Source organism: Schistocerca cancellata, chromosome 2, assembly GCF_023864275.1.
Source record: "Schistocerca cancellata isolate TAMUIC-IGC-003103 chromosome 2, iqSchCanc2.1, whole genome shotgun sequence".
Lineage (NCBI taxonomy): Eukaryota > Metazoa > Arthropoda > Insecta > Orthoptera > Acrididae > Schistocerca > Schistocerca cancellata.
Genome location: NC_064627.1, coordinates 569,168,660 through 569,240,748, shown reverse-complemented (window position 1 = coordinate 569,240,748; position 72,089 = coordinate 569,168,660). Strand labels below are relative to the sequence as shown.

Here is a 72,089-nt window from a genome sequence, read left to right as displayed (position 1 = left end):
TTCACGGAAGTGAAGTAGCGCTGCTGATTGTGACTCTGTTGTTAGGGACTCACGTGTCAACGATGATATCTCCCGTGCTGAAGCTAGCATTGCATATTCCTGTGGTGCCAGATGGCGTCCTACTTCAAAAGAGACTGGCGTGTTTTGGTCACAATCCAGCTTTTTGTCACATAGAATTTTGTAATGTGGACAACCACAGCCGTTGAACTTCATTATGAATGGAAGTAAAATGAAGCGCAAGTCAACTGTAACTGGTGGTTTCTTTATTGTCACAATCTATTGCTAATGCAACGCTGTTGTAATTCACCTGATTATGATGTTTTAACATATCAAAACCGGTTGTGACAATAAAGAAATCACCAATTATATAACTGTCTTGCTGTTCATTTAATTCCATTCATTACCAGCTTGTTGTGGTTGATACACCGAAGTTGCTTTGCTAGTGACGTCTGCGTCTTCCAAGAGATTGTCCCCTGAAGAGTCAGGGCACAAGCAACTTGTTGACCATGTCTGTAATGCGGGTAATAGGGAGCGCAGGCGAAGGCTTTGGATACTGCACTTTCCCATGAGCTGTAGGAATGCAATTCACAAGTGCAAATCCATCTGAAACGTTGAAACTAACAACTGGGGAGGCTGACCCGTAACAGATAAATGGACACTTTTATAATTAGGAGTAGTTGCGTCAAAGAGCTCTGCGGCTGGCATCGTGCACAGTCCAGTGACATCTCGGAAGGCAGGTGAAGTAAGGGAACCACTTGAACAGACTCTTATCTTTCTGCCAGAGGAAAAGAAAGCCAAGCTATTTACCTTTGTTTTATGTGCTTTTTCGCCGCCAGGTGTGAGTGCACTGCGTCCAGATGGCGCCTAGCCCTGGTGGAATGAGGAAGTCTTCAACGACGTGCATGACATGAGCTTATCAGGCGCTCTTAAAAATACTGTTGAGAGTGGGACGTTTGGAGCTGTCTTTCTGAAATTTGACTGCGGGAAGTTTGTTCATTGGTGGGCTAAAAAGGAGAATCAGTGATGTAGGTTCGTGGTCCAGAATGTTCTCAGAACAACGTAGGCGGAAAACCGGCTGACTAGAGAATGCTTTTCACACGGTTCTTTGATGGGAGAATAACAGAAACTTAATAATTACACCATTGTCCACTGTTGTACGGTGCTTTTCATCGTCGAATGACTCTTTTGGTGTGGCCTCTGGCCTGAGCAGAGACAGCAGACGCAGCTTTCAGTCTACCTCTTTCTCAGGCTTAGAGCAATACAGACTCTTTGTTTTCTGACTACAAGCAGTAAACTTCGATTCCAAAATTAGAGAAGACCTTTTGTCCTGGATGTGCGGAAGGACGCAATGCAGAGCAAGCAGAACTCCAACATTGAGAGGCATTGCCTGATGATTCCCACTAACAGCTGTTGAACTAAAACGTGATGACCTTGGTCACCGCGAGACTTACAAGGGAAATTCCCCATTGCACCTTCCTCAGATTTGGTGGTAAGAGGACCCAGTGGACAGCCTGTCAAAAACTGAACACAGATCAAGCATGAAAACATGAAGAAAGTGTACTGAACTGCGAAAATAAAGAAAAATAGGAACAGTGGACGGCCCAAGGACGTGAGCTGAAATATAGAGCAACCTAAAACAGAAACGGCTTTGCGGTTAAGATGTCACGGTGTTGGACTGACAAGCGGACGAACCGTGTTCAAATCCCCCTTTGCAAACTTTATTTATTTGTTTATTTCGTTGTTCGCTGCATTCTGATTTGTGTCTGTGTCGTGGTTTAAAGTCCGTTTGCAACACTGAGGTGTAAGGTAAGGACCTATAATGACAGTTGATTTTGCACAACTACTCTGTTAGCAGCCGGAAGAAAGTGGCTTTCGAATGGGAACTCCAAACGTTAGATGACAAACTGTAATTTGAATGAAAATGCTATGAGACAACGCGGCCATTTGAATGCACTTTTCATACTTTTCTTATGTCTAGCCCAGGCTTTTATTTTTCTAACAACAGCAAAATACAGCCTCTGAAAATGACGGAAAGTCGGAATGCGTAGGGTTGTTGGAAAAATAAAAGTGTGCTCAAGACATAAAAAAGTAATTTGACGATAAGGCGACAAGTCAACCGAATTCTCCACCGGACAACACGTCTGGTGCGAAATACACGGCGTTACAGACAGTACGTGTCATGCGATAGGAAACTCTTGTCAACACACCTAGTTTGTACGTCTCATAAGTGTGTTGACCGATTTGGTCGATGAATGTGAATGTGATACCTCCCAAGGAAATGATGAACACAGAATAGTTTGTCACAGAATCTGCAACAAATGAACTCAATCACACAGTTTCTCTGTGCTCTGTCAAAATGTATGTTTTTAACGTTTTTGAAGTTGCGTTCTGTTTTGGAAGTTTTGACCCGTTTATTTGTTGTTTTCATTTCTGCGACATGTCTATGTAGTATTTCGCCTGCTCCCACTATTCATCATATTTACTTGCGAAGGTAACGTATTCTTACCGCACGACTCATGTGCTATAACCAATATACACTATGACAAATGCGAAGACTACAGAAAGGGAATAAACATTTCAGTGACCGAACGGATAACTCATGATGTTATGAAAATAAATAAATAAATAAATGGCATGAAGTAGCTTTGAATACGGAGTTGTCCTCTATACACAGGGTCCAGTTAACCACGACGCTACGGCTGTTAAACTTCTCTCGATACTGCACTTGTTAAGCTTGGATCGTTCACTGTTTTTCTTTTTCTTTTTTTTTCAGAGTTCAGTACATCTTTTTCCTGTTTTCGGGCCTGATCTGTGATCAATTTTTGACGAGCTATCCACTGGGCCATCTTATCATCTTACCACTAAATCTGAGGGGGTTGCAATGGGGAGTTTCCCTTGTTAGTGCCACCTGATGATGTTAATGCTACGTGACGCAGTGTTTATAATCTTGGCAGAGACGAGCGGCGTATCATTCCGTCGACGATGCGGGCCGTAAATGGGGAATATACTGACATTGTAAGTAGGCTGTTTAGGTTTTCTTATTGGTAACGCCACGTAGAGCTCTGTATGAAAATGTTTATTGGTAGCGCGTAATTATGGAGAGAATTTTCTTTGTAGCTGTAGTTTTTCATTGTTGCACAGTAAAACAGTTGTGGCATGCCTGTAGATTTGCACCAAGTATTTCGCAGCTGTGCTTGCAATTAACTAGATATTATTTTCAGTGCTATGTTAATGTGTTTTCTTATTTTGCTCTTCAAATTGTGCGTTTCTGTGTTGTCGTGTGAAATATTGTGACAATAATGGCGTGTGAGAAACGTAATACTAGGCTCCAAAGTAAACTGAGAAATGACAGTGAAGACGAAAGCAGTGTGTTAGCGCCACCGTGTAATGAATTAACTAATGTTCAAACTAGTAATTTGGTAATTATGCATAGGGAAATAGAGCGGGCGGCAAATAATGGTGTAGACAGTGAAACAAGTAGTGAACAGGGAAGCAGTATCGATCGATCGGTCGACAACAGCTCGCCTCAGGAATCCGAAATGACAGAACACAATATTGCAAATACTGTAGACTCAGGTTTTGGGTCCTCACCGTTTTCTCAAATAAGTCAAGATACATTTTCTGCTCGTCAAAATGTAAATGTTGCCGGTGCAAATGCACTGCCGAAAAGCATAGAGGAACAGATTCCAGACACTAATACATTATTATTGCAATTAATGCAGCAAATGAAACAAAATCAGAGACAAACACAGCAACAGTTAGATACAATGGAACAAAATCTTCAAAAGTTAGACACAATGGAACAACACCAGAGACAAACACAGCAACAGTTAGACACAATGGAACAAAATTCGACACAAACACAGCAAAAGCTTCAAAAGTTAGACACAATGGAACAAAATCAGAGACAAACACAGCAAAAGCTTCAAAAGTTAGACACCACACTTGAACAAACACGTGAAGATTTAACTACTGAGTTACATAACATTGAATCGAAATGTCAAAAAGTCTGTAATGACGTAAAAACACAAATGTGTGAGCATTTTTAACCTAATTTTTCGCGGCATGAAAATGCATTACAGAATCACGAAGCAGCCACAAAAGAACTGCAAACTATTGTTCATGAAAATCATGAGACCTTGCTAGCTAAAATTGACTCAGTGGCATCTACCGATTCGGTTACGCAACTTGCAAAAACTCAGGAAAACTTAAAGGACACAGTAGACACTCTGAAAATTGGTTCAGAAAGACACATGGAGGAAATTAGTTCACTATCAAAGAAAGTAGTCGAACTTTCGGATCAGGTAAATAATTTATCTACGCAAGTAGATGATAACCTGAATGACGCAAGACCGGTAGTCTTTCATGACACAGAAGAGTACGAACAAATTAGGAAACTGAAACAAAATCTGAATCAAATTAATACACAACACCAAAGAGAAATCCGGGAAGTACAAGATCAGCTGACACAGGTAATACAAGAGTTACGTATTTCAGAGGACACTCGCGCTCCAACACGGGAAGAGGGACTTAGCAATACGGAAAAGCAGCAAAATAACAACACAGCGCATTTCGGAAATTATGAAAGAAATTGGCAAGGTGCACCGAATTTTGCAATGGAACCGCCGAAACGACGCAACAATGACCGACATGCGACTCGCCGACACGATGATTTTGACTATAAGCTGTTCATTACTACACGCAAATTCAAAACATTTAAGAATTCTCGCAACGACATTCATCCACAAGTGTGGCTTCATCAATTCTCTCATTGTTTCCCCCCCCCCCAACTGCTCATTAGAGCACAGATTAGAATTTATGTGTGGCTATTTAGAGAATGAACCAGCTGTAAGAATGCGATCGGTCATTCACGATTGCCACAGTGAAGGAGAATTTTATCATGCCTTCCTCTCAGCATATTGGTCTCAAGCTACACAAGACCGAGTAAAACATAACATCATAATGATGAAACATTTCGAACAATATGAATTTTCCAGTCTTATTGAAATATTTTGAAGACATGTTGCACAAGAATCAGTATCTTTCAAACCCATACAGCCCATCAGAACTCATCAGCATTTGCTTAATCAAATTACCTGAACATTTACGCCATATTATTTTGGCAGGACGTTGCAAAGACGACATTGAAGCTTTTTAGGGACTCTTACAAGAATTAGAAATTGACACTGACAATCGCGGAACGCGAAAACAGGAACACAACAATTACAGGTCACATCCGTCGCAATTCCGCGATGAAAGCAATAATAACTGGACATGACAAGGCTATTCTCACAACACAAATCGTGACCAAAACAGACACCACCCGTATGACAACCTTTGGCAGAGTAGTAATAATTACAGGGAAAGATCACCTCTCTGCTGTAGTGACTATCACAGAGACAATCAGAGAAACAGACAATATGGGAACCAAAATAATTATTATCAAGGGAGACAGAATAACTTTAGACGCAACGGTCCAGCGCGCAGTTACGATTCAGGGAGAAATTCTCCACCATGTGACCGACAAGAAAGAAACTATGGAATCTACCGACATGACGACAGACGATATGATAGTAACGACAGACCTGAATTGCATCAGAACTGGCGGGATTCAAACAGGGCAGGGCCCTCTCGACAAGGTGAATTTATAGAAGTTAGGTCTCCAAATCCCAATAATGACGCGCGTCAACAAAGACACAATAGGCAATGACTCACACCGCTGGCAGCCACAAAACGTAGTTATGAAACTGACGACGCAGCTGCCGTAGCTAGTAACTACGTAAAAATGGGAGACATTAGGGACATCTTACTCCAGGAACACGATGTAAAACATAACAACATTGCATATCCTGTGATTCACGTTACAGCAAATGACGTAAAATTTACGGCAGTACTTGACTCTGGCAGTCCCATTTCAGTAATTAGTGAAACAGCCTTTAGCAAATGCAACAAATCGAACGATTGCCCCACACTTCCGTTACGTAAGATTAAATTACGAGGTGCGATCGTCGGAAAAAGTGTAGATGTACGCCAACAGACCAACGTAGAATTCTTTTGTCAAAGCCATAGCTTCTCTATGAACTTTCTTATTGTTCCATTATTGTCGACGGAAATTATATTGGCAGTACACTTTTTGAATGAATACAAAGCAATCTTAAACTTTCACGATGCTGAAATAAGTTTAGAGAAAGAAGGTAAGTCAATAGCTTTGAAATTTGAAGATTGGCTCTCAAACCATGATGAGGAAATTAATCGGCTTTACCTTCTGTTAGACAGCAGTTCGGAATTTTCTACGGAACTAGACACTAACAATCACTCTGCAAGTACTAACAGGGATGATATCGACGACATATTTGAAACTAATGAGTTAATTCAGAATAAAATCCAAACAATTGAGAATTGTAATGACACTGATAGGCAGGAACTTTTTGAGATTTTACAAGCACATTCCACAGTTTTTACTCACAAAACAGGAACAATCAAGGGATTTCAATACCAATTTCGTGTTCGTGAGCATACTAAATTTTGTGTTAGACCATACGTAATTCCAGCACATTATAGGGACCGTGTTAGAACAGAAATACAATCTATGCTTGACGAGGGCATTATTGAGCCTGCAGTAAGCTCATACAACAATCCATTACATGTTGTTGAGAAGAAAAATGGATCGATCAGACTTGTCTTAGATTCGAGACAAATCAATACTATCATTATTCCTGAAACAGACAGGCCGCAAACGTTAGAAGAACTTCTTCAAAATTTTAATGGTGTAAAAGTGTTGTCTTCTATTGATCTCAGATCCAGCTTTTATCAGATCGAACTTCATCCAGAATGTAGAAAATACACAGCTTTTCTTTGTTTCGGCGTTTGTTATCAATTTCGGGAACTTCCTTTTGGTTTGAACATTTCTTCGGCAGCGTTCATTCGCAGGCTAAATTCCATATTACCTGAGTTCTTAAAACGTCACATCACCTTATATGTGGACGATATTCTGATAGCAGAAGCCTCATGGGAACAACATAATCGCATCCTCAACAGTTTGTTACGTATTTTTGTAGAATCTGGAATTACAGTTAACTTGGAAAAGAATGAATTCGGTAGGTCAAAGGTGAGGGTTTTGGGACATATTATTTCTTCTGAAGGCATTCAGCCGGATCCTGCAATCAGAGCCATTCCAGTTCCATCCACAAAAAAACAAGTCCGCAGTTTTCTAGGTCTCGTAAATTTTTACCGTCGTTTTCTGAATATGCAAATTCTAGTTACACCAAAACTTTGTTCTCTCAGTGGAAAAAATACTATTTGGAACTGGGACGAACAAGCACACTTGGAATTCAATTCTTTGAAAGAATCGCTACTTAACGCGCCAATACTAGCTCATCCAGATCTGTCACAAGATTTCTGCCTTAGCACGGATTCTTCTAAAGTCGGTCTTGGTGCCCATTTATTTCAAGAAGCCACAGAAAATGACACTACTGTTCAGAAAACCATTGCTTTTGCTAGCCGAGTGCTAACAAAATCTGAAAAAAATTATTCTGTTACTGAATTAGAAGCTTTAGCTATCGTTTGGGCATTTAACAAATTCCGTTTCTTTCTTTCTGGCAAGCACGTAAAAGTATACAGTGATCATCGTGCATTACAATTTCTTCAAAATTAAATCATGACAGGTTAAAACGTTGGGCATTGTTTCTGCAAGAATTCCAGTTCACAATAGTCTACATTCCCGGCAAGGAAAACATTGCTGCGGACGCACTTTCACGCGCACCGGCTGGGCTTGAGAAAAGTAACACAGAAGACAATCTCGAGAAAAATTTCAGTATTCTTTACATCCAGAAAGTCGCCTTTGAAAACTTCATCACCACATCTTTAAAGGACATTGCTCATGAGCAAGATAAAGATCCGATATGGAAAGACACCAAAAGTAAATGGCATGAAAAGATGCACACTCAGATTCGGCATTATTATCTGGTTAGAAACAACATACTCTTCAAACGCTGCACTGTTGATGACAAGCTATGAGTACTTTGCATTCCAGACGATTTTGTTAATAAGCTCATTTGGTACATTCATTTCAGCTACACACATTTTGGTCCACGAAAATGTTATCATATTCTTCGAAGAGACTTGTTATTTTAACAATATGGAAAAGAGAATTCGAAGAGTCTTGTCTATTTGTAAACTTTGTCAAAAAGCGAAACCATCTACTATCTCACATCGTGCTCCGTTGTTTCCTATCATTCCTTCTAAATTAAAAGAATTTGCTGCTGTTGATTTCTTGGGACCCCTTGTCAGAATATCGAAAGGATTTTCGTACGTTCTGGTCGCTGTTGAACTTACTTCAAATTTTGTTTCTTTCACTCCGTTACGTAAAGCCACTGGACGATCTGTATCCAACGCCTTTGTTAAAAATTTCTTACGTGAAGTTGGCCACGTTGCTAAAGTCATTTCAGATAACGGACAGCAATTCAGATCTGCTGTTTGGTCACGCATGCTTCCGAACCATAAAATCAAACCTGTTTTTATTTCATTGTACTTACCACATTGTAGCCCGTCTGAACGGATTATGAAAGAAATCAATAAGCTTTGCAGACTTTATTGTCACAGAAAGCATCAGCATTGGGACAGATATTTATACTTATTTCAAAATGTGCTGAATGAAATGCCGCATGACTCCACTGCTTTACCACCTACTCTTGTACTGAAGAATGAAGAACCACCGAACAGAATCAGAGAGCTTGTACCTTTCCCGAATACACGTAAACTTCGACACAAAGACATAATTGATTTGGCTATTAAAAATATAAAATCTGCAGCAGACAAAAGAAAAAAGCTACACGGTAAAGCAAATGCAAAGAAATTATATATTGGTCAGAAAGTTCTCATTAAATCTCATTCAGTGTCACATAAGAAGAAACACTTGAGTCACAAATTCTTTCTGATTTACAATGGACCTTACAGAATCCGACGTATACCACATGATAATTGCGTTAAAGTTGAAACTCTGCGTACTAGGAAGAGTAAAGGATTGCACCGCATTTCACATGTAAAACCGTTTATTGAGAGATAATCTGTTTTTTTTTTTAAATTTAGTCTTTACTATAAAATTTTTCACTTCACGTTACTAGTAGTCTTTGTCACACTTAGCAACTGTTAACATATAACTATGTTTTAAAATAAACTATCCAGTCTATAACCTAGGGAACATATTTAGACAGTAATTACGAATGCATTGTTATAGTGAACAGACGACACAGTGTTATTGTGTGTGTACATTCTTGCTTGTTAGTGGCACAATTATGTAACGAGCATAAGGCTCACATACTTAGAACATTTACCAGTACCGCTAATGAGATTTTAATGCAACATTTTGGTTTATTTGAAAATACATTCTGGATTTAAAGTACTTTCTGAGAGATATCAGATGACACAGTGGTTAGTTTATTTGACAGCTACAGGATTATATCACGACGCTACTAATGAGTGACACAATTTATATGATTGCTTTTACGCTGTATCTGTTTTATATCTGCACAGTTTTTCTGTATTATTCTGGAAAGTAAAACATGTTTTAGTAGTAACTTTTGTGGTATAGCTACAATGAGACAGCCTTTTTCGTAGCACAACAATACGTTACATTATAGTACTTTCTTGATCATGGTAAGGTACGTAATAACTACGATATCTATACGCAAAGCATTCACTTTCGTTTATGATGAGGTAAGTACATTGACTTCAGCAGAACTTTCCTTACAGAGGACGATAACTACGACAGTTCCACAGAATTATCTTACAGCAAGACGCACATTTAGCGCTACAGGACACGCATTTGAGTGATTAATTTTGTACTTAAACCATTTATATTTCAATATTTTTGAATTACAAAGAAAGTTTTCCGTGATACATTTCATTCCATTGCTGTAATCTGTAATACCTGAGGGTATAATTACATTTATCCTCAGGGGGGTACAAGCTTACTTTGTGTAACATGTTTGTGGTAAGCACAAGGAGCCCTAGCTAATATGGTATTTGCTTATACAACTTTACACATCGGTACCATATTTCTCCAACACAGAATTACACAGCTATCTGATTAATTAACAGAGAAACAAAAAATTTTTTATGCCAGTGACACATGTTTACGTAATTACACCGTTGGATAACTTCACACTTACGAAATTGTACTTGTCTGTACTTTGTGAACTGTTCATATTTTTTCGGAACCATTGTGATACTATGAGAGCTTTGAATGTCGTATTTGGTATGGGATCATGATTTTAAAGTACGTTTGAGGTAGATGACACTTTTGAAATGAGCAGAGAATTTTTTTTAGGTTTTAAAATATTCAGAAAGCTACGACGATTTTGAGATGTGATTGATCTGTTATGATGTTATTATTACGACGACGATGTGTATTATGCTGTTGAGGTATGTTTATGATCAATGAGATGATGCTATATGAGGAATCTAATTATGCTATGCATTTATTATGATGAAATATTGGAGACGTGTTGATGAATATGTATATGTGTAATAAGGTAAGGAATAAGGAGTAGTGGTTAGGGACTCTGACTTATGAAAAAGGATGATGGAAACCAAGAATCGTACTTTAAAGAGTTATGAAATGTGTGTAAATGCGTGAATGTATCACAATGCCGACGAACATTTTTTGGAAACTATTATATTTAAAGGGTTTTGTTTCTACACATTTGTAACGCAAATTCTCGACCTATGAAATTTTATATGAGACTGTCACTGTAGTGCAAACTGGTGTCATCGTCGTGGGCACCCAGCTGCGCGAGAGTCGCCTGGAAAAAAGCCATTAGTGTGTGCCTTTCAGAGGCACAGGTGGAGAAAAAAGGAGGCCATTATCCTAGCTACTGACATTTCTTTGTAGAAAGCATCGCAAATACGACACGCTCAAACTTGAAAACATATGATTACACTGTGGAGCTCGTAATTTATGATATTTACTAAAATGCCTAATGAAATGATGAGAAACATTTTATATCTATTGTCTTTGTAGTTGAGAGATTGCTCATTTTGTTTAAGATCTAGTATCTAGCTCCACTGCAGCATTGGTTAAAATAAAATTTAATGGATGTAGTAATATAAATATTTTTTTGTCTACAGATCCAGTAAATAATAATTTTATGATATACTTCCAAAAAAATGAGGGAGCACAAAAAGACATTTCCCTTCACAAGAACTGCATACATAATTTTCTTTTCAAGTACTTGGTAATTTCTTTTGTATAATAAATTGTGATGCATCACTCTAGTGTTAAGATGTGACATAGGTATTAACATGGCCATTTTTACTGTAATATTTTTTCTGCTTGAGCTTTGTCATGTTTAGGTATAAGTTATAGCATTCGCTGCTGCTGTTTGCCTGGCATAGTGCTACTAAATTTCACTTTGTATTACTCTGTGAAGCCAGTTTTACTATTGATTTATTTTTCTTTTTGCTGCACATTGGCTCATATTAGTTGTAATATTGCAATTGCTCTGTTAATTTAGATTTACTGTTGCTTACTTTGCTAATTTGCATTTTTTTGTCATTGCTGTTTGTGTTAATTTGTGTGCTGCTGCATTTCCTCGTCCCTTAATATATATATCTGAGTTCAGTAGATTTAAGTTAGCTTAAGAGGGGGTAGGCTATATAAGAGAATGAGTTGTGATGAATTGGAAGAAATGCATTGAGAAGCTATAAGAAAATGGTTTGGCCAAAAAAGTATTTTGAAAGAGGATATGAACAAAAAAGTAGGGTTTAGAGACAACAGGTTTAGGTAGGATTTTCTTGGAAATAAATGGTGAGGTAAGATAATGGAAAATAAATAATGAGGTAAGAAATATGTGAACATATAAATACAGAAAGCATGCTTGGATAGGATTTTTTTGGTGGAAACAAATGTTGAAATAAGAGGAAAGATCAATGGAATGAAGTTTTGGGTTGGACTGCAGTACCAAATGTTACCCTGAAAACGAACCCTGTCTTTCCTTTTGCATTATTCCGCTATGTGTTTATGTACCCTTGTGTATTTGTCTTTTTCCCGTCTTTAAGTGTTTAGCTAATAAGATTTATGTTGTAGAATTTTTCAAACACTATATTATTTACTTTGTAAAGATGTTTAGACATTATTTGTTCTGTTTTGTTTTAATGCTCACATGTGAAGTTGATGTTTCAAAAGTTATTCTGATCTTTTATGTATTTACTTATGTCATAATTCCTGTAACACTTATGTATATGTTATTTCGATTCTTCTGTAAAGCCTGCATTACCACAAATGTTATCTGTATTGTTTTGTTCTTTAATGATGTATTTTGTACCTTTGTTATCGTATTCTTATGTTATAAAATTGTAATTGACACCAGTTCATCAAATTAAGTAACTTGTAAGTTACATTTCACTGCACATGTTTCTGTTGGGCATAGTATATGGACAATATGTGAGAAGTAGGGACTGTTAGTGTTTGCACGTGTGTTAATAATTCAGCAAGGGACTGGATAACAGCATTGCTGGTTCTAAGGACAATTTCAAAAACTTTGTGAGTGCACAAGTGGTGGTTTATGGACTTGCTATATTGTCCGCAAGACTCTTCAATGGTGATTGTGCACCTGCACAGTTGCAACAGATGGCTGCTGGCCGTCTCTACAAGGACTACAGTGGGTCTGCATCTTTGATGGCCCACCAATACCATTATCTCTACAAGGACTATAGTGGGTCTGCATCTTTGATGGCCCACCAATACCGTAATCTCTACCAGGACTACAGTGGGTCTACTCTGTGATGTCCTACCTACCAATATTCTTCAAAACTTCGACTGACTCTGCGGTGGGTTTGCTTTGTTGTGGCCCATTACCTGTCTGCATGTCGAGAGTCAGCACTGTCTTTCCGTTGGAAGGACAACACTACTTCTTCAAGACTGCATGGAAATCCACTACTTCTGTGTGCATTTTCTTTTACTGCTCAGACTTTGAGAAAAACACTATTTTACTGTGATGAACGATCAGGACTGTCTTTACGGACTGTGAGAAAATTTTATCTTTTGACCAACATTGTATCAGTAAGTGTGTGCATATGATTTCCTTGTTATTGTAATTGTGAAAATTTTTTTAACAAATATGTATTGGCCAGTGCCCAAAACATTTTGTAAAATTTTTTGTGGGGAGCATGGGGGCTATGTAAGTAGGCTGTTTAGGTTTTCTTATTGGTAACGCCACGTAGCGCTCTGTATGAAAATCACTGGCTGTGCTGTGTGCAGTCTGTGGCTAGTTTGCATTGTTGTCTGCCATTGTAGTGTTGGGCAGCTGGATGTAAACAGCGCGTAGCGTTGCGCAGTTGGAGGTGAGCCGCCAGCAGTGGTGGATGTGGGGAAGTGAGATGGAGCATTCTTGAGAATGGATAATCTGGAGGTGTGTCCATCAGAAACAGTAGATTTGTAAGAATGGATGTCATGAACTGATATATATATATATATATATATATATATATATATATATATATATATATATATATATATATATATATATATATAATGACTATTAAGGTAAATACATTTTTTGTTCTCTATTAAAATCTTTTATTTGCTAATTATGCCTATCAGTAGTTAGTGCCTTCCGTAGTTTGAATCTTTTATTTAGCTGGCAGTAGTGGCGCTCGCTGTTTTGCAGTAGTTCGAGTAACAAAGATTTTTGTGAGGTAAGTGATTTGTGAAACGTATAGGTTAATGTTAGTCAGGGCCATTCTTTTGTAGGGATTACTGAAAGTCAGATTGCGTTGCGTACAAAGATATTGTGAGTCAGTTTAAGCACAGTCTTGTACAATTTTTCTAAGGGGACATTTCAACATAAACAACATTAACAAAGGCCATATTGTTACCACCTGGCCCCTGGGAACATATATCTCGGAAGCGGCGAAGCTGGTCGGTTATTAACAATCTACTTTTTCATCCATGAGAAGCGATTTAAGGATTATGAAATTCTGAGTTGTTGACAAGGTGGTGGACGTCATGATCATAATACGAGTAGAACAAGGAGGTCAGAGGCTTGGCCACTTTGTTAAGTGGGACAAGCGGCGGTCTGTGGAAGGCTGGACGACAGAGTAGAGTGCGTGTTTCGGAATATATCGCTGAGCGTACATTGTTGAACATGAGCTCAGCAAACGACGCCTACGTGTTCCCACGTTGGCCCAACGACATCGTCAATTACACACTCCACTTATCAGCAATTTTCGGGAATTGCGAGACCTGTGCGTACGAATGTGATGCCATGTAGCTCCGAAAACCTACCAAGGACTTATCTAACCCAAGCCACGCAGAACCATGGCTGAATTCTGTGTAAAAGGTGGACCAACACGGTACTTAAAATGGGTCAAATGGCTCTGAGCACTATGGGACTTAACATCTATGGTCATCAGTCCCCTAGAACTTAGAACTACTTAAACCTAACTAACCTAAGGACATCACACAACACCCAGTCATCACACGGTACTTAGTAGGTGGCTCACTGGTGTATGTGGTGTAGTCTATTACCGGAAGGTCAAGGCTGCTGCTACTTCGTACACAACGGTATTGTCAGATAGGCTGCAGAGTGATGCGGTACCTGTCGAACCGGAGCAGAAATTGTAAGACAATGAGACGCTTACAGCCGTCCTTATGATTTTATTTATTTTGTAGGTACCGGGAGATGAAGAAGCTTACACAGGATAGAGTAACATGGAGAGCTGCATCAAACCAGTCTCAGGACTGAACACCACAACAACAACATTCATTCTGATTGTGAAGTTAGCGCATCGGTATTGTTCTAGGCAAAATTTTGAAATGAAATATTCACATTGTATTTGAAAACGGTGTTGAATATTCTTGCATGAAAACGAGTGCATCTCTGTTGCCTTGGAATTCTGGTTATTGCTCAGCGGTCGCTGTGCAAAGTAAAATATTGTAGAGTCTTCCTGAAACTTTCTGGGCTGAATAATGCGGTGAGGGTGTTAGGAATACTCACTGGTCTAATGATCATGTCCAAGCCGATGGAGAAGCTTGTTCAAAACGTTTAAATGAGCGGTGTCTTGTTCGTAAGTATGTTAGTGGGGGGACAGACCGAGGCAACTTCACCAGGTGTGCGTTAGTAACACACACCTGCATTGTTCATGCGACTTCAGATAGGAGCTCTCTTGCTTATGAATCTTATAGTTTTTCCTGTTCCTTACAATTAATTTCTCTCTGTTGAATAATTACCAGATATTTATTATTCTTAACAAATTATAGAAGCTAAATTTCGAACTTTGTAAATACTACTGGCAGTGGTCTTGTGTAATAAGCGTTATGTTTAAACATTGCTTCACGCTGCAGGGCACTGGCCGTCATGGTTAAATTTCTTTGCGTAATATTGTCTGATGCCACGACACAATAAAAAAAAATGGCTCTGAGCACTATGGGACTTAACATCTGAGGTCATCAGGCCCCTAGAACTTAGAACTACTTAAACCTAACTAACCTAAGGACATCACACACATCCATGCCCGAGGCAGGATTCGAACCTGCGACCGTAGCAGTCGCGCGGTTCCGGACTGCGCGCCTGGAACCGCTAGACCACCGCGGCCGGCGCCACGACACAATCACTTATCACGAATTTGCAGTGATTACTATTACTATGTTGTCTGATTCATATGCATGTGCGTGCTGATACGTTGCTACGATTACTGTGTTTTTCCTTTTCCGCCGAAGTGGTCGCGCGGTTCTGGCGCTGCAGTCTGGAACCGCGAGACCGCTACGGTCGCAGGTTCGAATCCTGCCTCAGGCATGGATGTGTGTGGTGTCCTTAGGTTAGTTAGGTTTAACTAGTTCTAAGTTCTAGGGGACTAATGACCTCAGCAGTTGAGTCCCATAGTGCTCAGAGCCATTTTTTTTCCTTTTCCATTCGCTGCATTTGAAGTACTGTGATTTAGCTGTGTTATGTGATCCATGTGTACTGCTATTCAGCGTCGCATTACACTGACTAGTAAATCATTTGTACCCGTTGTGCTTTATCTTATGCGAAGTTTGTTTCTGAGAGTTTATGAATTAAGTTGTAAGTTTTTTTATGTTGTTTGGAGAGGAATTCTTTGAAGTTTCATTGTGTTAAGTAAGAGTCAGTCAGTTAATCTTGGCCGCAATCACTTCTTGAGCACCTGAAATTAAATCGTAGGCGTAGTTACCCAGAGGCTATCTTCAAAGCGTAGAAATGTTCTGCACGATCTATTTTGTAGATATGCTAGTGGTGTCGAAAAATCGATATGGTGTCAATTATTGTAATGCGAAGACTGGTTTGAGGTAGCTCTATATGCTAGTCTTTCCAGTGCAAACCTTTTCATCTCTGCGTAGTTACTGCAACCTACATCCACTTTAACCTGCTTCCTGTAGCTAGGCCTTGATCTCCCTCTACAAAATATACCATCTCCTCCCACATAAAACACACGCTTCCCTCCATTACCAGATATATTATTCTCCAGCTCTCAGCATATGTCCTACTAACCGATCCTTTTTTGTTGTTGTTGTCAATCTGTGCCATAAATTTCTTTACTCGTCCATTCCATTCTCTACGTCTTCTTTGAGTACGTGCTATACACATTTAACGTTCAGTATTCTTAGGTAGCACCCGATTCAAATGCTCCTGTTGTATTTTTTGTACTCCTTGACGTCCGCGTTTCACTCTTGTAGAAGGTTACACTCCAAGGAAATGATTTTCAGAAAGGACATCTCAACATCTAAAGATATATCAGATGTTAACATATCGCTCTTCTTTAGAAACTCTGTTGTTGTTATTGTCAGTCTTCATTTCATATTATTTCTACTTCCGTCGTAGCCAGCTGTTTTGCTGTCCAAATAGCAACGCTCATGCATTTGGTTTACCAATCTAATTCTCTCTCTCATCCAGTGACATAATTCGATTTCACTCTGTTATCCTCTTTTACTTTTGTTGGTGAGTATTTTCTAATTTGTGTTGAAGACATTATCCATTCGATTCAGCTTACCCTATAAGTCCTTTGCTGTTTCTGACAGACCTGCATGTCATCAACAAAACCTTAAAGTTTTAATTTCTTCTCTATGAACCTTCATTCCTTTTCCAAGTTTTTCTTTGGTTTCCTTTGCTGTATGCTCAGTGCACATATCAAATAACATGGGGACCAGGCTACTACAGTGTCCCACCTACTGTGTCCCTTTCGTGCTCTTCCACTCGTATGACTGCAACCTGTGTTCTGAATCGGTTGTAGATAACCACTAGCTCGCTACCTCATATTTTTCCTGGTAACATCTATCCTATTTTACAATCCCATTCAAGAGATAAACACGACGTTCAGAGACGGTTCGTCTAGATAACCTCAACAACTCTAAAACGTGACAGGCAAAAAGTAATTTTTTAGACTACATACTAGTTGGAGTCCCACTGGTTTACTACTTCGATGCTTCCCCGGGTGACAAAAATTGTAGAAAAGAAAGAAAGCATGAATAAAGCTGTTCTGCTTGCAAAGTAACACATATTTTAACATTCAATGATAAACAGGAAAAGTCATGATTGCACCTTTTCTTTATTTTCGTTACACATGACATGCTTCAGTAGCTATCTTCTGCTTTAAGCATACAACATGGCTGAGCCAGGTAACAAAAAATCAGCGAAAACAAGAAATCAAACATGAAGAAAACAACCATAAAAAGATACATTTACAGAGTCTATAGCTCGTTACGGATACATGATAAAAATGATTAATTAATCTTGCATTCTTGATAAATGCTACTGCCCAGTGAACTTAGCAGAAAGAATAAAACAGGGAAGAATTTATTTATATTTATCGTCGAATGGCCAAAGCATCAGCGATTTTCATTTACCAAATACATTAACTCTCGTTTATCAATTGGAATCTCAGTTTTTGGTAACACTTCCACTACTCGTGTTGAAAAAAAAAGTACATGAAGAAGAAATAGAATTGGCGGTATATCAGTAATGAAGCAAAAAGTAATTGTCTTCCATCCTACTTTATATAAGGAAAAAAAAACAGCGGTTGATTTGAGTATCATAGCGCTTTACAAGGCGTAGTGTTATTGGAAGTGATATGTTGTTGCCCTCCTGCGATCGTCGAACTACCTAAAGCAGTCAGTTGTAGGGCGGACCTACAGATTGACGTGCACTCTGAACCACGATGCAACGCGGCATTGTTCACTTTAACAGACAAGCGGTATGTTAAAGAGGAAAATCTATAGGTTTATTTAATTTTAATATTAAAACTATGTGCGCTTTTGTCTGCAGTTCCTGTAGAATCTAGAATACACATCTCAATATCGACCGATTGTTGCCTAGGAAAAAGACGCAAGTTCGAGCCGCTAAAACTTCGCTAGTAGCCGTTACAAAGAGCTTGTCTTCATCAAAGGATACAATTGGCCATTTTAGTATACCTTTAAGTTTATTTTAAATATAAGAACTAGGGTGTTTTCAATATAGTTTTGTAGTAACAACCTGACTGTTGAATAGTACTATCCAATAGCAAGGTATGTAATTGGCTATGCCACTACTAACTCAAATCAACATGTTCGCACGTGCGAGACCACTTGTGTAGTAACGGAATCTGTTCATAATCAGCAACTCTTCTTATCGTCCGTCTTTCAGCGGATCATGCCACGACTGCTTCATTACTGGTGTACTTCAAATATTACTTCAGTTCATTCATAAATTATTTGTTGCACCGTTATTTAACACGTCTATAGTGACGCTTAGATTTGATGTTATTGCAGAAGTCAGTAATTTTGAAAGCTGATCGATGCAATGTGAACAAAGAAGGAAGGAAGATTAGCACTGAACGTTCCATAAAGGAATGAGACGATTAGAGACGACGCAGAAGCACAGGGTGGAGAAGGGTGAGAAAGAGAATCGACCGTACCGCGCCTTTTCACAGAAATCACCCTCTGGAATTCTCATTAAGCGATTTGGGGAACTTACGGAAACGTAAATTTTGATGATAAAAGTCATATTTCAAGACTGCCAAGAGTTGTTGTTAAAGATTTCTTTATTTGCTATATTCTGATCATCTTCAGGTGTCATAAAATTATTTACAGTAGCCACTGTGACGAAGTTCTTACTGTGGCTTGCAATAAAATGAAAGCCCCCTTGTGTCACTGCCGTCGCTACTAAAATATTTTGTCGTGTGAGAAGTATAATGTCCTATCACAGTTTAAAATTTTCGTCAACTGTCACAATCATGTAACAAGCTTTAGCGCAGAGTGCGCCCTACGTACTCTATAATGTATTTTACTGTTGGCGACAGTGACAGAAGATCACTTTTGTTTCATTTGTTGCCACAGTAAGAACATGTAAGCTGTTGTAGATAATTTTATGGTACCTCAAAACAATCAGAACATTAAAATCTGTAGTAGAAAACCAATTATATTATCAGTTCCGTAAAGTTTTGAAACAAGACTTCCTTTTCAAATACCTGACAGCTGTTGGGCACGACCTTTACAAAATACAGGGTGTCCATGATTTATCTTTATACCTTTAAAACTATACTTAATAAGAGAGATGATTTTTTACCTTTTCACAAGAAAACTCATAATTTTTCAAAAATTTTCCACGCTGAAATCTGTGTTATTAGGTTGTATAGGTTTGAAACGATCAAAGAATAAGGTTGTAAAGATATTTTTGGACACCCCACAAGTAAAATTATGATGGGCAGATGGGAATTTGAAGCAGTCTCCTTCCGAATACACGTTCAATGCCTGAGAACTGCGCCACCATGGTCAGAGCAGTGGAAAGAAAGAGCGGTTGTTTCCGGTAAATAAAAGTGAATATAAGAAGATCACGGCCAACGAAAGATGTGAGCTGGTTGGTCACTACTGGCAAGAAACGCGGGTGTCCGGCGCATAGTTGAGCTTGATGCCTTGTGTCTCCCTGTAGGTTTAGTAGTCGCCAATATTGACAGTGGTACTGCCGCCGCTAACTCTCACAGTAATACCGCTGTTGACAACATTCACACTGCGGCCATTAACACTTACACTGATTCCACTGCCGCCAACACCGTCAACGCTCACGACGCTACGACTGCTGCCAACATTGACGACGGTACTACTGCCAACATTCACGACAGTACTGCTGCCACCCGGCCACACCAAGTCATCCAAGTCATCCAAGTCATCATCTGCGTCATCGACATCTTGCATATTCATCTGCACGCAGCTGTTCATCACACAATTGTTGACCTGCACATTATTGTTGAATTGCACACTATTGGTGCCTGCCGTGCTTTGCAGTACGATGCCGCCGGACTGCACCACAGTGCTAGAGAACTGGCTTCTGCCACTGCGCACACCCACTGCCACGGAGCCGTTCTGCACCACTGTGACTATGCGGCCGTTGCGCTGACGGGAGACGACAGTGCCTTCCCGCACCCTCACATCGATCAGGTCTTCCTCTAGAGAGCACCGCCGTAATGCTCCACCACCACGCGTAGACACACACTGCATCGTAGGCTGGTTGTTAGTGTGGAATTGTTTCTCCATCTCCGGGATGATGAGGTCAGCGATTCAGTTCTGGCAAAAAATGAGAACACGAATTAGTGAGATGGTACTGATTATGTAAATATAATTTTGAATTGCGGGCAGTCTCATCCAAATGCAAGACAGCAAAAAACACAGCTCTGGCTGTAGAAAGCCTTGTACTGAAACCACGACCGGTTTCACGCCAAGTTAGGCGCGTCCTCAGGTGATCTAAGCAGTGACCTAAAGAGGGATTAGAAACTAAGTAGGAGTAGATTAGCCTTGTACATTGGGTAAGCCCATAAATTGGAGTAGATTAGTCCTGTACATTAGGTGCTTACATAAATCGTGTCTACAACTTTATTTTAAGCTGTCATAACGCCTCTTTCCATTCTTTATGTCAGTGATGAACTAAAACCTGTTGATAAAAAGATGCCCGTCCCTGAAACAAAATAAAAAGACTATTTTGTTTTATATCAATTGCTGTTTTAAATTTGCAATTTGCTGTGTGTACAGCACCTCCCCCTCTTTCACGCTTCGCCGTTTGGTGCACGAGCCCCACTTTCTTTAGCACCATCTCGCTGGGTTTTCAGATGCCACAGCCAATGTTGTTTTCCTCGTGGCTGCTTACATAGGGCTCTAGCTACTTCATTGTCCCTTAAGGCGGTGCTCGCATCGCCCCTGCTAATAATATGGTTTGTTCTAAATGGTGCTTACAGTGACGTGATAAAAGTCATGGGACAGTAATAATCACATATACAGATGGCGGTACTATCGCGGACACAACATGTAAAAGGAAAATGCAATGGCGGAGCCGTCATTTGTACTCAGATGATTCTTGTGAAAGGATTTCTGATGTGATTATGGCAGCTCGACGGTAATCAACAGACTCTGAATCCGGATGTTGGAGCTAGACGTATGGGACATATTATTTCGGAAATCCTTAGCGAACTCAATATTTCGAGATCCACAGTGTCAAGAGTGTACCAAGAATACCAAATTGTAGGCTTACCTGTCACTACAAATAATGGAGTAAAAGTAGGGCGACAGGGGCATTAGGAGAATTTGTTAGCGCAAGTTCCCTGTAACAGGGGTAAGTATACATTCAGGGGCAAAGCCATTATTCTCTTTTGACTGACAGGTCCTTAATCTATTGTTCTGACGAGTGAATTATGACCCCCTGGGGATAAACTGTCCTTCCGTGAAACTTCCCCCCCCCCTCCTCCGCTCCAACCCCTCTGGAAGCTTCTAACTCTCTCCCCCTCCTCTTTGCCGATACAAGTACACTTTCAAGCCAGAGTTACTCGAATAGCCCCCTCCCACTCTATCGATTTGATTGACTAATTAATTAAATAGATCATTTAATTAACTGCTCTCCATCTGGTAAATCCCCCAGCCTTCCCCTCCCAGGACCCCCTCCCCTCCCTCACCCCCCACCTGAAAATTGGTGGGTCTGTGCTGGAGAGAAGGGAACTCACGACAGCAAATTTAAATACACTGCAAAGGCTATATTGTTTATTCATAAAATTCAATTCCCTCTTCATCGTTCTGTGCTGTACTGGAAGATAAAGGTCGTGTAAAATACATTTTTTTATTCTCATCACACAAGGAATACTGTCATGAAACACTCATCGCATGTAATTACACTGTTAAAAATCTTTCGATAGTGAAGCACACTCTATCCAGTGTCTGCCAGGCCACATGATGTACTGGTGCCCAAGAGACCTCACTACACCCGCTCTGGACCCGGCGACCACTGTCATTTAGGCTGCCGCACAGACAGCCACCTAATGCAAACAAAAGTTTCAGATGGCGCCAACCCTCTGATATTTGATACCAGAGAAATTCCCGTTGAAACAAATGCTCTCTCTCTCTCTCTCTCTCTCTCTCTCTCTCTCTCTCTCAAGCAGTCGCATCCTGTAGTGCGCCACTGCTGGGCCTGAACGAAGTGTCAATCGTGGTCGGACCAAACCACAAATCAAGCAGCATTTACCTGCTGAACACCCAGTTGCGGATGTCTTGGGAATCTTCCCTCACTCTATCAGATTGATTGGCAATTTAACAAAATCGATGAACTTTGTTTGGAACACTATTTCCTTTCTTCCTATTGGTTGATAGGAATATATATTTGGTGAGAATCTATCCTGCAACCACCTGGCTTCCAAACACTATTGGATATTTTTTCCCCAGCCTCGTATCGGTGGATACTGGCACATTTAGGTCATTTGGTAGGAAGCCCATCATGTTGCAGATAGCTGAAAATTTCAAATTTCGGGTCAGTTGCATGCTGTGTCACTAAACAATTTGCGGGTGGGCCTTGACAGATTTGTGCTCACAATACAACAATTGGAAACTGTTGTGACTTGGCAAGACAGCCAAGCCACTATGATTGGTAGCCGAAAAGCACGCGTTAAGCTCACGCAGGCTGGCGTGAGGTCTGGAACAGTTAAAGGAGTTGAGTCTACTAAAAATAATACGTAGCTGCTGGAATACTTAACTTTAATTCATAATTGGTGAACATCGGTCTGACGGTACGGTACATCCATCACAAGATAAATAGCAAATGATAATGGCGCCTTGCTAGGTCGTAGCAAATGATGTAGCTGAAGGCTATGCTAACTGTCGTCTCGGCAAATGAGAGCGTAATTTGTCAGTGAACCATTGCTAGCAACGTCGGCTGTACAACTGGGGCGAGTGCTAGGAAGTGTCTCTAGACCTGCCGTGTGGCGGCGCTCGGTCTGCAATCATTGACAGTGGCGACACGCGGGTCCGTCGTATACTAACGGACCGCGGCCGATTTAAAGGCTACCACCTAGCAAGTGTGGTGTCTGGCGGTGACACCACAGAAACAATAAATTGATCAATCGGGAATTTGATGTTGCGAATGGATTTAAACTGGTTTTCTCTGCTTCATTTGGAAGGAGGAAGAAGGCTCTACCATGTGATGGGATAGTGCCAACAACAACAAATACCTCAGCAAGACAGAGTCGACTGCAATGTATTGAGCACTAAACACGGCACACTTAAAGTGCGATCAAATCTGTAGTAAAAAGTTGTCATCGATAGTCGTCACAGATTGCTATCAACCAGGAATATGACATCGCGATTGGGTTTCTGATGCACTATAGAATTTCTGGACTGGTTCTCTCTGTCATATTCAGAAGGAGAAACGGCCTACTGTGTCACAGAATAGACACAACAGCGAATGCTACTGCATGATGAAGTCCACTGCGATGTATTGAGGAGCACTAAACCCGACTCACTTACACCACGATACAGTCCATAGCAACAGTTGTCATGCGTAGATGAAACACTAGCACATGCTGTGCGTTCATGTTCAAAAATGGTTCAAATGGCTCTAAGCACTATGGGACTTAACAGCGAAGGTCATCAGTTCCCTAAACTTAGAACTACTTAAACCTAACTAACCTAAGGACATCACACACATCCATGCCCGAGGCAGGATTCTAACCTGCGACCGTAGCTGCAGCGCGGCTCCGAACTGGAGCGCCTAGAACCGCATGACCACCGCTGCCGGCTGCGTTTATGTCTCCGTGACCACACACAGCGCGCCAATCCCCTCATATGCTACTAGAATGTATGCCAGAGTGTGCAGAGTGTCCAAGGTAGTTGTTTTATCACATTACAGCATGTCATCATAGTTTATCATACAGAAACGTGCAAGGAGAATGTATGTCATGCACTGGACAATTATTTCTTACATTTGAACATTAACAGCGTTGCATTCCACAGGATTAATCAGTCAGAAACCACACTGCTCTAGCATATAGCGTATTTAAGTGCAGAACTGTATAACGATTGGTATGTGCTTATGCTCCACTGTCATTTATCTGTTTCCAATGCTTTATTGGTATGGACACCAACCTCCCCAATGAACCATAGACCTTATCGTTGGTGGAATGGCTTGCGTGCCTCAGCGATACAGGTAGCACTACATTAGGTGCAACCACAATTGGGAGGGTATCTGTTCAGAGGCCAGACAAACATGAGGTTGCTGAAGAAGGGCAGCACCGCTTTCAGTAGTTGCAGGGGCAACGTTCTGGATGAGTGACTGATCTGGCCTTGTAACACTAACCAAAACCACCTTGCTGTGCTGTCACTGCGAACGGCTGAAAGCAAAGGGAAACTACAGCTGTGATTTTTTCTGAGGGCATGCAGCTTTACTGTGTGGTTAAATGATAATGGCGTACTCCTGGATATAATATGTCCGAGGTAAAATAGTCCCCCAATCGGATCTCCAGATGGGGACAACTCAGGAGGACGTGGTTATCAGGTGAAACAAAACTGGCCTTCTACGGATCGGAGCATGGAATGTTAAATCCCTTAATCGGGTAGGGAGGTTGGAAAATTTAAAAAGGGAAATGGATAGGTTGAAGCTAGATATAGTGGGAATTAGAGAAGTTTGGTTGCAGGAGGAACAAGACTTTTGGTCAGGTGAATACAGGATTATATATACATAATCAAATAGGGGTAATGCTGGAGTTGGTTTAATAACGAATAAAAATATATGTAAGCTACTACGAACAGCACAGTGAACGCATTATTGTAGCAAGGGTAGACACGAAGCCCACGCCTACCACAGTAGTGCAAGTTTATATGCCAACTAGCTCCGCAGATGACGAAGAGATTGATGAAATATATGATGAGATAAAAGAAATTATTCAGGTAATGAAGGGAGACGAAAATTTAATAGTAATGGGGGAATGGAATTAGATAGTAGGAAAAGAAGGAAAAGTAGTAGGTGATTATGGACTGGGGGTAAGTAATGAAAGACAAAGCCACCTGGTAGAATTTTGCACAGAGCATAAGTAGCTAACAGTTGGTTTAAGAATCATGAAAGAATGTTGTATACTTGGAAGAGGCCTGGAGACTCTGGAAGTTTTCAGATAGATTGTATAATGTTAAGACAGAGATTTAGGAACCAGGTTTTAAGTTGGAAGACATTTCCAGGGGCAGATGTGGACTCTGACCACAATCTATTGGTAATGAATCGTAGATTAAAACTGAAGAAACTGAAAAATGGTGGGAATATAAGGAGATGGGAACTGGATAAACTGAAAGAACCAGAGGTTGTAAATAGTTTCAGAGAAAGCATTAGGGAACGACTGACAAAAACGGGGGAAATACCATAGAAGAAGAATGGGTAGCATTAAGAGATGAAATAGTGAAAGCAGCAGAGGATCAAGCAGGTAAAAAGACGAGGGCTAGTAGAACTCCTTGAGCAACAGAAGAGATATTGAATTTAATTTATGAAAGGAGAAAATATAAAAATGCAGCAAATGAAGCAGGTAAAAAGGAATACCAACTTCTCAAAAATGAGATCGGCAGGAAGTATAAAACGGCTAAGCATGGATGATTAAAGGACGAATGTAAGGATTAGAGGTATATATCACGGGGGGTAAGACGGGTACTGTCTACAGGAAAATTAAAGAGACCTTTGGAGAAAAGAAAACAACTTGTATGAATATCAAGAGCTCAGATGGAAAACCAGTTCTAAGTAAAGAAGGGGAGGCAGGAAGGTGAAAAGAGTATATAGAGGATCTGTACAAGGGCGATGTACTTGAGGGCAATACTATGGAAGTGGAAGAGGACGTAGATGAAGATGAAATGGGAGATATGATTCTGCGTGAAGAGTTTGACAAAGCACTGAAAGACCTAAATCGAAATAAGCCATGGGAGTAGACAACATTCCATTAGAACTACTGATAGCCTTGTGAGAGCCAGCTCTGACAAACCTCTCCCATCTGGTGAGAAAGTTGTATGAGACAGGCGAAATACCCTTAGACTTCAAGAAGAACATAATAATTACAATAGTAACTAAAGCAGTGTCGACAGGTGAGAAAATCAGCGAACTATCTGTTTAATTAGTCATGGCTGCAAATTACTACCACGAATTCTTTACAGATGAATGGAAAAACTGGTAGAAGCCGATATCGGGGACGATCAGTTTGGATGCCGTAGAAATATTGGAGCATATGAGGTAATACTGACTCTACAACTTACCTTAGAAGATAGGTTAAGAAAAGGCAAACCTAAGTTTCTAGCATTTGTAGCCTTAGAGAAAGCTTTCGACAATGTTGACTGGATTTTATAAAAGGTGGCAGGGGTCAAATATAGGGAGCGAAACGCTACTTACAATTTGTTCAAAAACCAGATGGCAGTTATAAGAGTTGAGGGGCACGAAAGGGAAGCAGTGGTTGAAAAGGGAGTGAGACAGGGTTGTAGCCCATCCTTGATGTTATTCAATCTGTATATTGAGCAAGCAGTAAAGGAAACAAAACAAAAATCTGGAGTAGGAATTAAAATCCACGGAGAAGAAATAAAGACTTCGAGGTTTGCCGACGACATTGTAATTCTGTCAGAGACAGCAAAGGACCTGGAAGAGCAGTAAAACGGAATGGACAGTGGTTTGAAATGAGGTTATAAGGTGAACATCAACAAAAGCAAAACGAGGATAATGGAATGTAGTCGAATTAAATCAGGCGATACTGACGGCATTAGACTGGAAATGAGATACCTAAGTAGTAGATGAGTTTTGCCATTTGCGAAGCAAAATAACTGATGATGGTCGAAGTAAGGAGGATATAAAATGTAGACTGGAAATGGCAAGGAAAGCGTTTCTGAGGAAGAGAAATTTGTTAACACCGAGTATAGATTTAAGTGTCAGGAAGTTCTTTCTGAAAGTATTTGTATGGAGTGCAGCCATGTATGGAAGTGAAACACGGACGATAACTAGTTTAGAGAAGAAGAGAATAGAAGCTTTCGAAATGTGGTGCTATAGAAGAATGTTGAAGATAGATGGGTGGATCACGTAACCAATGAGGAGGTATTGAATAGAATTGGGGAGAAAAGGAATTCGTGGCACAACTTGACAAGAAGAAGGGATCAGTTGGGAGGACACATTCTGAGGCATCAAGGGATCATCAGTCTACTATTGGAGGGAAGCGCAGAGGGTAAAAATTGTAGAGGGAGAACATACTAAGCAGATTCAGAAGTATGTAGGTTGCAGTAGTTACTCGGAGATGGAGAAGCTTGCACAGGATAGGGCATGGAGAGCTGCATCAAACCATTGTCTGAACTGAAGAGCGCAACAACAACAACAACAACAACATTGACACCAACGCAGAACCAATACTTCAAAACTGATAGCACAGTTGATTTTCTTTAAATATTTGAAACTACATCTGTCTGGTGCTCCGTCCTGCATAAACCTCACTTTTCTTCTTAAACATCTGTTACAATATCACAATGCTCTCATATATACACACATCAAAAAAAGTTTTGCATCACCCTGCTTCCCAGAACTCTTGAAGACAGACGTTGACTGTGGATATTGTACCACAGACACTGTCCCTTTGACTGTTCAGAGATGTCACTAAACCTACCCAAAGATGTAAACAACCATGCATGCATGAGCAGCGCCTATTACACGGAGGGCGTCCGACAGCCAATCAGTTCCAGTCATTCCACCATTAAGGAGGAACACGGCTTGTGTTGTCTATATTTCAACCATGTCTAGACGGTCAATACTGCGGTTCCATCCCGTTCGCATTGTTACACTGTACCCGGAAGGGCGTCTCGGAGTGAACCAAAGCGATGTTGTTCGGACATGGAGGAAATACAGATAGACAGGAACTGTCGATGACATGCCTCGCTCAGGCCACGCAAGGGATGCTACTGAAGTGGATAACCGCTACCTACGGATTATGGCTCGGATGAACCCTGACAGCAACGCCACAGGACGCCGTGTTATGACGCAAACTGTGCACAATAGGCTGCATGATGCGCAATTTCACTCCCGGCATCCATGGCGAGGTTCCATCTTTGTAACCACGACACCGTGCAGCGCGGTACAGATGGGCCCAACAACTTGCCGAATGGACCGCTCAGGATTTGAATCACGTTCTCTTCACCGATGAGTGTCGCAAATGCCTTCAAACAGACAATCGTGGGAGACGTGTTTGGAGGCAACCCGGTCAGGCTCAACGCCTTAGACACGCTGTCCAGCAAGTGCAGCACGTTGGAGTTTCCCTGCTGTTTTGGGGTGGCATTATGTGGGGCCGACGTACGCCACTGGTGGTCATGGAAGGCGTCGTAACGGCTATACGTGAATGCCATCCTCTGACCGATAGTGCAACCATATTGGCAGCATATTGGCGAGGCATTCGTAATCATGGACGACAATTCGCGCCCCCATCATGCACACCTTGTGAATGACTTCCTTCAGGACAACGACATCGTTCCACCTGAGAGGCCAGCATGTTCTCCAGACGTGAACCCTATCGAAGATGCCTAGGATAGATTGAAAAGGGATGTTTATGGAAGACGTGACCCACCAACCACCCTGAGGTATCTACGTCGAATCGCCGTTGAGGAGTCTGACAACCTGGACCAGCAGTGCCTTGATGAACTTGTGGATAGAACGCCATGACGAATACAGGCATGCATCATTTCAAGAGGACGTGCTACTGCGTATTAGAGGTACCAGTGTGTACAGCAATCTGGACCACCACTTCTGAAGGCCTCGCTGTATGGTGATACAACATGCACGTGGAGACAATCTTTCAATCTCGTACTTTATCCTAAGAATGCGAGAACACTCTCTGAGTCCCAGCCACATGGGGAAACATGGCCAATCGTAATCATAACTTACGGACTATGATCGAAATGCTAGAAATATATAGATCGGTATAGGATGCCGTCTGGCATAGTTTGATGTATGTATGTTAGAGAATTAACCACGAATGAATGTGCTGCGAAGTCATCTATCTATATTCTAGTATATGTTTCACGCAAAGTAGTGGAGGGCTGATTTAGCGATGATACAGAAACTGGGAAGCATACTTCCATGGCACTGATTGGTGCTTAAATTACTGGTAAACTGATAAAATTGCTACCAACTGTGGTGCTTATTAAGGTGCACTGACGGTGTCTTTTGCATCCAATTTCATCCATTGGTACGCTGTTGATTAGCACATAATGATTGACTGACATCCCTTGTTTGAGATAGAGAAAGTATTGGTTGGAGCAACACCTTCCAGGGATGGCCAGCACCGAAACAGTGATTGCATACATCAATGCAATATAAGAAATCAATGCTCTTGGTCTCTTTGAAGTGGAAAACCTACACATGTGCAACCCCATCACTGTGGAATACGAGATTATATGTAAGGCCATCCCCTTTGGGCAGCTCGTATTTAAAAAGCTTTAAGAGTTTTCACATAAAAAATCGGAGGTACTACTTTTCAGCATGCTCTCGTACATATAAGGAGCAATCAACTGAAAACGTGACAGATAGGAAAAAGTATAGTATTTATTATTTGCCATAACTGTTAATGTACTATAACACGGTATCACAAACATGGTAAATTCCTTCATGGAAAAATGTTTGCAGTTGCTTACGGAAGCGGGATGGACGACCACGAATATCTTTCTACAGGGCTCCAAAAATATGGAAATTGCGTGGGGAGAGGAGTATCAGGAGTTCTGTAAGGGTTTTCTAGCGAAACTTGTGCAGCGTAATCAAACAGACTTGTAAACATGTGGGCCCTTACAAATCCTCCTTACAGCCCCTGTCTCACTCCACGCGACTTCCATATTTCTCTGTGGAGCCACTTACCGTCTTACCACACAATGGGATAAGAGTATAAACAGTTATGGTGATTACTTTTGAAATAATAAGCAAATTACTTCTTGGTTTCCTTCTGTTTCGTCTTGATTTGACTGCCCCTTATCCGTTTAAGTACAGAAAATTGTTTCATTACTCTTACTCTTGGCGTAGGCATGTTTGTAGCAGTTCTGACTGTAGCAGTAGTAGTAAACAATTGGCAGTGTGATTCTGCTGTTTGTATTTGTTATTATTATTTAAATGCCTCTGGTTTTATGCATTTGTTCTGGTGCATTGAGTGGTGGCCGACTGTAATATCTGTGAGCCAAGAGTGCGGCTGTTTTAGTCTGTAATTTTGATCATGTTAGCACGCCCTTATGTATCATTGCAGCTTATCTAATATTAGATTATTTTGTAATCTTGATTCAGGAGTTTTCGATTTATTTGAGATATTCTGGTTCCCAATTTGCTCAACAGCTAAAGCTGGGCATTATTCTTTCGAGCTGTCACTGTTGTTTAATATTCTGTTTGTACAATTTGTTGCAGAAGGTATTAACATTTTTAATAAATTTTGCTGGTAAAAGAAGTCCACACCTGCCAGTGGGTTACATTGATAGGTTCTGGCTCAGCCCTGGCTCACTAGCTCACTCACGTAGTTCCATCACTTTCGAGCCACAAGTTACCCAGAACCTACCAATGCAATCTTTGGCTTGCTTCCGCACAACATTATCTATGTGATCGTTCCAGTTTACGTTATTCGTAGTTGTAATCCCTCAGTATTTAGTTGTGTTTACAGCATTTAGATTTGTGTGATTTATCGCGAAATTGAAATTAGCGGATTCTTTTTAGCGCTCGTGTGAATGACTTCACACTTTGCGTGATTTAGTGTCAACTGCCACTTTTGGCACCGGACAGGTATTTTGTCAAATCATTTTGCAATTCTTTTTGCTGATCTGATGACTTATCTTGACGGTAAACGAGAGTATCATCTGCAAACAATGTAAGAGGACTCCTCACATTGTCTCCTAAGTCCTTTATGTAGATCAGGAACAACAGAGGCCCTATGACACTTCCTCGGGAACGCCAGATACTACACGTACTTCTGTTTCACCTGATGACTTTCCGCCAGTTATCATGAACTATTACCTTCCTGACAAGAATTCAGGAATCCACACACACAACTGAGACGATACTCCATAGACACGCAATTTAATTAGAAATTGATTCTGAAGAATGGTGTCAAAAGCTCTCCAGAAATCTAAAAATATGCAATCAATTTGACGTACCCTGTTGATAGCACTCCTTACTTCGTGAGGAGAAAGAGCCAGTTGTGTTTCACAAGAAGGGTATTTTTTGAATTCGTGTTGACCATTAGTCAAATGGTTCAAATGGCTCTGAGCACTATGGGACTTAACATCTATGGTCATCAGTCCCCTAGAACTTAAAACTACTTAAACCTGACTAACCTAAGGACAGCACACAACACCCAGCCATCACGAGGCAGAGAAAATCCCTGACCCCGCCGGGAATCGAACCCGGGAACCCGGGCGCGGGGACCATTAGTCAATAAATCGTTTTCCTCCAGGCGATTCACAATGTTCGAGCATAGTATACGTTCCAAAATCCTATTGCAAATAGACGTTAATTATATGGGTCTGTAATTCAGCAGATTAATAATATTTCCATTCTTGGTTATTGGTGTGACTTGTGCAACTTCAGATGATACGGAAAGTAGCTCACAGTCAGCTCACAGTGATGTACTGATGCTACTACTGCTGCTAAGAGAGCTATCCTGTGTATTAATATTATGTGATCATAAACGACAGTCGGAAAATGCCATGCGTCAAAACTACACTTACCAGAACTTAGCACCGTTTTACTTCAGCGAAATTGCACCAGAAAGTGGCAAATTCTTCAGCATGGAAAAGCTATATCATCTGACCGATAGCGGTTTTGCACGATAAGGCAAGACTAAATCATCTACGTCAGTACTATTGAGAGGGGCAGATTCTGAGCTAATCGTATCACTTTGATATCATAAAAAACGTTTCCTTATTTTGGGGTTGGGAGAGAGTGGTATACGAGTCGCATGTTTTCATCGTTATATTTAATGCAGCCACAATAAGGCAGACACTTAGAGGGAATTCTAAGTAATTTGTTATCTGTATAGCAGCGGTCTGAGCAACAAAAAGATATCGTCTAAATCAGTATCAACACAACAACAAATACCCACAGTGCTTTGTTTCAGAAATCAGGTGCTGATGTTTGCCTTGGCTTACGCTTACAACACTGAAGATATATGTAATGGAAGAAATTCAGATGGAACAGCCTGCCTAAAATGTGCAACTTCACACCCCGTTAGTACTCCTTTAACGTCAGTTTTTGTCTAACTACATCAGGGGCATACTATAATAAGTAAAACGCGGAAAAATTTTGAAATTCGCTAGCACCCACTATTTGTAATAAACATGAAAATGGTGAATTTATTTCTCTGGTTTACGTAACATAAGAAGAGTGAATGTCACACATCATTGATATCTCAAAATATGTGATGCAGTTCAAATGAAAGACGGCGCAAGAGAAAATTTTCCCTGTCCTTTTTTACTATTCTCATCTGTAACCATGCACTGCAATGTGAACGTAAACGTGTCATACTCTTTCTTTTCAGACCAATGTGTGTTTATCCTCTCCTGTCGATACCAGATGAGTTGATGATGCCATCTATTCGTCTTTTCAGGTGGTCCTGTCGTAGATTCCATCAAGATTTGGCTAGCATCTCAAATTTTTTTAACCAACTGCATAGGACTGATCTCTGTAAGACATTTAGTTTGTTTCAGCCAAACCGCAGCCAGCTCTTAGGGTCCAGTTCAGCTCCCTCTGTCGACTACAACATTTGATGCGTATTTAAATTCCTGCGCTCGTTACTCCGTGAAACTCGCATCCCCTCGGTCTTTCTGCTTCCGGCAGAAGTGATGACGGGAGAGATGTTAATAAACTGAGAGCTGGCTCCTAAAGCCCCTTTAAACTGAAGCCTACCTTGCTGTTTATTACATTTTTCCGACGTCCACTTTCCACTAAACTCCTTAATTATGTACAGCGCGAGGCGGTTCAGTTGTGAGATACTGCGTAATAGCCCGCATCTCGTGGTCGTGCGGTAGCGTTCTCGCTTCCCACGCCCGGGTTCCCGGGTTCGATTCCCGGCGGGGTCAGGGATTTTCTCTGCCTCGTGCTGGCTGGGTGTTGTGTGCTGTCCTTAGGTTAGTTAGGTTTAAGTAGTTCTAAGTTCTAGGGGACTTATGACCACAGCAGTTGAGTCCCATAGTGCTCAGAGCCATTTGAACCGTCGTACTGCGTAATACATCACTGCTGGGAACAAATAACAACACTAGTTACACTTTTTCACTGATTGACAAGAAAGTGAAGCAGCCAGGGGATGTGGTTGGATGTCAATGTAACTTCGTACACGCACACACCATCGGCGGTACGTAATTAGAGTTGCTATTCTCAAGTCTAATACGTTAGTGTTATTCGTGGTTAGTGTTGTTACCATGTCTGACAAGGTAGATAATAGTCACGAACAGCGTCAGATGCTGACTGATCACGATAAAGGACGCAGAGATGCTGCTTACCCCTGTGAGACAGTGTTATCAGCACCTGACAGAGTTTGAAGGAGGCCTATTGTGGGTCCCGTTTTGGCCAGCTGGTCGAGTCACGCAATATTTTTAGGGCACTGCGATGCCACAGGGCCCAATGATGGTCTGCATTAGAACGTGAGGGATGGCAAGGCTCCGCCTTACCTTGCATCTAGGGCATCATACCTGCTTCACATTTGCGACTGCTATCCGACAAGAAGTAATCGACTCCCCGCCACACTCTGAGCCATCTGTCGGTCAGAGACTTGCACCAACTGAACTAGGGAATTACGGTCTTATGCATAGGCTATCCGTTAATACCACAATGGAAATGGCTGCGTTTGGAATGGTACAGCGACCGGGAAGTATGGACTGATGACGAACGGTGTTGCATTGTATTCAGCGATGAATCGTGTGTCTGCAGTATCCAGGATGACCATCGTCGGCAAGTACAATGGCGACTTAGGAAGAGATCCATACCTCCAATGTTTTGGTGCCGGCACAGCGACATTTTGACGCAACAATTTCGGCACCAGATTTTAAGCCAATCCCTGCACATAAGAGTTCAGCCACCGCTTGGATATTCGCCTACGCAGTGGAAGCCATCTTCCACCTGCGACACACTGGGAAATTACAATTTCTAACTTATGTACACGACCTGCATTTAAAAGAAGAAGAAAAACATCAACCTTTAAAGGAATTTTTATGAATTTCATAATCATAATATAGACACAGCCATTAAAAAATGTGGCGAGTGTCGGTAGAGACGTCGGATGACAAATTAACAATAACTTCGAACCGATGGGCTCCTGTCAACATCGAGATGCAGCAACACAGTGCGTCCAGATCGGGCAAGAAGCTCTGGCAAACAGGCGTACGTCGCATCTAGCTATAAGGCGTCGAGTGTCCCAGCAACATCCAGTCACAACGAACGTCCAACTGCGAATACCACCAATGGACAACGATCATGGGTATGGACACTGAAAGACTCCTCATGAGTTACAGTATATATATGTCCCTGATGTCTTACAGATGTTCAAATGGCTCTCAGCACTATAGGACTTAACATCTGAGGTCATCAGTACCCTAGAACTTAGAACTACTTAAACATAACTAAGGACATCACACACATCCATGGCCGAGGCAGGATTCGAACCTGCGATCGTAGCAGTCACGCGGTTCCAGACTGAAGCGCCTAGAACCGCTCGGCCACACCGGCCGGCCTTACAGATGTCCTATAATACTTGTCCCTTCTTCTTGATAGTGTTTTCCAATATTAATTTCTTCGCCGGTTCTGCGGAGAACCTCCTCATTTCTTACCTTATCGGTCCACCTAACGTTCAATCTTTTTCTGTAGCAGCATATCTTAAATGTCTCGATTCTCTTCCGTTCCGGTTTTCCCATAGTCCATGTTTTGCTACTATATAATGCTTTGCTCCAAACGTATATTCTCAGACATTTCTTTCTCAAATTAAGGCCTATGTTTGATACTAGTAGGCTCTTTTGGACAGGAATTCCATTTTTTCCAGTGCTAGCCGTTTTTCAGGTCCTCCTTGCTCCGTGCATCAGCGGCTCATTTGCTGCCTAGGTTGCACATTTCCTTAACTTCGTCTACTTGATGAACGCAATTCCTTTAAGTTTCTTATTAATTTCTTCTTTATTCGATTTACTCTCAATCCATATTCCGTACTCTTTGTACTGTTCATTCCATTGGGCACACCCTGTAATACTTCTTCACTTTCACTGAGGGTAGCAATGTCATCAGCAAATCTTATCATTGATATCCTTTCACCTTGAATTTTAATCCCACTCTTGCACCCTTCTTCGAAGTAAAGTTTGAAGCGTAGGGATGTAGAATTTATCTGTTTTATGCCCTTTTTTTATCCGAGCACTTCGTTCTTGGCCTTGCAGTCTTATTGTTCTCTCTTCGTTCTTGTACATACTGTATATTACCCGTCTTTCACTCTAGCTTACCCCTGTTTTTCTCGGAATTTTGAACATCTTGCACCATTTGACACTGTCGAACGCTTTTTCCATGTCGACAAGTCCTACGTACGGGTACCGATTTTTCTTCACACTCACTTTCATTGTCAGCGTCAACGTCCCAACTGCCTCTCTGGTGCCTTTAATCTTTCCCAAAGTCAAACTGTTTGTCATGTAACAGGTCCTCAATTTTCTTTCCCATTCTTGTGTATATTAGTCTCGGCAGCAACTTGAACCAATGAGACGTTAAGCTGATTGTGCGATAATTCTCATTCTTACCGGCTCTTCCTACCTTGGGAATTTTCGAAAGTCAGATGATGTATCGCCAGTCTCAAAACATTCTACACACGAATATGAATTGTCGCTTTGTTTCCATCTATAACCGCCTCCCCGAATGATGTTAGAAATTATGATGGAATGTTATTTATTCTTTTTGCTTTATTTGATCTTTCGTTGTCCAAGCCTCTTTTAACTTTCTGACTCTAATATTGGGTCCACTGTCTTTTCGGCGTCGACTGCTATTTCTTCTTTTATCACGTCGTCAGACAAGTTGCCCCCCTCACAGAGGCCTTCAGTGTACTCTTTCCACCCATCCGCTCTCTCTTTGTGAATTACTAGTTTGTAAATTTTTGTTCTTCCATTGATTATTCATTTTATATTTTTACCGTGTTGAAATGTGAAAACTTTTGCATTGTACAAATTTAAAATGTTGAATCAACCGTTCATAGTTCATGAGACAACAATAAAAGTTACTTTAAAATGTTTTTACAACCGACGCGTCTGTCTTATAATACATGCAATAAACATTGTATACAGACTACAAGGCCATCTTTGAAAGGAGTATGCACGCTCTGTAAATAGATTTAAGCCTCCAAGTCGCGACTGAGTGTGTAAACCTCTGGGCAGTTAAACGTAAGGTCACTCCATTATCATCAGCTTTCACGACATCCCGGCCAGCCTACAGCCCGCCTATCTTCATGGAAACCCAATGCATTGGAGCAGAGCATCATTTTTTGCTCTGGTGTTCTGATGAAGACTCGGTTACGCTAGGACCACACTGGGACGCAGGTAACATAGAGTACGGCAGTGCAGGTTCAAAAAATGGTTCAAATGGATCTGAGCACTATGGGACTTAACTTCTGAGGTCATCAGTCCCCTATAACTTAGAACTACTTAAACCTAACTAACCTAAGGACATCACACACATCCATGCCCGAGGCAGGATTCGAACCTGCGACCGTAGCGGTTGACATGGAAGTATCCTTCAAGACATAGTTTACCGCATACGTGTGGCATGGTTTATCGAACTGATGTATCTTTACTGAGTATTCAGAATCTTCCAGCTCAAGAACCCGAAACACCTTGCTCTTTCGACACCACAATTCCTTGCGATATTACAGGACACATCAGTTCGTCTTTGACACTTAATAACCATACGGATTTAACAGGTAGCAAACACACATCTTTTATTGCACCACCTGAAGCTCTTAAGTTAGTTGTCGAAACACTGAGTGCAGCAGGGAATAGTTAAGATAACGGCAAAAACCAAGCTACCTTTCCTCCATACAGCTCTAAAACCTAAGCCAACAGCCATAAGTAATACTTCCACCGCACCTGCTGTCTCCACGCCTGTTCAATTCATCAAATTACTTGAAAGACTAGACGTACCTGCACTTCATCTCTTTGTTTGCATGCGCCTTCACCAACTCGTATCCCACACGGACTAATTCTTTCCTTGCACCTTTTGCTCACTTTACAGTATCTTCAGCTCCGTTACATTGTCCAGAAACCTAACCGCAGCGATCAATATGCTCTCTACTAAAAATCAGTCTTTATCCTGCTGCACCCTTCATACATCGCAACGACAGGTCACACGGAGAGAGCCTCAACATACGAAAAGTACTAATTGAGTATGAATTTTGGTCTATTTTTGAATATTTATTTTTGAATAATAATTCAACGACAACACTCTCACAGTGTTCGTGAACGACTACGGAAGACTTGATTACCCTGTAATCAAATCGATACAGATAATTGGCCTGTCTGTATTAATTTATGCACTATTGTACGTGTAACAAGTAAGTACAATATTTTGTATTCATATTATTAAAGAATTTCTATAAAGAAATCAGTCGAAAGCAAAGAAGTAACATATTGACCTCAGAGTTTCTTCATTTTAGAAGTGCTTCGATGATGCATTTGGAAATTAATCAGACGCTGATAATTTTTTAAAAAATATTACAATGTTTAAGACATTCTGTAGAAGTGTTGACATGTAAGAGTAACGAAACTTATATAGAAATTGTAATGACACCTTAAATAAAGGCAGTAGCAATCGCTGATGTTAATTCTATAAAAAGATTAATAATGTAGAAACCATTAAATATGTTGTGAAAGCAAATGCAACATGTATAACAAGTTAACATAGCTGCACTCCCTGTCCAGAAACTTGACGTTTGTAATAGCTTTGCATACAGTTGCCGTCTATGGCAGTTGGTTGTGTGATGGGCTCGGAACGCAGCAGCTGTACATGTTCGATGATAAAGGAATGCACAATGGAAATTTATCTGGAACATGATAACATACGGGAACATTAGAAGAAGAGGAAGGACATTATAGAATTATTGATGCGACATTGCCATAGAATGAACGATGTAGCACATGAAGGTTATCCGCCACTAAAACATGACCGCTTCGACAACAACCAGTGACTGACCTTTTTCTTTGTAAAGTGCAGTTTCCCAACAAAATAAAAATCTTTTTACTGGGAGTGTAGGCACTACCGTTCATTAACAACAGTAAAATTGATCCGTGTCTTACTTGACAATTTTCTAACGCACTTTCATTTGGCACTGATTCAAATAGAACGAACTGTTTTGCCATTGCAGTAAATTGGTAGAATCAAACCCTGCACAGTATTCCTTGTAAAAATATTTATCTAGCCTAATTTATAGTTAGCAGTTTAATTATATGTGTTACGGTGTGTGCTATGGGTATAAGTTACTGTGTAGTCCAAAACGATGTAAGCAATGTCGTTTGGAGACTTCCGCCAACACTCCAATGCTGTCTAAGTTTTTTCTTTTTTTGTTACTGATTTGAAACTTGTCGGTATATGCCGCAAGAATGAGTGTTTTTCCGTGTACTTGAAGTTACGTTTTAGCGTGGCATTGCGTAGTCTGATGCCCACGGTCACATTTTTGCATAAATCGGTACTACGAATCATAAAATCCCGACAGCTGCATTGTAAAAAGATCTGTAGACATCAGGATACAAACACAAAAGAACTCTTGTAAGTTTTTAATTTAGGTACTTACACGTTTCGTACACTTAATTTCCGGTAAATCTTACGACAGCCCTCTGCTCACGATAGTAATGCAAACACAACTGACGCCTTAAGCTTCTAACCACTGTTTATCGTTATTTGACTTACGTGTCAAATCAACGCGTGGAGAACTCTTTTTCCTTTAGAGATAACATAACAATTGTTTGTGAGCATATCTAGATGGTCACTTACATTAGGGCTTATCTTCTCTCTGTTTTCCTTGTTTTCTCAGTCATAACTTTTGGATACCACGCCTACAGGCTGCTGTGTCAACTTGAAATTTCGGAATACCACATTTTATCAATAATCAAACCCTCCGACTATTTATAAAGTGGGCTGAATGAAATCAAGCTGCCGACCGTTGTGGCCGGAACCGCGCTGCTGCTACGGTCGCAGGTTCGAATCCTGCCTCGGGCATGGATGTGTGTGATGTCCTTAGGTTTAAGTAGTTCTAAGTTCTAGAGGACTGATGACCTCAGATGTTAAGTCCCATAGTGCTCAGAGCCATTTGAACCATTTTTTTGAAATCAAGCTACAAGTCGTAGGGTCAGTATTGCCTCACGTGTTCCAATATTTCTACGGAATCCAAACTGATCTTCCCCGAGGTCGGCTTCTATCAGTTTTTCCATTCGTCTGTAAGGAATTCGCGTTAGGATTTTGCAGCCATGACTTATTAAAAATATAGTTCGGTAATTTTCTCATCTGTCAACACCTGCTTTCTTTGGGATTGGAATTATTATATTCTTCTTGAACTCTGGCGGTATTTTGACCGTCTTATACATCTTGCTCACCAGATGGTAGAGTTTTGTCAGGGATGACTCTCCCAAGGCTGTCAGTAGCTCTAATGGAATGTTGTCTACTACCAGGGCCTTGTTTCGACTTAGGTCTTTCAGTGTTCTGTCAAATTCTTCACGCAGTATCATATCTTCCATTTCGTTTTCATCTCCGTCCTCTTCCATTTCCATAATATTGCCCTCAAGTACATCGCCCTTGTAAAGAACCTCTATATACTCCTTCCACCTTTCTGCTTTCCCTTCTTTGCTTAGAACTGGTTTTCCATCTGAATTCTTGATATTCATACAAGTGGTTCTCTTTTCTCCAAAGGTCACTTTAATTTTCCTGTAGGCAGTATCTATCTTACCCCTAGTGTGATAAGCCTCTACATCCTTACATTTGTCCTCTAGCCATCCCTGATTAGCCATTTTGCACTTCTTCTCGATCTCATTTTTGAGACGTCTGTGTTTCTTTTTGCCTGCTTCATTTATTGCATTTTTATATTTTCTCCTTTCATCAATTAAATTCAATATCTCTTCTGTTACCCAAAGATTTCTACAAACCATCGTCTTTTACCTACTTAATACTCCGCCGCCTTCACTATTTCATCTCTCAAATCTGCCCATTTATTTTACGCTGTATTTCTTTCCCCTATTCTTGTCAATTGTTCCCTTATGCTCTTCCTGAAACTCTGTACAACCTTTGGTTTAGTCAGTTTATCCAGGTCCCATCTCCTTAAATTCCCACCTTTTTGTAGTTTCTCCAGTTTTAATCTACAGTTCATTTTTCCTTCATTTACTTTTCCTACTATCGAATTCCAGTCCCCCATGACTATTAAGTTTTCGCCTCCCTTCACTATATGAATAATTTCTGTTATCTCATGATACACTTCCTGAATCTCTTCGTGTTGTGCGGAGCTAGTTAGCATACAAACTTCTGTGGTAGGTGTGGGCTTCGTGTCTATCTTGGCTACAATAATGCATCACTATGCTGTTAGTAGTAGCTTACCTGTGTTTCTATTTTTTAATTCATTATTAAACCTACCCCTGCATTACTCCTATTTGATTTTGTATTTACGGCCCTGTATTCACCCGACCAGAAGTCTTGTTCCTCCTGCGACCGAACTGCTGTAATTCCCACTATACCTAGCATCAACCTATCCATTTCCCTTTTTAAATTTTCTAACCTACCTGCCCGATTAAGGTATCTGACATTCCACGCTACCATCCATAGTCTGTCAGTTTCGTTTCTGCTGATAACGACGTCTTCCTGAGTAGTCCCCGCTCGTAGATCCAAATGCCGGACTATTTTACCTCCGGAATATTTTACCCAAGAGGACACCATTATCATTTAAACATACAGTAAAGCTCCATGCCCTCGGGAAAAATTATGGCTGTGGTTTCTCCTTGTTGTCATCCGTTCGCAGTACCAGCACAGGAAGACCGTTTTGGTTAATGTTAATAGGCCAGGGTAATCAATCGTCCAGACAGTTGCTCCTGCAACTACTGAAAAGGCTGCTGCCCTTCTTCAGGATCCACTCGTTTGTCTGGCCTCGCAACAGAGACCCCTCCGTTGTGGTTGCACCTACGGTACGGCTATCTGTATTGCTGAGGCATGCAAGCCTCTCCACCAACGGCAAGGTCCATGGTTCATGGGGGGGGGGGGGTCTTAAACTATGACAGATAATTAAATAGCTTTCCGTGTATATCTTTAGTTAATGTCTTTCAGTGGTGGTACAAAACCGCAACTCCCGTCGCATTGTAGATGAAGAGTAACACGCGATGAAAGCGAGGCGTAGAATTGAAGCCCGCTGTGCTCGAGGTCCCCTTAAAACGAGATACACAGGATACGTAAACAGAAGCGACAATAACCTTTCAATTTTCAGTCCGATGGTATTTCGCGAGACTCATACATTCTACACACCAACGTGAATAGCCTTTTCGTTGCCACTTTCCCCAACGATTTTAGAAATTCTGATGGAATGTTATCTATCTCTTCTGCTTTATTTGATCTTAACTCTTCCAAAGCGCTCATAAATCATGATTCTAATACTTGATCCCCTATCTCTTCTAAATCGACTCCTGTTTCTGTTCATTCACATCAGATAAATCTTCCTCCTAATAGAGGCCTTCAGTGTACTCTTTCCACCTACCCGCTGTCTCCTCTGAATTTCACAGTGGAATTCCCGTTGCACTGTTAATATTATCACGCTTTCCTTTAGTTTCCCCAACGGTTGTTTTGACTTTCCTGTATACTGAGTCAGTCCTTCCGACAACCGTTTCTTTTTCGATTTCTTCACATTTTTCATGCAACTATTTCGTCTTAGCTTCCCTGCACTTCCTTTTTATTTCATTCCTCAGCGACTTGTATTTCTGTATTGCTAAATTTCCCTGAACATTTTTGTACTTTCTTCTTTCATCGATCAACTGAAGTATTTCTTCTGTTACCCATGGTTTCATCGAAGTTACCTCCTGTGTACCTATGTTTTCCTTTCCAACCTCCGTGATTGTCCCTTACAGAGATGTCTACTCCTCTTCAATTGTACTTCCTACTGAGCTATTTTTTATTTCTGTATCTATAGCCTTCGAGAACCTCAAGCGTATCTCGTCATTCCTTAATACTTCCATATTCCAGTTCTATGCATATTGATTCTTTCTCACTAATCTCTTAAGCTTCAGCCTACTCTTCATTACTACTATATTGTAACAAAAAAAAAAAATGATCGTATGGCATTTTTGGCCGGGAGGCCCCATGCCGGGGAGTTCGGCCGCCGTATTGTAAGCCCTTTTTAGGTGACGCCACATCGGCTACGTGCGAGTCAATGATGATAAAATGATGATGAAGGACACACCACACCCGGACCGCTGCCAGGAATCGAACCCGGGCTCCCTGCGTGGTAGGAGGTAACGCTATCGCTACGCTACGGAGGCGGACTACTACAGTGTGATCTGAGTGTATATCTGCTCCTGGGTACGCCTTACGATTTAGTGTCTGATTTCGGAATCTCTCTCTGACCATGATGTAATCTAACTGGAATCTTCCCGTATCACCTGGCGTTTTCCAAATATATCTCCTCCTCTTGTGATTCCTGAACAGAGCATTCGCTATCACTAGCTGAAATTTCTCCTCTCTTATTACTGAAATTAGTCTTTCACCTCTCTCATTCCTTGACCCGAGCCCATATTCTCCTGTAGCATTTTTTTCCACTCATTCCCCTTCGGCTGCGTTCCAGTCCCCGATGACTGTTGAATTTTCATCTCCTTTTAATAACTGTATTATCCGTTCAGTATCCTCATATACTTTCTCTATCTCTTCATGTTCAGCTTGTGACGTTGGCATGTATACCTGAACTATCGTTGTCGGTGATGGTTTGCTGTCGATTCTGACAAGAACAATCCTATCACTGAACTGTTCACAGTAATACACTCTCTTCCGTACCCTCCCATTCATAACGAATCCTACTTCCGTTATACTATTTTCTGGTGCTGTTGACATCACCCTATACTCATCTGGCCATAAATCCTTTTCTTCTGTCCATTTCACTTAGCTGACCCCTATTATACCTTTATTGAGTATTTGCATTTCCCTTTTCAGATTTTCTAGCTTCCCTACAACGTTCTAGCTTCTGATGTTCCACTCCCCTACTCGTAGAACGTTATCCTTTCGTTGGTTATTCATTCTTTTTCTCATGGTCACCTGCCTGTTGGCAGTCCCCTCCCGGAGATCCGAATGGGAGACTATTCATGAATCTTTTGCCAATGGAGAGATAATCATGTCGCAGTTACAGGCCAGATGTCCTGTGGATACACGTTAAGTGTCATTAATGCAATGGTTTCCATTTCCTTATGCGTCCTCATGCCGTTGATCATTGCTGATTCTTCCGCCTTTAGGGGTTGTTTCCCTCCCTAAGGACAAGAGAATGCCCTGAACCTCTGTCCGCTCCTCTGCCCTTTTGACAAGGCCGTTGTCAGAATTAGGGTGACATTTTATGCAGGCAGTCTTCCGCCGCCAATGCTAATTATTAATCAAAATTTATCACTAATTAAAAACGCTACCCCTGTATCACGATTGCTGCCCGTTGTTATAGTGATATGGAAGACTTGCACTCAGTAATCGTATTTACACTTCATAGGCGTTTGAAAGTTGTCGCTACGAATGCTCGTGATCAGAGAAGAACGACTGCATTGCATGAATACTCTGGAAAATCAGTGAAAAGAAAAAGAAGAGGATGAAAGTTAATATAAGTAGTCACATGGGGAATGGGAAGATGTTTTACTCTCGAGATATGTGCCAGTTTTCTCTCACGAGAAGATTAGAAAAATGTAAGAAGCGATAGTTGCTGTTAGTAACTCGACCCAGTAATCTCTGAAAATGACACTTCTCTGTACATTCGGTCAGAATTAACGTTTTCATTTCACGATACACAATATGTATATCTGACAGTCTGTGCGTGTGTAAAATACTTATGAAATGAAGATTTCAGGTCGACAGAGCTAGTACTAATTTGGTTATGACTGTTTATAGAAATAGCTCCACTTTGTCCTCCGCGAATTTTGCTCTGGTTTCTGTTACTGTTCAATGTTTCTTCCTTTCATCACATGTTTACAATTTCTTACGTGATTCTGACGTAAAGGAGACATGAAAGAGTCTAATACAACTCCAAAGTCTTTTATCAACATGTTTATATGGAGCTGATCTTGTCACACATGAATACTTCGTGAATGACTCGCTCATTATTTGAACAAAGGAGGTCCAAGATAACGCAAGAAAAAGCGTTTGTCGAGCTGGTGCCACCTGAACACTTGAAATACATGGTACGAGGAAAGTTCGCAACAACACCGATAATATTCTCGTAAGCACTGTATATCTCCAGATTGTCTACAAGGTTATTGCTCAACGTAGCAGTATCCCAGCTGAACAGCGAAAGAACGGATCTAGGCAGCCGTACAGGCTTTGCATGAGTGTTTGCTAACGAATCCTTAATAACACAGTATTTTTCCACTTAACTGATGAAAATAGCATATCTAAAACTACATCTATACTCTAAAAACTGCTTTAAAGAGAATGGAAGAGAATACTTCCTAGTGCACCAGTTATTAGGGCTTCCTTACGTTAGACTCCCATATGGAGAGCGGAAAGAAGAATTGCTTAAACTCATCTGTGAGCGATGTACGGGGTGGCTATAATAAAACTTTAGCTATTTGAGCCAGTCTAGTTGGAAATCTATTTACCATATGGGTTGTTGTTGTTGTTGTGGTCTTCAGTCCTGAGACTGGTTTGATGCAGCTCTCCATGCTACTCTATCCTGTGCAAGCCTCTTCATCTCCCAGGACCTACCGCAACCTACATCCTTCTGAATCTGCTTAGTGTATTGATCTCTTGGTCTCCCTCTACGATTTTTACCCTCCACACTGCCCTCCAATGCTAAATTTGTGATCCCTTGATGCCTCAAAACATGTCCTACCAACCGATCCCTTCTTCTAGTCACGTTGTGCCACAAACTTCTCTTCTCCCCAATCCTATTCAATATCTCCTCATTAGTTACGTGATCTACCCACCTTATCTTCAGCATTCTTCTGTAGCACCACATTTCGAAAGCTTCTATTCTCTTCTTGTCCAAACTGGTTATCGTCCATGTTTCACTTCCATACATGGCTACACTCCATACAAATACTTTCAGAAACGACTTCCTGACACTTAAATCTATACTCGATGTTAACAAATTTCTGTTCTTCAGAAACGCTTTCCTTGCCATTGCCAGTCTACATTTTATATCCTCTCTACTTCGACCACCATCGGTTATTTTACTCCTTAAATAGCAAAACTCCTTTACTACTTTAAGTGTCTCATTTCCTAATCTAATCCCCTCAGCATCACCCGATTTAATTTGACTACATTCCATTATCCTCGTTTTGCTTATGTTGATGTTCATCTTATATCCTCCTTTCAAGACCCTGTCCATTCCGTTCAACTGCTCTTCCAAGTCCTTTGCTGTCTCTGACAGAATTACAATGTCATCGGCGAACCTCAAAGTTTTTACTTCTTCTCCATGAATTTTAATACCTACTCCGAATTTTTCTTTTGTTTCCTTTACTGCTTGCTCAATATACAGATTGAATAACATCGGGGAGAGGCTACAACCCTGTCTCACTCCTTTCCCAACCATTGCTTCCCTTTCATGCCCCTCGACTCTTATAACTGCCATCTGGTTTCTGTACAAATTGTAAATAGCCTTTCGCTCCCTGTATTTTACCCCTGCCATCTTCAGAATTTGAAAGGGAGTATTCCAGTTAACGTTGTCAAAAGCTTTCTCTAAGTCTACAAATGCTAGAAATGTAGGTTTGCCTTTTCTTAATCTTTCTTCTAAGATAAGTCTTAAGGTTAGTATTGCCTCACGTGTTCCAATATTTCTACGGAATCCAAACTGATCTTCCCCGAGGTCCGCTTCTACCAGTTTTTCCATTCGTCTGTAAATAATTCGCGTTAGTATATTGCAGCTGTGACTTATTAAACTGATAGTTCGGTAATTTTCACATCTGTCAACACCTGCTTTCTTTGGGATTGGAATTATTATATTCTTCTTGAAGTCTGTGGGTATTTCGCCTGTCTCATACATCTTCCTCACCAGATGGTAGAGTTTTGTCATGACTGGCTCTCCCAAGGCCATCAGTAGTTCTAATGGAATGTTGTCTACTCCCGGGGCCTTGTTTCGACTCAGGTCTTTCAGTGCCCTGTCAAACTCTTCACGCAGTATCGTATCTCCCATTTCATCCTCATCTACCTCCTCTTCCATTTCCATAATATTGTCCTCAAGAACATCGCCCTTGTATAGACCCTCTATATACTCCTTCCACCTTTCTGCTTTCCGCCTCGTGATGGCTGGGTGTTGTGTGCTGTCCTTAGGTTAGTTAGGTTTAAGTAGTTCGAAGTTCTAGGGGACTGATGACCATAGATGTTAAGTCCCATAGTGCTCAGAGCCATATGACCCATATTTCTGCTTTCCCTTCTTTGCTTAGAACTGTGTTTCCATCTGAGCTCTTGATATTCATACAAGTGGCACTCTTTTCTCCAAAGGTCTCTTTAATTTTCCTGTGGGCAGTATCTATCTTACCCCTAGTGAGATAAGCCTCTACATCCTTACATTTGTCCTCTAGCCATCCCTGCTTAGCTATTTTGCACTTCCTGTCGATCTCATTTTTGAGACGTTTGTATTCCTTTTTGCCTGCTTCATTTACTGCATTTTTATATTTTCTCCTTTCATCAATTAAATTCAATATTTCTTCTGTTACCCAAGGATTTCTATTAGCCCTCGTCTTTTTACATACTTGACCTTCTGCTGCCTTCACTACTTCATCCCTCAGAGCTACCCATTCTTCTTCTACTGTATTTCTTTCCCGCATTTCTGTCAATTGTTCCCTTATGCTCTCCCTGAAACTCTCTACAACCACTGGTTCTTTCAGTTTATCCAGGTCCCATCTCCTTAAATTCCCACCTTTTTGCAGTTTCTTCAGTTTCAATCTGCAGTTCATAACCAATAGATTGTGGTCAGAATCCACATCTGCCCCTGGAAATGTCTTACAATTTAAAACCTGTTTCCTAAATCTCTGTCTTACCATTATATAATCTATCTGATACCTTTCAGTATCTCCAGGATTCTTCCAGGTATACAACCTTCTTTTATGATTCTTGAACCAAGTGTTAGCTATGATTAAGTTATGCTCTGTGCAAAATTCTACAAGGCGGCTTCCTCTTTCATTTCTTTCCCCCAGTCCAAATTCACCTACTATGTTTCATTCTCTCCCTTTTCCTACTGACGAATTCCAGTCACCCATGACTATTAAATTTTCGTCTCCCTTCACTACCTGAATAATTTCTTTTATCTCGTCATACATTTCATCAATTTCTTCATCATCTGCAGAGCTAGTTGGCATATAAACTTGTACTACTGTAGTAGGTGTGGGCTTTGTGTCTATCTTGGCCACAATAATGCGTTCACTATGCTGTTTGTAGTAGCTAACCCGCATTCCTATTTTTTTATTCATTATTAAACCTACTCCTGCACTACCCCTATTTGATTTTGTATTTATAACCCTGTAATCACCTGACCAAAAGTCTTGTTCCTCCTGCCACCGAACTTCACTAATTCCCACTATATCTAACTTTAACCTATCCATTTCCCTTTTTAAATTTTCTAACCTACCTGCCCGATTAAGGGATCTGACATTCCACGCTCCGATCCGTAGAACGCCAGTTTTCTTTCTCCTGATAACGACGTCCTCTTGAGTAGTCCCCGCCCGGAGATCCGAATGGGGGACTATTTTACCTCCGGAATATTTTACCCAAGAGGACGCCATCATCATTTAATCATACAGTAAAGCTGCATGTCCTCGGGAAAAATTACGGCTGTAGTTTCCCCTTGCTTTCAGCCGTTCGCAGTACCAGCACAGCAAGGCCGTTTTGGTTAATGTTACAAGGCCAGATCAGTCAATCATCCAGACTGTTGCCCCTGCAACTACTGAAAAGGCTGCTGCCCCTCTTCAGGAACCACATGTTTGTCTGGCCTCTCAACAGATACCCCTGCGTTGTGGTTGCACCTACGGTACGGCCATCTGTATCGCTGAGGCACGCAAGCCTCCCCACCAACGGCAAGGTCCATGGTCCATGGTACCATATGGGTACCCAACTTTATAGGAATGATATCCCGGCAATGCGCTGCGGGATTTGCATTGTTAGTAGTGTTAAGGTCACGGCTTACCGTCAGGCGGCGGTACTGGTTCAGCGAAATAAGGCTGAAACAAAAGCATCAGCGTGCATTACAATTGCAGGCTGTCAACATAGGTGTGGATAAGGTGAACAGGGCTTTACTCGTAGAACGGCTTTATGAAAACAAAAACAATAATGATGCGTTGCTCTTCACGAGTATCGACGCATTAAAGGATTACAGGCAGGTTCTCTTTCCCCACCAAGGATGAAGGACGTGATTCTGATGGATTGACAATTGATCCTTGGAGATGACGACAGCCACTTGCATCACAAACTGTTGAAGAAGTTATTGTTGCCATCTCTGGACGAAGTGTCACGACAGCTGAACATTCCTCCCTCCAGGCTATCGTGGATGCAAATGATTGTCACATTGAGCAATTATTGCAACCTGAAACGTAAGCGTGGTGCGCAGTTGACAAATGTTGTGCTCTCGTGAGGAAACTGGAACATGTTTCTTTCAATGGTTGTTTTCGTTATTTCTGTTGCACATGTCCTTAAAAATGTTTTCACAAAGTTTCATTGTTCTACGATCACTTTTCTTATGTGGAGCCATCTCAAATAGCCGAAGTTCAATTATAACTACCCTGTCTTCATGATTACTAAGTACGCGATAAGTAAATGGTTGTAGTATAATCCTAGATTCCTCTGCAAGTGCTGGTTCTTGAAAGAGAATACGTAGGTACTTTTTCGCGGGTTTGTTTCTATCTTCAGGCGCGTGCGAACTGAGATTTTTCTGCTTTTCTATGACGCACTCCCCGAGTCAGAAAAATCTGTGACCATTTGTGCTGCCCTTTTTTTACACGTTCAACATACCGTGGTGCTATCTTGAAGAGTAATACACAATCGCCTGCGATGTCTCCAGTTGTTTACCACTGTTTATAGATGATTGGGTATTACTTATCACAGTAGCATAGATTTCATGTGTTGGTCCAAAACAGATGCGAGGATAGGAGCTGTACCCAGTAAGCAGCCTGCATGAGGAACAGAAGGTGAGACAGAAATTTTCAGGAGAACTGTGAGTGGCTCTGGGAATGACGTTGAGCACAGTTAGTGATGCGCCATAATCGGCTCAGAAACGGCCAGCGCTATAGAGCGGGAACGGAGAAAACGCTCCCAGGAAACGACCATTCCGTTCGAGATAAGGAAATGAGAGACCGCTATCGAATCGGCTGACTTCGAGGTAGAGCGTGGTGTCACGCGGCGGTGGGTCTCACGTTTCCCTGCTACCTGTTCGTAAGAGACCGGACGTTCGGTACTGCGAGCTACCAATGTGGCCACGGTCGCTAACCATACGTGGAGAGCTTGAAGGAGGTAAAGTTCCGTCTTTTTCAGGACAAGATTACAGCACGAAAAAACCCAGCCCAAGAAAAATTAAATATTTCTGGAGAGACTGATTATAGGTTGTTCCAGGTGTTACACATTACATTGTAGTTAATGGAAAGACGATCGAAAGTTTAGAGGTAAGTTTCGCAAGACGTAGTATGGAACACATTTATCGCCGTGAACCCAAGAAATTGCCTGATTTAAGTCACAGAGAGCTAGTCAGTGTTTCTAATGTGTGGTAATTTCCGTACAGTTAGTACGATAAGCATAATAATACGTTGTGGTGAATATTGGTGGAACGGAATTACAGTCATATCATAAACGAGGTGTGGAAGCGATAGGATCATATGATTCTGAACTCAGAATTCCGTTCTTTTAATGGATTATATCACTCGCATTAAGACTGGTGATCTTCACATTCAATGGTTTCTATGATCTTAAGCCGTTTTTACAAAGCGTAAATTATTTACCTCAATGAGAACGAAATTTTGGTCCCTTACTGGTAGTTTCTTACGTAAAACTGCTCATTTTAGGATCCTGTCCCGGTTGTATAATTTTGACCCTAAATTTTCAAGACACATTGTTTACATATCTTGGAACCAAATCGCGATTGTCGTAGTCCACTCGGTTGCGATGTCCCAGCGTTCATTGTACATCAGGTTATTACCCTCCAGCACATTATAATATCATTAAAACAACCTCCAATAAGCCTGTTAGACTTGAAGTAATTTACTGAAAAGACAGAAAATGAAGTCTATCTACTTGAGGAACGAAGGATGATGGCCGTAGCCTGAGATGGAGGAGGGACGGGGGCGGGGGGGGGGGGGGGGGGGGCAGGGGGATCAGCGACGACGAATTTTCCCTCTTTCTGGCAAAAGAATGTGGAATAACTATTAAGGTATTGTGCATAGTCCGAATTGTTCACTAAAATTTTAAGGAGAAGTTTATAATGTGTTATCATTTTTTTGCAAGTGGTCAGATAGTCACGTCTGCCTGTATTGCTATTTTAGTTCTTTTCTTGTTTGACTTTTCATTACAATTTTAGCACATTTAAGGGATTTTACGTTGGGGGAATGTGAGATAGCGTGCTTGTCAAGGTGACCGTGAGTGAGGTTGAGAGAGAGTGATATTGTTCTGTAGTTTCACACCACACTGTTTGCGAAACTTTCAGCCATTCTAACCAGCTAAACCGGTGGTCTAGGGGCAGCTTTTTTTCTCATTACTATTCAAAACGCCCTTGGTCACAGATTCGAAACCCGCCACCGCTTAAATTTTGATTACTAATGATCATTGGCGGCGGAAGACTTCCTGCATAAGAAGTCATCCTAGTTCTGCCAACGGCCTTGTCAAAGAGGGCAGAGAAGCGGGCAGAGGTTCAGGGCACTCTCTTGTCCTTAGGGAGGGGAACTGCCCCTAAAGGCGGAAGAATCAGCAATGATAAACTGCATGAGGACGCATAAGGCAATGGAATCTATTGCATTAATGACACTTAACGTGTATCCACATGACATATGGCCTGTAACTGTGGCCAGCCGGAGTGGCCGAGCGGTTCTGGGCGCTTTAGTCTGGAACCGCGCGACCGCTGCGGTCGCAGGTTCGAATCCTGCCTCGGGCATGGCTGTGTGTGTTGTCCTTAGGTTAGTTAGGTTTAAGTATTTCTAAGTTCTAGGGGACTCATGACCTCAGATGTTAAGTCCGATAGTGCTCAGAGCCATGTAACTGTGTCATGATGATCTCTCCATTGGCAAGAGATTCCAGAATAGTCCCCCAATCGGTTCTCCGGGAAGGGACTGCCAAGGGGGAGATGACTATGAGAAAAAGGTTAAATAACCAAGGAAACGATAATGTTCTATGAGTCATGGCGTGGAATGTCAGAAGCTTAACGTGGTAGGGAAGCTAGAAGATGTGGGAAGGGAAATAGAAACACTCAGTCAAGATATAGCATGGGTCAGCAAAGTGGAGTGGAAAGAAGAAAAGGATTTCTGGCCAGGATAATACCAACAGCAAAAACTTGTATAACGGGAGTACGATTCGTTATGAATATGAAGGTGCGGAAGAGAGCGTGTTACTGTGAACAGTTTAGTGATAGAGTTTTTCTCATCAGAATCGACAGCAAATCAACAAAAACAACGATAGTTAGGAATACAAGCAAACGTCGCAAGCATAAGATGAAAAGACAGAGGATGTATATGAGGCTATTCAAATGTTCAGATGTGTATGAAATCTTATGGGACTTAACTGCTAAGGTCATCAGTCCCTAAGCTTATACACTATTTAACCTAAATTATCCTAAGGACAAACATACACAACCATGCCCGAGGAAGGACTCGAACCTCCGCCGGAACCAGCCGGACAGTCCATGACTGCAGCGCCTTCGACCGCTCGGCTACTCCCGCGCGGCTATGAGTCTACTGAACGGGTAATACTGTACTTAAAAGGAAATGAAAATCTAACCGTCATGAGTAACTGCAATGCAGTTGAAGGGAAAGTAGTAGAAGAAAAGGTTACAGTATGAGAACAACCCTATCACTAAACTGCTGACAGTAACACGCTCTCTTCCGTAACTTCCTATTCATAACGAATCATACTTCCGTTGTACGAGGTTACAGGAGAATATGGGCTGGGGCAAGGAATGAGAGAGGAGACAGACTAATTGGGTTCTTTAATAAATATAAGATAGTAATAGCGAATACTCTGTTCAAGAACCACAAGAGGAAGAGATATACAGTACTTGGAAAAGGCCGGGTGATAAGGGAAGATTCCATTTAGATTACATCATGGTCAGACAGTGATTCCGAAATCAAATACTGGATTGTAATGCGTACCTAGGAGCAGATATACTCTCATCACAATGTGGCAGTGATGAAGAGAATGCTGAAGTTTAAGAGAGTAGTCAGGAAGAATCAATGAACAGAGGAGAGGGATATGGAAGTATTAAGGAAAGACAAGATACGCTTGGAGTACTCAAAGGCTATTATACAGCAATAAGAAATAGCTCAGTAGGCAGCACAGCTGAAGAGGAATAGACATCGCTAAAATGGAAATCTCCGGATTTGGAAAGTAGATACAAAGAAGGTAATTGCGAAGAAACCATGGTTAACAGAAGAAATACTTCAATTGATCGATGAAAGGAGAAAGTACAAAAATGTTCTGGGAAACTCAGGAATACAGAAATACAAGTCGTTGAAGAATGAAATAAATACGAAGCGCAGGGAAGGTAAGACGAAATGCTTGCGTGAAAAATGTGAAGAAATCGCAAAACAAATGACTGTCGGAAGGCCTGACTCAGCGTACAGGACAGTCAAAACAACCATCGATGAAATTAAAAGTAAGGGTGGTAACATTAAGAGTGCAACTGGAATTCCACTATCAAATGCAGAGAAGAGAGAGCGCATAGGTGGAAAGAGTACATTGAAGGCCTCCATAAGGGGGAAGATTTGTCTGATGTGAAAAAGGAGGAATAGGAGGCGATTTAGAAAAGATACTGAATCCAGTATTAGAATCAAAATTAAGAGAGTTTGGAGGACTAAAGATCAAATAAGGCAGAAGGAATAGATAACATTCAACCAGAATTTCTAAAACCATTGGGGGAAGTGGCAACGAATAGACTGTTGATGTAGGTGTTAGAATATGTTAGTCTGGCGAAATACCATATCCGGCCGCTGTGGCGGAGCGGTTCTAGGCGCCTCAGTCCGGAACCGCGCTGCTGCTATAGTCGCAGGTTCGAATCCTGCCTCGGGCATGGATGTGTGTGATGTCCTTAGGTTTGTTGGGTTTAAGTAGTTCTAAGTCTAGGGGACTGATGACCTCAGATGTTAAGTCCCATAGTGCTTAGATCCATTTTGAACCATTTTTTGAAATACTATCTGACTTTCGGAAAAGTATCATTAACACATTTCCGAAGACTGCAAGAGGAGACAAGTGTGAGACTTATAGTACAATCAACTGAACAGCTCATGCATCAAAGTTACTTGCAAAAATAATATATAGATAAAAGAAAATTGAGGATGTGTTGGATGACGATCAGATTGGCTTTAGAAAAGGTAAAGGCACCGGAGAGGCAATTACGATGTTGCGGTTGATAATAGAAGCAAGGCTAGAGAAAAATTAAGACATATTTATAGGATTCGTCGACCTAGAAAAAGCGTTCGACAATATAAAATGGTGCAAGGTATTTGAAATTCTAAGGAAAATAGTAGTAAGCTATAGGGAAAGACGGGTAATATACAGTATGTAGTACAAGATATATGGAAATGCATGTGGCTGCAGACGCTGCTCATAAAAGCCAAATGGTGTGTTTTGTGTGTTATGTGGTACGTTGACTTGCGGATTACAGATGTAGGTAAGTAGGAGAGCAGACGACTTCAAAGTCAGCAGTGGAGATCTTACTCTAATCTGACAAGGAAGTAGCCGTGTCCTTGTTACAAGACTCATTTGTCTTACGACGGACAATTACTTGGATTCTATAGCCATTCACTTAAACGTATTTATTTGCTGCATTAGGTACGCAAGCAGGCATGTAATGGTGATTTAGCAATTCAGTGAGAACTATTTTTGTCCTTTATGGCAGAATAATGCATTTAAAAATATTAAACGAATCCACTATTCCTTGTCGACAGGTGAGAAGCTATTTGTTGGGTCAATACTTAGCAGGAAAGGTTCAGCGTCCAAAAAATTCCCGTACAAAGCGACATCCGCCCGAGCAAGCACGTGGTGAGGTGACGAACAGACCAAGGTCGAGTCCGTCTGTTGACTGCAGCCGTGCCTAATGCGGCGTTACTTCTGCCGCTAAACAGCTTGCGTCACGAGCCGTGCAGAAGTGCCGGCCGACGCAAGTGCGCCTTTACAGAGCGCGGGGATGCACCCGCAGAAATTAGGCTTAACTAACACTGATTCACTAAGAGCAGTGCTTATGAGGATAGAAGACATCGTAGGAAGGACGTAAGACGAGAAGGCGTAACGGCACATTGTCTAGGGCCATCACTACAGTCGTGCAAGTCAGTACAAAGGCTTGGATATTTCTAGGAAAACTAACATTGTCGGTTTGATCACTTGTGCACAGTGCATGTGAAGTAGTACGGGATCCAGTATATCGACAAATGCAGTCGAACGGTATCGTATTTGATGTCACTAGTGCACTATACACAAAGACATGAACGATTCAGGTGAAGAGGGTGGAACTCTGAATAATGCATTCGGCTTTTTGCGATATTGGTGTGTGGGTATGTGCCTATATTGAAGACAGAAAACAAATACCATTAGTGACAGTGCGAAAATCTAATGTTTCAAAAAGATAATACATCTGTGCATGTTTTTGCTACAAATATAAAGTAGTTTGAAGACAAACATATCAGTTTCTTGCCCTGGCTTGCACGTAGCCTGGATTTGAACCCCGTGGTAAGTCTTTAAGGGCAATACTTGCAAGGCGTTTTTATAGCAATGGAAGGCAATTTTTGAGGCCGAATGGGAACTGGAAAGCCGGCCTCGGTGGCCGAGAGGTTCTAGGCGCTTCAGTCCGGAACCGCGCGGCTGCTACGGTCGCAGGTTCGAATCCTGCCTCGGGCATGGATGTGTGTGATGTCCTTAGGTTAGTTCGGTTTAATTAGTTCTAAGTTCTTGGGGACTGATGAACTCAGATGTTAAGTCCCATAGTGCTCAGTGCCATCTGAACCATTGAAACGGCAGTCATGACGAGGGCTGCTTAAAAATTAATAAAGCTGGTCAGTATTTCGTATTGCACATGTACCTGGACAAAGTGAAAATCCCTGGGTGTAGCAGTGAAATTTTATTTTCGTTACGTTGGAACATGATTCGAAGTAATGAACATCAAGCTACTAAACACGATTTCTCGACTTTTTAAGATATACATGAACTATATATTTTAATAAGTAGGGCTATTTGCGGTAAGCTGTCGCCATAACTTTTTTCTGCTGTTTCTGGCAAACAGATATTTATTCAAGGTTGATTACTGTTTAAAGGAGGACTACTCCTACATTTTCAGTAGTTAAGTGGATTGGATTCATACATAGCAATACTACTGTTAAAACCTTTCCAAAGGCGTCATGAAATTACTACCACAGATGAAAGTGGACAATATCACACTGCACAATCTCTGGTTTAAGTTAAACTGTAAGAAAGAATAGGATATATGTTTCATGGAAAGCTGTGTGCGAGATGGTTCCAAAAAAAGATGGCCATAAGCAAATGTGAAAGCGGTTTTCGGTGCAATATTGGGAAGAGTTTGGAGAATAATCTAATTTTTTGATTTTGTGGAGGCGACTTGCTACAGTGAATTATGTATAGGTCCCCAGCTGAACACCACAAATGGAACAGCAAACAAAGCAACGAATGGATGCTGGTATAACTGAACCAAAACATGTAAAATCGATTTCTACCTTAAAGGTTACTCTTAGATTGTAAATGACAATATTTCTGCCAATAACTGTCATTATGTTTGTTTTGTTCACTATTGCAGTATTTTAAGCATATCACACAGATATACACACAAACATATCACTGTCAAACATACACCATTCCACTAGACAAACATGCTCAATACGAAAACATATACGTTCAGATTTCTGCATGACATGTTAGGTATGCTGAGCAATAATGTATCACACTTGAAAATGGACAAAACTGCAATAATGAAGGAAACAAACATAATTACAGTGAACTGGTGAAAATGTTTTATTTAGATACTTTTGAATGACTGTGGTCCGCAATAAATATAAGATTTTTACACTTGGTATGTTATACTATCCACAAGAAAGTAGTGGAGCAAAGCAGGATATAGGCCACTTTGTTTCTGTGGGTTGCATACATACAATGACAGCATACATTCAGGGGTTCAAAAAGGGTTCAAATGGCTCTAAGCGCTTTGGGACTAAACATCTGAGGTCATCAGTCACATACAGTTAAAACTACTTAAACCTAACTTACCTAAGGACATCACACACACCCATGCCCGAGCAGGATTTGAACCTGCAACCATAGCAGCAGCGCAGTTCTGAAGCACCTAAAACCGCTCGACCACAATGGCCGGCCAGTCAGGGGTAAATTACCGCATCCCCTCCCCTTAATCTATTGTTATTCTAATGGTTTTATGAGCCTCTGGTGTTTATTTATGACCCCCTGGGGATAATCCGTCCTTCTGAGAAGCCCCCCACCCTCCCCCTCTCCATGACCCTCCTCATACCATCACTATGGGGAAAGGGACATTTTTTGTCACCCTTCCCTAGTTCAGTCCTGATCTTTCTTTCTCCTTCCAAGGGAATTCCACAACCTTTCCCTCCACTACCCCACTTCCTCCCTCCCCTCCCCAACCGAAAATTGGTGGGAAAAAACTCACTCTGTACTGAGCAATTGGAGAGGAAGGATATTATGACATGGAACAAATCACTGTAAGTTGACATAATAATATATAGTTCAATGCAATTTACATATTTTTTATTTAATCAGTTTGCAGGAGATAGGGCTCCTTCCACCCTTTCCCCCACTTTCTATGACATGGAACAAAGTACAACATATTAGCAGCCATTTGGATCCAGTGTGCACATTCACTTGCCGGTAAGGTCGCATGGTGCCGAGTGTATACATCTGCTACTGAGGTTCTATGTCCATGTGCCACAGCCAGGCGGCAGCACCATTCCAATTGGCTACAACACAAAAATCGCTCTGTACATGTTGCGATGTCAGGCAAGAAGGATCTTACTATGAATCGCTCATGTTACAATGAAAAAAAGAGATATGTTGTGGTATATTATGGATTTTGCTGGTTATTTTAGCTTAGTTCGGAACTGTGTCACTGTAGTGTCTCAGTATGTAGTGTCCTCCTGAGAGGGTACTGTCATAATATGTTTAGTTGAGGACACGTTTAGAGAGGAGTTTAATATGTGTACTACCTGTAAGCTTTCAGCTGACGTCTGCATCCATTACCTCCTACATGAGGAATGAAAGGAAGTGATAATAGATGAGTGTGGGATGAATACTTTTCGGCAAATAATGGCAGTACATTTCGCATCTCATAGAGACTATGGCCTGTGCTGGAGCTGCTCAATCCACGGTGAAGAAGACAATTTCGTCCTATTCCACTACCCAAGACTGAGTGATTCAAAAGTGCTCGCCTTGGTGTATGTGGCTCGACTGAGGATGCTTTAAAGATAATTTTTACACCTCCATTTCTCTCAGGAGTCAATAGGAATGCAGCCCCCACCTAAAATTAGTGGAAACTAATAGGAGCACAGGAGTGCTATATCCGGTCACAGTATCTAATATCACGTGGATATATACTCCTGGAAATTGAAATAAGAACACCGTGAATTCATTGTCCCAGGAAGGGGAAACTTTATTGACACATTCCTGGGGTCAGATACATCACATGATCACACTGACAGAACCACAGGCACATAGACACAGGCAACAGAGCATGCACAATGTCGGCACTAGTACAGTGTATATCCACCTTTTGCAGCAATGCAGGCTGCTATTCTCCCAAGGAGACGATCGTAGAGATGCTGGATGTAGTCCTGTGGAACGGCTTGCCATGCCATTTCCACCTGGCGCCTCAGTTGGACCAGCGTTCGTGCTGAACGTGCAGACCGCGTGAGACGACGCTTCATCCAGTCCCAAACATGCTCAATGGGGGACAGATCCGGAGATCTTGCTGGCCAGGGTAGTTGACTTACACCTTCTAGAGCACTTTGGGTGGCACGAGATACATGCGGACGTGCATTGTCCTGTTGGAACAGCAAGTTCCCTTGCCGGTCTAGGAATGGTAGAACGATGGGTTCGATGACGGTTTGGATGTACCGTGCACTATTCAGTGTCCCCTCAACGATCACCAGTGGTGTACGGCCAGTGTAGGAGATCGCTCCCCACACCATGATGCCGGGTGTTGGCCCTGTGTGCCTCGGTCGTATGCAGTCCTGATTGTGGCGCTCACCTGCACGGCGCCAAACACACATACGACCATCATTGGCACCAAGGCAGAAGCGACTCTCATCGCTGAAGACGACACGTCTCCATTCGTCCCTCCATTCACGCCTGTCGCGACACCACTGGAGGCGGGCTGCACGGTGTTGGGGCGTGAGCGGAAGACGGCCTAACGGTGTGCGGGACCGTAGCCCAGCTACATGGAGACGGTTGCGAATGGTCCTCGCCGATACCCCAGGAGCAACAGTGTCCCTAATTTGCTGGGAAGTGGCGGTGCGGTCCCCTACGGCACTGCGTAGGATCCTACGGTCTTGGCGTGCATCCGTGCGTCGCTGCGGTCCGGTCCCAGGTCGACGGGCACGTGCACCTTCCGCCGACCACTGGCGACAACATCGATGTACTGTGGAGACCTCACGCCCCACGTGTTGAGCAATTCGGCGGTACGTCCACCCGGCCTCCCGCATGTCCACTATACGCCCTCGCTCAAAGTCCGTCAACTGCACATACGGTTCACGTCCACGCTGTCGCGGCATGCTACCAGTGTTAAAGACTGCGATGGAGCTCCGTATGCCACGGCAAACTGGCTGACACTGACGGCGGCGGTGCACAAATGCTGCGCAGCTAGCGCCATTCGACGGCCAACACCGCGGTTCCTGGTGTGTCCGCTGTGCCGTGCGTGTGATCATTGCTTGTACAGCCCTCTCGCAGTGTCCGGAGCAAGTATGGTGGGTCTGACACACCGGTGTCAATGTGTTCTTTTTTCCATTTCCAGGAGTGTAAGATGGATGTGCTCTCAGTTGCAGTCTGTCAGTGTAAGAACCACGAAGGGTGAACAGCAGCTGAGGTACTTATCCACCTCTGTTTGGAAGTGTAAAAGCAAGTACATGTGATTATGTGATGATTAGGAGATTGTCTTTGGGACATCACATACATATGCAAAACATAAAAATTTCCCAGAACGTTACGCTGCAGATGGAATTTTAAATGATAAAGGCAAGGCAACATGTGCGAGAAAGGATATTGGTATAGGCCAACACATTGCAACATTTGTAGTTGATGAAACCAAGTGTGGTAAAATTTAAGTGGGCTTGGTTGTGAATTTTAAAGAAGTTATGAACGTTGCACATTGTGCACTAAAGGAGAAGAAGAAGAAGACGAAGACAATGACGAAGAAGAAGGAGAAGCGAGGGCAGAGGTGTTTAAAAAACTATATCCTGACAGCGATGTATGCAGCTCAAAGGGACCTAAAGTACAAAAAACTTGTTAAAGTACCCCAGGCTCTGCCGATACCCAAGACATCAGAGGACATTACCCCCTTCGCGATTCCTGCCCTGACAGGTCTCTCAGCGATGGATGCACTGACTGATGGTGCTGTGGCTATTGCCTGAACAGTCAAGAACGCACAGCACTTTCAGGAGCTGCTGGAGGAAGCAAGAAGCCATAACCACATGATGGAAGTAGCATCCATCGAAAAGTATTATACCTGAAACCATACAAGAAAGGACTAGGTCTCTTCATAAAAAAAAGCTCATTAGCTATCCTACTGCATACACCGCTTGCAATTGAAGATCTGCTCAAGTTTGTTAGGAAAAAATTCATCATACCAGTATTCTGTGGTTTATTTAAGCAGGATACAGTACTGAAGACTATATGGAAATCTGGAGAATGTGAAATTGTGAATTTAGATGTTGCTGGGGGACCAGGAACCCAATGGGTGGCGTATGTTAAGAAAAATACAAATAACAACTTGTATTTTGGCTCATTAGGAGACCCGCAGCCACCAGCACAACCACTCTTCACAGACAGAAGACGTGTGTTCTATAATTTTCATGGCTAACGAGACTTTAATACTAAGTTGTGTAGGCATCTTTGCGTCATGTTCTTCCTATCATTTACAAAGAAGAATCTACAAAGAGGTGCATTAAACAACCACTTATCAGTTAAAGTTCAGATGCAGTGTCGTAACCGAGCGGGGTGGCGCAGTGGTTAGACACTGGACTCGCATTCGGGAGGACGACAGTTCAATCCCGCGTCCGGCCATCCTGATTTAGGTTTTCCGTGATTTCCCTAAATCACTCCAGGCAAATGCCGGGATGGTTCCTCTGAAAGGGCACGGCCGACTTCCTTCCCCATCCTTCCCTAATCCGATGAGACCGATGACCACGCTGTCTGGTCTCCTTCCCCAAACCAACCAACCAACCAGTGTCGTATATTCTGACTTTAAAAGAACAATCATCAATATTACATGCATATTACTTCCCACCAACTGATTTCAGCAAAGGAAAGTGGGGTATTGTGCTTATTGGACTTGAGAAATACAACACCATTCTGAATATAACACAGGCTAACAATAAACTTCGTGTGGAAATTAATGGTGGAAAAGATATTGTGGAAATGGAACCTGGTGCATACAATGTTGACTATTTAACTGAAGTTTTAAGATAATCTGAAATAAAGACACAAAATGCAATGATTGACTTTAACCAAAATGAATCAACAAGTCGGTTAATGGGTTTCGCACAAGGACACGTTTTGAAGAACGACCGTAATAAATTTTACAGATCCAACCAGTCAGTGGATACACTTCCTGCCAGTAAAATACGTGTCAAGTGTAACACTGCAACAAACTCTTATCTCAACAATAGAGTGATTCATACAATTTATGGATTCTTCCCATCAGTTGGAACAGGGTATACGATTGTTGAGACCCCTACCAACACTACTTACCTCTCAGTAATAGTTCAGACATTAGACTATCTGGAACTACCTATTGTGGATCACAGTAACTAATATATAAAATTTCGTGGTGAGGAAATCATGGTACATCTACATCTGAAGCAGAACCAGCAGTTACCTCGAGCATGCTGAGACTCAGAAGTGGAGACGACCTTCAACCAGCCACGACATGCAGTGGATCACCCTAACCTCTCAGCAAGAAAAAAGACCTCACTTTGCTGGGAAACTGCAAGTGGCGGCAGCGACCTTCAAGCAGCCGGAACTTGCAGCAGCTTCCTAGCGTCCTTTTATTGTCAACAAAGACAGGCCTAAGGTATAAAACCAATGCGCTTAATGCACAGCGCAGCACTTCACAATAGAACAGTAAGGTGATAACACATGTGAACTACGAGTTTGTTAAATCAGTAGATCTGAAAGATCACAATGACACCATTTATTGCAGTTAGCTCAGTGAAATATGCCGAGCGTCTTATACACTGGAAATACTTCTCGCATAAACCTTATGCATCAACAACATCTAACAAGAGTGATGAAATCAGGATTGTCGTCCAACACCACGATGCTTTAACCCTCGCATGCTAGAGGTTCATGTATCTTGATGGATCATTTACGAAAAGGGACTGTATCGCTACAGTGGCATTGAAACTTACACTTAATGCTTTAGCCTTCGTGTTTCGTGAGATACAATATAAACTCAATGGGGTCGATATTGACTGCACACACAATGTAGGCATAACGTCAACATTTAAAACGTATTTCTCTGCTTCTCCCTCGGATTTGAACGATTTACAAAATGCTGAATGGTTCATATACGAACCAGATGGTTGAAAAGTGTGAGAGCACAAGAAATGTACTGCTTATATACCTCTTAAACTGTTTAAGGGGTACTTTGAAGATATGCAGCGAATTGTTCTGAATGCTAAAGAGGTACTTATTCTGATACAGGGTGCAACAGATAACAACTCATACATTCGCAGACCTTGAGAGGAGAACAAGATCACCGTCAATAAAATAACATGGAAAATTCCGTACATCTCTGTTCTGGATGAGCAGCGTTTTAAGCTTTTAAAAGATCTGAATGCCAGTGTATATCCACCGTCATCTTTCCATAGTATCCACTACTACCGAGTTCAAGCAGACAAATGTGTGATATTAAAATCTTTGCTCAATTGGAGATGCCGAGGTTCACCGTACTTGACTTTCAGACCAATAAATGATGGGGTACAGCAAATGATTCCAGCAAATTTGGCATCTGCAGGTTAACTAATGCCAGTGTCTACCTGAACTTCGAATTCTGCCCTTATGATAATTTACCCCTGCAGTCGTATGAAAATGTATACAGTCCAGCACAGGACTTATATATGGCCGGCCGGGGTGGCCGTGCGGTTCTAGGCGCTGCAGTTCGGAACCGTGGGACTGCTACGGTCGCAGGTTCGAATCCTGCCTCGGGCATGGATGTGTGTGATGCCCTTAGGTTAGTTAGGTTTAAGTAGTTCTAAGTTCTAGGGGACTGATGACCTAAGATGTTAAGTCCCATAGTGCTCAGAGCCATTTGAACCATTTTTGAACTTGTATATGAAGTTCCGTTACATACTATGAAGAAGACGGATGTCAACGCAGCCCACGGAAATTTAAGGAGCTAGCGCCAATCATCGTAACAGACTGCTCAAAACAGAATGAGATGGTTAAATCTGGATCTAAAGATATACGAATTGAATGTGAATCTTCAGCAAAATTTCCAGAACACAAGACAGCGTATGCTCTATTTCTCCATGGTTGTGTGATTAAATAAAGTCTACTCACTGGTGTTGTGCTAAAACACAGAAGAATGCAAAGCTTTATAAATGAACAGGTGTTGACCCATAACCAGAGCATTTGTCAATGGCATCTCAAGGTGTGAACATCACTGCTGGCACTCAGTGATTCTATGATGATGATGATGATCATACACGGTTGATATTTAAAGATGTTGCATTCATAGCAAACCCAGAAGATGCCAGTATAATAGAAACATTCTCAGCAAACAATGTGACGCTGAGGTCTTTCAAGGATGCGAAGTGTGCTGAAACACAGAAGTGTGGAAAGTGGTTAGCACGTTTCTACCACGGGATTCACTGGGTTGATCAAGGTATACCATATAAATATATGGTGACGAGGCTTCGATTATTTGACCACACGCTTACCATCACTTACGTCAAAGGCGAGAAGATCACATGGATGTATCGAATCTTCACATTTGCTACTATTTAAGGTCTGTATTTGTATGTGTGTGCTGCTCTCCATCGAGTCAAGAAGATGTGTGAAAATAATCTTGTGTCCGGTTACGCGAATGTACAATTACTTTTAAGTTGGATGGAAAATAAATGAATTTTTACCTCACAACCTGTGTATTTTTTTTTTTCGCGCTGCTCCCACCTTGATAGGCTACCACTGTACCCAGATACTTTGTCGTTTTCTTCAAGTGTTACTGATATAATTTTATACATGTTTGCTATGTTTCTTTGGAAGCGGACACAATCATATGCCTCCTGCTCCCATAAGCCAATATGTGCTGTACGATAGGTGTAACCCTATGCAGCCATTCTACGTATTTTGTTATCTCGCATATTAAACTTCACCTCCATGTACAGAATTAATATCATTTGTGTCTTGCACAACTATTATACATACAAGTGTGATATGTTTCTTTTTTCGTAAATAACAACAACAAAGATGCATGGTAACGAGTTTTTCGTTTATTCAGTTCTCACATATACAATTTGATTCTTGAGGTACAATTTGGTTCTAATGTTTAATACAAAGATACTTTTTTCTTTCACAATAAAAAAAAATTCACTGGTTAAATGATTTACGATTTTCAGTTATCTAAATCTAAACTAAAAACGCGATATGGGGATATTTTTTATTCTTACACTACAACTAAATTCCACAGTCCCAATATCAGTAGTTAAATGGTTGTTATACAACAGTTCTGATGGACTGTGAACTATGTATATACAAATCTACACTTAAAAACTAATCAGACTTGGACAGGTAGTGGCATGTGAAACTTAAAAAACTATTCCACTTACATGACGTGCAAGTTCAATGTGTATATTTGTGATGCATGCACATGGTGTGTAGATATTTTACAAGCAAGATTTCTGTTGATAAACATGGTATGAAGATATTTGTTTACAAACTATATGTTTACGAGTTTACATACTACACGTTCCTCGCACACCTGGTGTACATAAATGAATATTTCCACCAGACTCTCTCTCTCTCTCTCTCTCTCTCTCTCTCTCTCTCTCTCTCTCTCACACACACACACCCACACGATTACTTACACCATGAAAACGGGTCACATTATTCAGCAACATCTACACCTAGTCACAGTCTCTCTCTTTCTCTCTCTCTCTCTCTCTCTCTCTCTCTCTCTCTCTCTCTCGCACGCGCGCGCGCTCACACACACACACACACACACACACACACATACACATTGGTTGCATCGAGATAGACTGTGTTCAGCATCATTATGTTAGCAGAACCAGTTCAAAAGCGAGCTTCTTTGCTGAAGGTCGAGTGTACTTAAACACACGAGAAAGAAGCTGAAAATCGTTTCTGCCACTTAGATCACTTCTAGATAGATTTTTAAGGTATGTAAAAATGTAAAATGAACTTTTGTAACTAGTGTTGGCTGTATGATCTCTGCTGCCCAAAGCCAAAAATAAAGAGAAAAACAATTAAAAAATGTTACTCTCCTAGCCGATTATGTGAAGAACTTCCTCACTTTTATCCTATCAATTCACTTACTTTTCAGTCCCATTCTGTAACACCACATCTCAAACGCTTATTGTCTTCTTTCCCGGTTTTCAACAATCCACTTTAACATAATGCTATGCTCCAAACGTACTGTCTTAGTAATTTCTTAGTCAAATTAAGCCTGTGTTTGATACCTGTGGGCTTGTTTTAGCCATTGGCCTGTTCTAAGCTACCTCTTAAAGCCGTCTTGCTTCATCCATCAATCGCTATTTTGCTTCCATCGTAGGTGAATTCCTTTACTTCGCCTTCCACTTGGGAGCAATTTCGGTGTCAAACTTGTCGCTACTCTTGAGTACGAAGTCTTTCGCGACGGAGTCCTTGCATAAAAAGTTCTCGGTTTACTTGCCGCGTCAAATTTGGATAAAATCCCAAGCTTTCGATGACTACCTCCGTCATCTTCGTCAGGGGTAAAACTGACTGTCGTGGACCGGTGAGGCTTCCGCTTTTATAAGCAGTGGACGGCTTCTCATTGGCTGGATGACGTCACGGTGAAACCGATGCGTACTGAGGTGGCGGCCTCTATATCCATAGATTTTGTTTGCGCGCTTTATCCAGCGTTGCTTGCAGCGCCATCCATCGCAACAGGCGGAGAACTGCGAGGAATGTAAGAAGTCTCCCTCTGCGCTCTTTCTACTGTATATCAATTGCGCTCTTCCACGCATTGCTGAATGCATAACCGGAATCTCTGTTGAAATTACACTCCTGGAAATTGAAATAAGAACACCGCGAATTCATTGTCCCGGGAAGGGGAAACTTTATTGACACATTCCTGGGGTCCGATACACCACATGATCACACTGACAGAACCACAGGCACATAGACACAGGCAACAGAGCATGCACAATGTCGGCACTAGTACAGTGTATATCCACCTTTCGCAGCAATGCAGGCTGCTATTCTCCCATGGAGACGATCGTAGAGATGCTGGATGTAGTCCTGTGGAACGGCTTGCCATGCCATTTCCACCTGGCGCCTCAGTTGGACCAGCGTTCGTGCTGAACGTGCAGACCGCGTGAGACGACGCTTCATCCAGTCCCAAACATGCTCAATGGGGGACAGATCCGGAGATCTTGCTGGCCAGGGTAGTTGACTTACACCTTCTAGAGCACGTTGGGTGGCACGGGATACATGCGGACGTGCATTGTCCTGTTGGAACAGCAAGTTCCCTTGCCGGTCTAGGAATGGTAGAACGATGGGTTCGATGACGGTTTGGATGTACCGTGCACTATTCAGTGTCCCCTCGACGATCACCAGTGGTGTACGGCCAGTGTAGGAGATCGCTCCCCACACCATGATGCCGGGTGTTGGCCCTGTGTGCCTCGGTCGTATGCAGTCCTGATTGTGGCGCTCACCTGCACGGCGCCAAACACGCATACGACCATCATTGGCACCAAGGCAGAAGGGACTCTCATCGCTGAAGACTACACGTCTCCATTCGTCCCTCCATTCACGCCTGTCGCGACACCACTGGAGGCGGGCTGCACGATGTTGGGGCGTGAGCGGAAGACGGCCTAACGGTGTGCGGTACCGTAACCCAGCTTCATGGAGACGGTTGCGAATGGTCCTCGCCGATACCCCAGGAGCAACAGTGTCCCTAATTTGCTGGGAAGTGGCGGTGCGGTCCCCTACGGCACTGCGTAGGATCCTACGGTCTTGGCGTGCATCCGTGCGTCGCTGCGGTCCGGTCCCAGGTCGACGGGCACGTGCACCTTCCGCCGACCACTGGCGACAACATCGATGTACTGTGGAGACCTCACGCCCCACGTGTTGAGCAATTCGGCGGTACGTCCACCCGGCCTCCCGCATGCCCACTATGCGCCCTCGCTCAAAGTCCGTCAACTGCACATCCGCTTCACGTCCACGCTGTCGCGGCATGCTACCAGTGTTAAAGACTGCGATGGAGCTCCGTATGCCACGGCAAACTGGCTGACACTGACGGCGGCGGTGCACAAATGCTGCGCAGCTAGCGCCATTCGACGGCCAACACCGCGGTTCCTGGTGTGTCCGCTGTGCCGTGCGTGTGATCATTGCTTGTACAGCCCTCTCGCAGTGTCCGGAGCAAGTATGGTGGGTCTGACACACCGGTGTCAATGTGTTCTTTTTTCCATTTCCAGGAGTGTATTTTCACAGAGTCTAATTTCAACTGCTTCCCTGATGACAGAGTCCCAATAGTTTGAAGCGTGAGCAAGTATTCTTGTTTCATCGAATAAAATCTTATGTTTATTTAACAAACTGTGCTCAGCCACCGCTGATTTTTCTAGATACCTGTATTTCAGGTGACGCTGATGTTCCACACTGCGATCGGCGACAGTTCTTATAGACTGGCCCACATAACTTTTGCCACACTCGCAAGGAATGCTGTAAATTCCCGGTACTCTCAGGCCAAGATTATCTTTCACGGGTCGCAGCATTTCCTTAATCTTCCTGGGTGGCCGGAAGACTGGTCTGATTCCTTGCCGGCTTAGGACTCTGCCGATCTTGCTGGTCTTTGCACCGCAGAATGGTAGCCGCGCGATGTGTTGGTCCTCTTGATCTGTTCGAACAGCGTCCTTTTTTGGTTTCTTCGCCAGAGTAGATCTGATATCACGATCAGAATAACAATTTTTTATGAATACCGTCGTTAGATGGTTAATCTCGGAGCCGAGATGATCCTTGTCCGAAATAGTCCTTGCTCTGTATACCAAGGTGTTCAGCATAGCTCTCTTCTGAGCTGGGTGGTGAAAACTACGCGTGTTTAGATATAAATCTGTATGCGTCGGTTTTCTGTGCACAGAATGTCCGAGACGTCCATCTGATTTTCGCTCCACCAGTACATCTAAGAAGGGTAACTTTCCATCCTTCTCCACCTCCACTGTAAATCTTATGTTCTGATGTATACCATTCAAATGTTCAACAAACTGCTGCAGTGCCTCATTGCCATGTGGCCAGATTAAAAAAGTATCGTCGACATACCTGAAGAAGCAGGATGGACGTAAGGGAGCACTGTTCAACGCTCGTTCTTCGAAATCCTCCATGAAGAAGTTAGCTATGGCTGGTGACAGTGGCGAACCCATGGCTGTTCCGTCAATCATTTCATAATATTGCACTCAGCAATGCGTGGAAGCGCGCAATTGATATAGAAAGAGCGCAGAGGGAGACTTCTTACATTCCTCGCAGTTCTCCGCCTGTTGCGATGGATGGCGCTGCAAGCAACGCTGGATAAAGCGCGCAAACAAAATCTATGGATATAGAGGCCGCCACCTCAGTACGCATCGGTTTCACCGTGACATCATCCAGCCAATGAGAAGCCGTCCACTGCTTATAAAAGCGGAAGCCTCACCGGTCCACGACAGTCAGTTTTACCCCTGACGAAGATGACGGAGGTAGTCATCGAAAGCTTGGGATTTTATCCAATTTGTCGCTACTCTCATTTCCTTTGTTAATCTAATTGTTTTTGTACATTTTTCTTTTGTTTCGTGTCTTTTACTCTCAGTCCATATTTTGTGTTAGTTCGACTGTTGCGTCCATTCAGAGGTTATATAAAATCTTCTTTATTTTCTCTGTGGATAGCAACATAATTTACGAGTCTTATCATTGACATCTTCTTTCTGCCATTGCTTCTTCCATGTACTGGCTGAACGTTTGGTGAGAAAGACCGATTTCCTGCCTCATAACCTATTTAATCCCCATTATCCTTTCCTAGTATTTCCTAATGTTTCTTGTACGCGCTGAATATTATCCGCGTTTCTCTATAACCTATTTTTTTTTTCTGAGAATTACTATCTCGTGCCATCTTACGTTGCTGAACAGACTTTTTAGGTTGTCGGATCTTTGTCTCCATTATTAGGTGCAACATCAGATCAGTCTCTCTGGCGCTTTTTCTTTCTAGGGTTTCGCGCAACAATCATTAAAAACGGAACCCGTATGGGTTATAGGTCACTTTGGTGTCTGTCTGTCCGACTGTTAAGGAAACCTTCAAGTTGAAATTTATGTTACATACTAAGGTCTATGGTTCCTTGGCGGTGCACACAATTTAAGCTTCTTAGTCACTGCAATCAAAATATATGCCCATTTCCGTCACATATTTCGACACTCGCAAACTCACTCATCATAACCTATAGGGTACGTCCCCTTGACCTACAGTAATTAAATCTTGCCAGAAGCAAGGTCTTACAGTACAACTAAACGAAAAAATCTGAAAATTGATAATTTGTAACTACACTCCTGGAAATTGAAATAAGAACACCGTGAATTCATTGTCCCAGGAAGGGGAAACTTTATTGACACATTCCTGGGGTCAGATACATCACATGATCACACTGACAGAACCACAGGCACATAGACACAGGCAACAGAGCATGCACAATGTCGGCACTAGTACAGTGTATATCCACCTTTCGCAGCAATTCAGGCTGCTATTCTCCCATGGAGACGATCGTAGAGATGCTGGATGTAGTCCTGTGGAACGGCTTGCCATGCCATTTCCACCTGGCGCCTCAGTTGGACCAGCGTTCGTGCTGGACGTGCAGACCGCGTGAGACGACGCTTCATCCAGTCCCAAACATGCTCAATGGGGGACAGATCCGGAGATCTTGCTGGCCAGGGTAGTTGACTTACACCTTCTAGAGCACGTTGGGTGGCACGGGGTACATGCGGACGTGCATTGTCCTGTTGGAACAGCAAGTTCCCTTGCCGGTCTAGGAATGGTAGAACGATGGGTTCGATGACGGTTTGGATGTACCGTGCACTATTCAGTGTCCCATCGACGATCACCAGTGGTGTACGGCCAGTGTAGGAGATCGCTCCCCACACCATGATGCCGGGTGTTGGCCCTGTGTGCCTCGGTCGTATGCAGTCCTGAATGTGGCGCTCACCTGCACGGCGCCAAACACGCATACGACCATCATTGGCACCAAGGCAGAAGCGACTCTCATCGCTGAAGACGACACGTCTCCATTCGTCCCTCCATTCACGCCTGTCGCGACACCACTGGAGGCGGGCTGCACGATGTTGGGGCGTGAGCGGAAGACGGCCTAACGGTGTGCGGTACCGTAGCCCAGCTTCATGGAGACGGTTGCGAATGGTCCTCGCCGATACCCCAGGAGCAACAGTGTCCCTAATTTGCTGGGAAGTGGCGGTGCGGTCCCCTACGGCACTGCGTAGGATCCTACGGTCTTGGCGTGCATCCATGCGTCGCTGCGGTCCGGTCCCAGGTCGACGGGCACGTGCACCTTCCGCCGACCACTGGCGACAACATCGATGTACTGTGGAGACATCACGCCCCACGTGTTGAGCAATTCGGCGGTACGTCCACCCGGCCTCCCGCATGCCCACTATACGCCCTCGCTCAAAGTCCGTCAACTGCACATACGGTTCACGTCCACGCTGTCGCGGCATGCTACCAGTGTTAAAGACTGCGATGGAGCTCCGTATGCCACGGCAAACTGGCTGACACTGACGGCGGCGGTGCACAAATGCCGCGCAGCTAGCGCCATTCGACGGCCAACACCGCGGTTCCTGGTGTGACCGCTGTGCCGTGCGTGTGATCATTGCTTGTACAGCCCTCTCGCAGTGTCCGGAGCAAGTATGGTGGGTCTGACACACCGGTGTCAATGTGTTCTTTTTTCCATTTCCAGGAGTGTATATCACATAGAATTTTTTTGTCATTTGTTAAAAATTTAAACTTGAAACTTAAAATTCAAGTATTCTCTAAAGTGTTGGAATTCCCAGGACCGACATCTTGCCGGTATCACTACTGACAACAGGTAAAAATCCTCTCTCGATTCCCTGGATGGATGAGCCGTCTACACACATAATTTTCTACGGAGCTCTCAGAGCGCGGGTCCCATTAGCAATCGAGCAGTTTTTTTGTGCCCAACTGATCGCCATGTGATTGATCCTCAATGGTATTTTTCATTATTCTGTACACTGCCGCGAGCTGGCGTGCATGCTGCGTGTCGTCTGTTCAAACACGACTACCACTATTTGTTATTTAGTGTTTACTACTTCTGGTAGGTTCTTGATACATATTTAGTTGGTAATGTTCGTATATTGTGGACCACTCGATGTTTATATAAGTACCATCATTCTGGAATATTTCATTTTTGTGTAAATAGCTGCACTCTCCGTCGGCTTATAACACTACCGGTTAGCACTAAATTAGTAATACACCGATAATGGTAAACTTGTGAAAGGATTTTAATTTACGTCCGCGACTGTGTGTCTATGGAAAAGTATCGGATTGTTTTTCGTCCCTCGAAATATTCCTATCGAAAGGAAACAATAGCGAAAAAAGGGGAATCGAACGAATTTTTTTATATGTAAGACATTCTTTATATATCATCATTTAGAAGACATTCCCTCCGAACTTAATATGCCAAATTACCTTTGGGGATGTGTTTTACCTATTAAAAGTGAAATTGGGCAGAAACAAAAAGATACGTATTGAATTATTTTGCCCCCGGTACATATCTGCAAAGTTTCATCAAAGTCGTTTTTTGACAGTTGGGAATGTTCCTTTGTAAGTCATTTTCAAGTTCCTGTAAAAAAATACAACAACGTGTGGAACCACTATTCGTAACCACAATTAATGTATATATAACCACAATTCATGTATATATAATGTAATACTCTTCCAGCCAGTCGTATTCGTCTATAGGTACTCGAAAATTTCTCACAAGATGACCCCACGTATTCGTCATTATCGATTTCATCCAA

General features: G+C 42.1%; 1 protein-coding gene across 1 annotated transcript; it reads right to left on the bottom strand.

Annotated features, from left to right (window-relative positions):
• Window positions 1-17,555: 17,555 nt before the first annotated feature.
• On the bottom strand, window positions 17,556-39,138 carry LOC126146900 (uncharacterized). Its single transcript, XM_049915651.1, has 2 exons — window positions 39,052-39,138; window positions 17,556-20,548 (listed from the first exon to the last, which is right to left on the bottom strand). The coding sequence occupies exon 2, from the start codon at window positions 20,516-20,518 to the stop codon at window positions 19,919-19,921; it is 600 nt and encodes a 199-aa protein (XP_049771608.1). The 5' UTR covers window positions 20,519-20,548; window positions 39,052-39,138; the 3' UTR covers window positions 17,556-19,918.
• Between the last annotated feature and the right edge of the window lie 32,951 nt (window positions 39,139-72,089).

Bases quoted from the DNA above. Each gene is read 5' to 3' on its own strand.
- LOC126146900 (XM_049915651.1), bottom strand. From the start codon at position 20,518: ATGGAGAAACAATTCCACACTAACAACCAGCCTACGATGCAGTGTGTG.